At 32.2% G+C, this 70,514-nt stretch overlaps 5 protein-coding genes and 5 long non-coding RNA genes across 55 annotated transcripts in view; 7 read left to right on the plus strand and 3 right to left on the minus strand.

Annotated features, from left to right (window-relative positions):
• LOC107417465 (uncharacterized) overlaps positions 1–11,047 on the plus strand; it is an 11,298-nt gene extending 251 nt beyond the window's left edge. Inside the window, exons 2-9 of one of the 16 annotated variants that reach the window (XR_009635495.1) lie at positions 1–212; positions 992–1,063; positions 1,189–1,243; positions 1,556–4,934; positions 5,382–5,442; positions 5,883–8,075; positions 8,459–8,549; positions 8,705–9,738. The exon at positions 1–212 is cut by the window's left edge and continues 14 nt beyond it. Coding sequence is in view for 4 of the 16 variants with exons in the window: in XM_048474180.2 (XP_048330137.2) it covers positions 176–198; positions 992–1,063; positions 1,189–1,243; positions 1,556–1,660; positions 5,382–5,442; positions 5,883–6,016 (450 nt within the window). In the remaining 12 variants the exon portion in view is untranslated. Of the gene's footprint in view, positions 213–991; positions 1,064–1,177; positions 1,244–1,555; positions 4,935–5,381; positions 5,443–5,882; positions 9,739–10,565 lie in introns of those variants that run through there. The other 15 variants (XR_009635491.1, XR_009635492.1, XR_007241090.2 and 12 more) reach the window with 15 other exon arrangements.
• A 1,495-nt stretch (positions 11,048–12,542) lies between these two features.
• LOC107417477 (putative disease resistance RPP13-like protein 1) lies at positions 12,543–18,293 on the plus strand. Of its 5 annotated transcripts, none has more exons than XM_025073917.3 (7): positions 12,543–16,177; positions 16,589–16,862; positions 16,939–17,000; positions 17,096–17,205; positions 17,351–17,436; positions 17,552–17,615; positions 17,895–18,293. In XM_025073917.3, the coding sequence occupies exons 1-2, from the start codon at positions 12,713–12,715 to the stop codon at positions 16,664–16,666; spliced, it is 3,543 nt and encodes a 1,180-aa protein (XP_024929685.3). In that variant the 5' UTR covers positions 12,543–12,712; the 3' UTR covers positions 16,667–16,862; positions 16,939–17,000; positions 17,096–17,205; positions 17,351–17,436; positions 17,552–17,615; positions 17,895–18,293. The 5 variants fall into 5 exon arrangements, with proteins under 5 accessions (XP_024929685.3, XP_024929688.3, XP_024929684.3 ...); XM_025073920.3 differs by having other exon boundaries at positions 16,962–17,000; XM_025073916.3 differs by having other exon boundaries at positions 16,589–17,000.
• Positions 18,294–21,317: 3,024 nt separating this feature from the next.
• Positions 21,318–24,229, plus strand: LOC107417452 (uncharacterized). Of its 3 annotated transcripts, none has more exons than XR_001581387.4 (4): positions 21,318–21,885; positions 21,968–22,605; positions 22,882–23,567; positions 23,836–24,229. It is a non-coding gene; the product is annotated as an uncharacterized LOC107417452 (long non-coding RNA). The 3 variants fall into 3 exon arrangements; XR_009635918.1 differs by having other exon boundaries at positions 21,321–21,885; positions 22,882–23,372; positions 23,495–24,229; XR_003056161.3 differs by having other exon boundaries at positions 21,324–21,885; positions 22,882–24,229.
• Positions 24,230–29,008: 4,779 nt separating this feature from the next.
• LOC107417431 (aspartyl protease family protein At5g10770) lies at positions 29,009–31,046 on the minus strand. The gene is made up of 3 exons (XM_060814876.1): positions 30,686–31,046; positions 30,097–30,516; positions 29,009–29,859 (listed from the first exon to the last, which is right to left on the minus strand). Exons 1-3 carry the CDS (start codon positions 30,858–30,860, stop codon positions 29,009–29,011), a joined length of 1,446 nt encoding a protein of 481 aa, XP_060670859.1. The 5' UTR covers positions 30,861–31,046.
• A 4,087-nt stretch (positions 31,047–35,133) lies between these two features.
• On the plus strand, positions 35,134–36,745 carry LOC107417796 (uncharacterized). The gene is made up of 3 exons (XR_001581433.4): positions 35,134–35,328; positions 36,024–36,130; positions 36,490–36,745. It is a non-coding gene; the product is annotated as an uncharacterized LOC107417796 (long non-coding RNA).
• A 363-nt stretch (positions 36,746–37,108) lies between these two features.
• Positions 37,109–38,495, minus strand: LOC112491609 (uncharacterized). Of its 2 annotated transcripts, none has more exons than XR_009635585.1 (4): positions 38,322–38,495; positions 38,115–38,229; positions 37,913–38,023; positions 37,109–37,571 (listed from the first exon to the last, which is right to left on the minus strand). It is a non-coding gene; the product is annotated as an uncharacterized LOC112491609 (long non-coding RNA). The 2 variants fall into 2 exon arrangements; XR_009635584.1 differs by having other exon boundaries at positions 37,909–38,023; positions 38,322–38,492.
• Positions 38,496–41,929: 3,434 nt separating this feature from the next.
• LOC112491809 (uncharacterized) lies at positions 41,930–45,662 on the plus strand. 9 transcript variants are annotated; one of them, XR_009635596.1, is made up of 6 exons: positions 41,930–42,142; positions 42,242–42,612; positions 43,184–43,431; positions 43,936–44,110; positions 44,209–44,314; positions 44,460–45,662. It is a non-coding gene; the product is annotated as an uncharacterized LOC112491809 (long non-coding RNA). The 9 variants fall into 9 exon arrangements; XR_009635597.1 differs by having other exon boundaries at positions 43,936–44,040; XR_009635593.1 differs by having other exon boundaries at positions 43,936–44,314.
• A 4,985-nt stretch (positions 45,663–50,647) lies between these two features.
• On the plus strand, positions 50,648–57,413 carry LOC107417752 (putative disease resistance RPP13-like protein 1). 14 transcript variants are annotated; one of them, XM_060814528.1, is made up of 8 exons: positions 50,649–54,521; positions 54,658–54,801; positions 55,490–55,834; positions 55,949–56,203; positions 56,292–56,391; positions 56,490–56,521; positions 56,701–56,767; positions 57,086–57,413. In XM_060814528.1, exon 1 carries the CDS (start codon positions 50,874–50,876, stop codon positions 54,492–54,494), a length of 3,621 nt encoding a protein of 1,206 aa, XP_060670511.1. In that variant the 5' UTR covers positions 50,649–50,873; the 3' UTR covers positions 54,495–54,521; positions 54,658–54,801; positions 55,490–55,834; positions 55,949–56,203; positions 56,292–56,391; positions 56,490–56,521; positions 56,701–56,767; positions 57,086–57,413. The 14 variants fall into 14 exon arrangements, with proteins under 14 accessions (XP_060670512.1, XP_060670513.1, XP_060670511.1 ...); XM_060814531.1 differs by having other exon boundaries at positions 55,490–55,579; XM_060814540.1 differs by having other exon boundaries at positions 50,649–52,673; positions 52,779–54,521; positions 55,490–56,203.
• Positions 57,414–61,944: 4,531 nt separating this feature from the next.
• Positions 61,945–63,860, plus strand: LOC107417784 (basic leucine zipper 23). Of its 3 annotated transcripts, none has more exons than XM_016026428.4 (2): positions 61,945–62,101; positions 62,648–63,860. In XM_016026428.4, the coding sequence occupies exon 2, from the start codon at positions 62,699–62,701 to the stop codon at positions 63,491–63,493; it is 795 nt and encodes a 264-aa protein (XP_015881914.3). In that variant the 5' UTR covers positions 61,945–62,101; positions 62,648–62,698; the 3' UTR covers positions 63,494–63,860. The 3 variants fall into 3 exon arrangements, with proteins under 3 accessions (XP_015881914.3, XP_048330341.2, XP_048330340.2); XM_048474384.2 differs by lacking the exon at positions 61,945–62,101 and adding an exon at positions 62,114–62,504 and having other exon boundaries at positions 62,596–63,860; XM_048474383.2 differs by lacking the exon at positions 61,945–62,101 and adding an exon at positions 62,114–62,504.
• Positions 63,861–64,065: 205 nt separating this feature from the next.
• Positions 64,066–65,262, minus strand: LOC132800623 (uncharacterized). Its single transcript, XR_009635821.1, has 2 exons — positions 64,650–65,262; positions 64,066–64,428 (listed from the first exon to the last, which is right to left on the minus strand). It is a non-coding gene; the product is annotated as an uncharacterized LOC132800623 (long non-coding RNA).
• Between the last annotated feature and the right edge of the window lie 5,252 nt (positions 65,263–70,514).

Here is a 70,514-nt window from a genome sequence, read left to right on the forward strand (position 1 = left end):
GCTGAAGCAAATCAAAGAACAAAAAAGGAAAAACCGACCCACCCTAATCGCCACCGAGACCAAACCCTCGGGAAACCAAACCCTCGAAACCTTCCGTACGGTATGAAGCAGAGCAATCTTGCTGGGTCAATGGTCGTTATAGATCAAAGGGCGAGACCCGGATCTTTGAATATTCATGAATTCCACAGGAAATCAAACGTATGCCTCTTCTAGTAAGTTCGTCCCTCACTTCTCTGTTTTCTTTTGTTTGAAGAATTTCTTACCTAATTTGCCGAATCAGTTATGTGTTTGGATTTTGGAATCTATTAGGCGAAGATCAAATTAGTTTTATTTTTAACTCTGATTTTCTGGGACAAGTGAGAAAGTTGAGGGCTAATCAAATAACCAAAAAGGAGAAGCCGACCCCAATAGCTGAATTAGCGGTTTACGATTTTCTTTGTTTTCTTTGTTTGAAGAGTTTCTTGCCAAATTGGGTTTTGTTTGGAGTTTGGAATCTACTTGGCAAAGAGCAAATTAGGGTTTTGTTTTCATTTTCTTTACGATTGATTTAGTTTAACAAAACAGGAACTTTTATTTTTCCTCTTAAGGCCTTAGATATATTAGTTCTTACCTGTTGGTTATTTATTTTTTTCCTTGGTTATTCAATTTCTGTTAGTTTGATTTTATAATAACTGTGCCAAGTTTTGATCTTGGGAAACTTGCTTTTGGTTGTCGAACTCTGTCAGAATCTTGCCGTGGCCATCTGATTCCTCGAAAAACAATTTATAAACCGATTGCATCCATATTAGCCACAAAATGTTGGGAAAAAGGTTAAAAAGGAATCTAATATGAGTTATCATAGTATCATTTATGTAATCCTTGTGTTATGGAAGAAGAAAGTTGCTCGATGCATTCCATCTCTTGTGCTCATAAAGTCATAAGCCTTACTTATTTGAAGTTGTTTTCTGTTCTGTAATATATGATGGTTTTCAAATGTAAATTCGTATTGCAGGGAGTGCCTTCTTCCTGTTCCTAAGGCAAAATCCTGTAAATCAGATCTTGCAGAACCTAAACAATATCTCAGGTATTGTTCATTCCCAAAAATCATAATCAGCAAACGCGCCAGTTTCTTTCTCATTTTTTATGTTTTTCCTTGCTCATTGTTTATCTCTCTTTTTTCATTATTTCATTAATAAAGTTGTGGCTCAGGATTGCATCGGTGAAGACTAAGGATCATTGCATGCATGCAATCTCTGACCATTTGGTAAGCAAATCTCCTTTCCAATTGACCTTTACTTTTGATGTTTATCCCTTTTATACGATTCCAACTTCTGCATGGATGTAAGTCATGATAATAGAGATTTTCAGTTCATGTGTTCCCTCCATTGAGATTCAAAGAAACTGGTTGGTAATGAATGCTTCGATTGTTATTTGGCTTTTGTGTCCTTTTCTTTTTTTATTGATATGCTGAGATGTTTGGTAGATTCACATTATCTGACCTTTGATTAAGATTCTTTAATACCCAGATTTACCATTTCGGAACAGTTTCTTAAACGTACTATTAATTTCATTTCAGTGGGGGGTCAAAATCCCTTGTCAGTATGATCAAGTGCTGATATATCCTGTCCACGTTAGAAATTTGGCTTCGCATATCTCATTGTTCTCCAAACTTGTTACGAAGGTGAATTTACACTCTTAATCCTTGTTGAGGTGCGAAATTTTATTTGCTATACATTCCTTAAGCATCTCCCATAATTTAAATTATTTTCTCATATTACATTGGATTTTAATTTCTTACAAAAATACTCATTTGGATTTTATTGTTGTTTCAATATGAAGAAACGTTGTGTCAAAACAATAAGAAAAATAACAAAAGAGTTTGTCAACTTCATTTTAGATATTACATAAATTCATATACAGTGTGTAAATCTTTATGTTAGATGAATATTTCTTATCCTCAATGATATCCATTCTTGAGATGCCTCATATTTGTGATTTTATAAGTAATTTACTTGTCTGTCTGTTTTATAAGTAATAGCTGCACATTTTGACAACTGTTTCCTGATTGGATTGTCAACATCTGCTTAATGCTTCTATGTTGCATACAAATTAGAAAAACAAGTCAGGGCCATGTAAATAAGAAAGTTTGTAAAAATAACTCTGTTTAATAATAAAACAAATGAAATTTTGGGTGTTTGGGTGAAGAGAAATGCGCGGGGATTGGCCAAGGTTCTCTTCTTCTCTTGTGTGGGTTGGTGTGCTATGTGTCCCTCTCTTCATGTCTCTCATTTGCTTTCTTTCCCTTTCAATTTTTTTCTCTCTCCAATTTCACTCTCTTTCTATCTCTGCATTTTGTTTCTGCTTTTCCCTCTCCTCTTTCTCTGTATCCTTTCTCGCTTGAGTTTATTTCTCTATTTGGCTTTTTCTTTACTTTCTCTTTTTTGTAATCTCTTTACTTTTTCTCACTGCTTTTTCTTTATACTTTTACCCCCTTTTTCTTCTCTAGTTCTTTCTCAACAACACCCTCTACTTTCTTTCTAGTTTTCTACTCTGTTTCTTTTTTACTTTTTCTTGCTGCATTTTTTCTTTCACTTTTTGTACTATTTTTCTCTTGTTAATTTCTCTATGCACTTTATTTCTAGTTTGCTTTCGAAAATTATTTATTCCGTATGCTATCAATGCTTAGTTTTGATGTCCTTAAAAAAATTTAAACATAATAAACAACCTACTATTATAATATATACAAAATTAAAAATAAAAATAAAAATTGAACATTAAAAAACCACCCAGTAAACAATTTAGAAATTGTGAAGTAAACTATCAATGCTTAGTTTTGATGTCCTTAAAAAAATTTAAACATAATAAACAACCTACTATTATAATATATACAAAATTAAAAATAAAAATAAAAATTGAACATTAAGAAACCACCCAGTAAACAATTTAGAAATTGTGAAGTAAACGATGCATGTAGTGATAAAAATTTATAAGAAATTAAAGACAGTTTTTTTTTTTTTTTTTCCCCAAAAGTGGAATTTTTTTTTTTTATTTTTTTTTTGAAAAAGACAAGTTAAGAATTTTTATTTTTTATTTTTTTATTATAACAAAAACTAAAAAAACATTGAATGTAACAGAAAAAATTCAAAAGACTGAAATCCAAATGCACAAGCTAGGAAAGTAAAGGAGAATGAACTTGATGTAAAGAATATTAAGAAAAGTAATTGCTAAAGTAAGAAATCAACAAAATTTTGATATTGTTTTAAAAGGAATATTGCTAAATTTTAATATATATTTTTACTCTTTCATTAAAAAAGCTCTTTTAAGAAAGTGAAAAAACATGTAACCTATAAACTGGATGTTAAGAAAGAAAATGTTAAGAAGCTAGTAGCTAAAGTAAGAAATCAGCAAAATTTTTATATTTTTTAAATGGATATTGCTAAATTTTAATATATATTTTTATTCTTTTATTAAAAAACTTATGTATTTTATTTTATTTTTGAAGGAAAATTACTTGTATATTTAATACATACTCTAAAGTAATATATATTCTAAATTTTAATATCATTAAAATTTCTGGGAAATTCTTTCATTACATATAATATAGCTCATAATCTTAAAGATAAAAGACTTGCGATTTTCAAAAAAAGAAAAAAAGAAAAAAAAAAAGAAAGAAAAAAGGATAAAAGACGTGCTGGATGGTTATTTTTAATAATTATCAAAATGAATAGAAATGTACTAAAACGTTAAAAAATTTAATCTAGGAGAACACTTGGCTGTAATTAATTGATATAATCAAGGACATCAAGTAGGATTTTATAAGAAAGTATTGATAGCTTGTGGAATAAATTGTTTACTTTGTGGCAATAGCCAAATGGAGAAAGAAACTAGAATGAGGAGCTAGATTAATTAGAAAGCGAATGTAGTGGGAAAAGTGTACCAAGAGAAAGTGGTGATAGAAAGTTTAAAAGATAATAAGAGATTAGAGGTCTATGGAGGAAGTGTTAGAAGTGTAGAGAAAGTGTAGATGAAGAAAATGGTGGAAGGTGTAAGAAAAAGTGGAAAGAAATGTAAATAAGAGAGAAATTAAAAGAGAGAGTGAAGACAAAATGTAGATGGATAATATGATTTAAGTGAAAAAGTAAAGGGAAGGAAGGTAGAGTATATAAAAGTGGAGATAGAATGCTGAAAACTAAAGAAATGGAGGAAAATAGAGAAAAAAATGGAAGAGAAAGTAAGTAGAGAGATGAAGATAGAAGGGAGGAAAAGTAGAAAGTTAAAGAAAGGGAGGGGGAGTTTTTGATATTTTGATTTTTTTTCCTTTTAAGTATATGTGTAATGTACATTCATTGTAAATTCAATTGCAATAACTTTTGGCTTCTATTATTTAAAAAAAAATAAAAATTATTGTCTTTTTATTTACTTCACTAGAATACAAAGATTTTCTTTGTCAATTCCAACTCGAACCAACAATATCTTTGTTTAGCTAACCATAGGCAAAAAAATAAAAAATAAAACTAGCACTTACTTTTCTATATAAAATCTATATAGAAGACCCTGATGAGATGGTATCATATGCTTGAATAAATTAAGGCACTATTCCAAAGATGATGACGATTTGGCTGAACACCCACCAAATTTACCAATAAGAAGCGCATTGCAATAACTTTTGGCTTCTATTATTTTAAAAAATATATTATTGTCTTTTTATTTCCTTCACTAGAATATTTTGTCAATTCCAACTCGAACCGACAGTATTGGTTTGGCTTCCATAGTTTGTTTTGCTAACCATAGGCTGAAAAAAATCAAACCAGCACATAGTCCTCTATACAAAATTGAGGCCTTGATGAGATGGTATTATATACTTGAACAAATTGAGGCCATTATTCCAAGGATGATGATTATAACTCTAAGGATGATGATGATTTCGATGAACACCCACCAAATTCACCAATAAGGTAATATGACTTTGTGATTCTAGAAGGTAGTAATGATTTGAAGTTTTATTTTTTTCATTTATATATTCCACAGTTCAATGACTTTACACCTTATTCATTCAAATGACATCGCCTCAGTCATTTAATCAATGTATGGAATCAACGATAAAGTATTTTGGTTCATCATGTCTAGCTGGATTGCAATATGAAAGATTGTTTGGGATAGATCAGGTTACAAACGTACTCGGATTGAACTAAGCCACCTAAAATGAGTTTAGAGGAGTGGTTGGACTCTGTTTAAAACATTTTATTTGAGTTTTGGTTTAAGGATTTGGCTAAGTTTGTATCCGGAGAATCATGTCTAAGGTTGATCAATGGAAAATACTTGATGATACATGTTTATCAATTGCAATCAATGTAGTACTTACCTTATTATCTTCCATCATTTACAATTCTTGATATATACAGATCATCCATATTCAGATTTTCCTGGGAATAGACATGTCCATCTTCTACAAAAAATGTTCAGGTATTATTATTCTACATTCTTTGATATCATGCCTTTAGTCTTTTTTTTTTTTTTTTAATTTTTTTAAATTTTTTAATTTAATTTTAATTTTTTAATTATTTTCAAATGAATTGAAAAATACATCACTCATTATTAACCTGCTTTCTATTAGAGATAATTCAAATTTTTTTTTTTTTCTCTTGTTGCCTGCTGAAATGTCTCCTCTAATCTCTTCCAAAGCATAAATACAGTTAAACATCTAATCTGATTCAGATGTTTGTATCTATCCACCTAATAATTTTCCTTTACTAAGTTTGAAATTCATATGGTTATCACGCTTTTTATAAACTGTACTTTATTAGAAAGAAAGGTCCTCAATTTACAACTTCCTGTTTGAATTAATTTCAATTTGAGACTTACTTTTGGAAGTGTTAATATACATGCTTTCATTGTCATTGTAGGTGGTTCGCTTTTGATAATCAAAAAACAATCAAGTAAGATTCTCTTCTTCTTTAGCTTTATAAAAGTAGATATCAGTATCCATTTAACTGCAGTTCATGTTCTCACTCTGGCACAACCCTGCAGTTATAGATAAATCAGAACAAATACGAATGCATTTGTTATTCTGCCGTTAGTCATTTACAAACTTTTTTCCACACTATTTTAAGAATTTGTTTTTTCTATGATTTGAAAAGTTTAGAGGATAGTCAAAAGTCAATTATTTTTAATACAATATTACTGTGTCGAGAAAAAAAAAAAAAAAACTCACTAATAATTTAAAATCTTGACAGATTTTTATAGAGCTACTATTGTTGCAATATGCAATTTAATATTATTATTATTATTATTACTTTACAAAAAATGCATTTTTTTTTTTTAATAAAAGAACATGACAGTATACTGTTTTGATACACAAACCACTATAGTGGACTAGCAAAGGCATATGGGCCGATGAGCCTTGTGACCCAGCTTCCAAAGTGGGCCTAAGATTCGTCCACTCATTTGACTCGATATGGCAATGAGCTGTGTGACCCACCTTCCAAAGTGGGCTTAAGATTGGTCCACTCATTTGACTCGATATGGCAATGAGCCGTGTGACCCAACTTCCAAAGTAGGCCTGAGATTTGTCCACCCATTCGACTCGATATTTTTGCATATGTATGTACGATTATTATTATTATTATTATTTTTAATACCATGGTATTGAATTTTCTGCATTGAAATGGGAAAAGATTAAGTTGAAAATGGTGTGAAGAATGGCGAATTGTTTCATACAAAAAATATGTCAAATTAATTATTATGTAAGTTATCTTTCACTAAATATTGGTTTGAATTTGAACCCACACAAAGAGAGTAGCTGGGTATGGACCCAGTTCTTGTTTGTTTGTACGGATATGCAAAATTTTAACCTTGCTAATGGAAGTTAAATCATGCCAAAACGTACAATTTTTTTTGTCCTGTTAGATCATTCCTTTTGTACCCTCTTATTTCTCTCTCACCCCTTTTTTTTGGGAAAATATTTAAAGAAGAAGAAGAGCTAGCAAGAGCCTACAACAAACACAATACTTGGAGGTTCTGTGCCATTAGTTATTGATGATGGTTTTTGCTATATAGCTTTTCTTGGAAATTAGAAGAGCCTACAACAAACACAAACACAATGCTGCACTTGACCAATTAAATTTGAGTTCAGATTCAACCACATTTTTGGCTTGATATTGATCTTTTTCAAAGTCAGTTAATATGAAGGGGAAGCTCTAGTTTATATTAACAAACTGTCTTTCGTCTGTAATAAATCATGATTTTGTATTCTTTGCTTACAAAGCATATAAATATATGTCCGTTATTCCATTCCATATTTATGTCTAGAGGGTTTCACTAGAAGATTTTTTTTGTTTTTTTAAGTCACAAAATTCTGACAATAAAATCAAATTCTGTCACAAAAGCTATATATATATATATATATATAGATGTATATACTTTTATTTATTTGTAAATGGAGCAGCAATTTATATCATAAGCCTTAATGCTTGGACGAAAAGAAAAAGAAAACAATTCCCTAAGCTTAATGAAGGTTTCAAAACAATTGCATATAAATTGTTGTGGAAAGAAAAAAGGAAAGACAGGAAATATATTCTAAAGTGAAGGAGAGGCAGGACATGGCGCCTATTTTCAGTGGTTTTACCACTTGGTTAAGCTTAGGAAATTCTTTAGATAATATATATATATATTTTTTTTCAAATTTCTTGTTTCTAGAAATAAATAAAACTAAGTGATTGTACTATATTTCTTAACTCTAAGATCAGTTGCCTGCACCGGGACCGCTACCTTGGAATATCTCATCATTAATAGTTTTGATTTGTTGGAGAGAATAGGCGATGACTTTTACAGTGATGCTGGTGATGATGGTGATTTATTCTCCTTGTGTGATAAGTAAACCATTCAAGTTGTTAAATTGCTTGGAATTTTCAAGAATTGCGGGGTGGAGGGAGTGGTAAATGGTGAACATAGAAGAAGGTTGTGGAGTTTTCTAGGAGCTTGAGTTGTCACACTGTCCAAGGCTAAAAGGGGAATGCTTAATGGAATATCTTTTATTATTGGAAACTTTAGGATAATTGAAAGTCACAATGCTCCAAAACCTGAAGCTATTTCCTTAGGTGAGGGATAAGGGATTTCGATTGAGTTTCTACAATCTAAAACATCTTTCTTTCTGCCATCACCTGCATAGCTTACCAGAAGAAGTTCTTCTCATTTCTCTTTCCTTTTTGACTACCTAACTTACTATGTCCTTAACTACAACTCATATGATCAAAACATGCATGTTTCCCTGCTTGTCATATAATGTATCGCCTTAGTAAGAAAGATCTCTAACTAGGGTTTTCCAGTTCAAACTATTTTCTTTTTGAGGCTTTTTGTTTTTCAAACCGTTGTATAATATATATGCTCTCGTTGTAATCGGAACTGAGTAAGATTCACTTATATTTTCTTTACATAGATGTAGTTATACTTCATATAATGTTCGATACTCATTTTTATGCAGTCCATATCCTGTAATAATATCCTCTGTTATCTGCCTCTAAAGTCCCAAACAGAGAAAAAGAAAACGCGGTGAATTTCTTATTTTGATCTTGGTATGTTGCACATTCTTTCCTTTTCTATCATAACTAACTTGTGATAATGTCTCATTTCTAACTTCTCTTAATATAATTTATGATTCTGGAAGCAAACTTTTGTTATTCAAATTAGCTGATTCAATAACCGAACTCTTTTCGGTTTTGAAATACAGCTTTAGCTCATCTTCACCATTTCAGTCTTCCGGTAATTAATACCTGCTGCCACAGATTCTTTGATTGTTTCAAAGTGGTTGTGGGAACTGGGAATTGAGTCCATATCCAAGAAACTATGAAACTTCATTTTCTGTAATCCCAGCACATGGTTGTTGGTGTTTTTGTGTCCTCTACTTTTCATAGCTATTCAACATGTGGCTCTTGTCTATTGCAGTTAGCATCCCTGCAAAACTGATTGCATTTTAGATATTTGAGTTCCTAAAGATGAACTTCCTTAGTTCATAGAGGTGACAAAAACTCCATATCACACATTAAGGAAAGGACAATTATTTATTTTATACCAGCTTCAACCTAAGACTGCCGGTTTTTCTGCACGAAATTAGAGGATGTTTAAAGCATATGACAGCGGGGTACTGCCAGTAATAGGTTATCTGCTGCTATTTGTAAGATCTGCTTCTTTGGCTGTTGCACCAATGTACCTATCTTGTATTATACTTATGTTGCAACTAGGTATTATACTTGTGTTGCAACTAGCATCTCCTTATGAAATTAATAGGTTACTTGATGCTTTTTAGAGTTGTCTTCCATGTGATAGTCTTGTTTTGGTGCCTCTTTCCTTCTATCAAATCTCGCTGTTTGTCCTTCTCTTTATGTTTCTAACTCCAGAAATTTTTGTGCATAATCTTTGGAAGCATAGAGATAAATGTGTGTCATTACTTTTTATAACTTCAAGAATTCTTGACAGGGCTATAATTTGCTGACTAATCTTCGATTGGCCTGAACGAATCCGCCTGATTTCACTATGGCTCATACCAACAACTGGTGGAACCTTGATTATTAAATTTTGATTATTGGAGTATCTGCAGCATACCAAGAAAAAACGCTAATCTTATTGAATAACTATTAGAATTTAATTGTGTAATAAAACTTTCATGATGGCATTTGTCACTTTTTTGTTTAATTTTGTTCTTGCATGACTTGTAGCAGAAGATATTGTAATTCAGTTCTAGCTGTGAACATGCATTTTCCTTTACATGTTAGAAAGTATTTCAGTGCCATGATAGAAGGTTCACCTCTAGTCTTTATTAAAATTATCTTCCACTAAAAAGAGTTTAAAATGTGACCATTACTTTGAAAAGCAAAATAACAAGTATCTAAAATCATCAAACACTACCACTGTCTTCAAGGACAAGAGAGGACATGTTTAGAGTGTAAAACCACATATGGCATTACTAAACTTTGTATTCAATATGTACCATTTGTGACTTAATCAGAAGTTTCAGAACACATAACCAGTGTCTTTGCAGTCAACTAAGAAACTGACACTCATACAAGTTACTGTGTTCTCTTTGGTCAAACCTTTCTATATAATTTGGACCATTCTAATGGCCTATTTAATTGCCGCACTAAAAGAAGTTACTTCTTTTTTACTCAAGTTTTAGGTAGCATTTAAATAAGGTTAAAATCACTGAATTAACATAACAGCATAAGCAAAAAAGGAATCCACCAGCAGCAAAACATTTAGGATGCTTCTTGACTAATTGAGGTGAACAAACAATGGAGATGTACACTCATTTACTACTTTTTCATGTAAAATAACATTGAGAGATTATGAACAGAGTTTCAGAATTTGAGGATCCATTTTCAAATTTAGTCTGTTATATTTTAATTAACCATATGGTTTTACTCTTTGAGATAAAAACTAATCATAATATTGCATTTGTGCTCCATTGTATCTCTTTCAATCATTGTCCTTGTCATCTGTGCATTGTCTAGATTTCCCAAAAGACCTGGTTTTCATTCACAAACCTTTTGGAATCTAGCTTGGCCATTTTATCTTCCATTTTTGAAAAATCTCAGGATCACAGGTTGTCAACAGCTGGTGGCCTCTATTACAAGAAGTCGCTATGTAGACACTGCATTTCCATCTACTAGGAATTTGCAGATAACGGATTGCCCAAAAAAGAGTCCAACGGCGAAGTTGAGTTTGCCTGTATTTTGGATTATCTTGAAATTACCTACGGCAAAGTGCTCCTCGCAAACTGTTTTCACTGGGGTCTACAAACACTCAGTTTCGCTCACATACATATGCAAATGTAAATGTGAACTCTGCCAATACTGTCTTCCGAATCTTAGAAGCAGGAAGCGCTTTTGAACATCTTACCTACCTTAAAGAGTTGTCTATTTCTTACTGTGTTGAGTTGCTGTGTTTCTTACTTGAAAATCTATGGATGTCCTATGCTAGACCAATGGTGGCCGAGAGAAAAGTTGTATTGGCCTAAGGTTTTTCCCTTAATGTTACGTTGATGGTAAACTTAATGAAGTCATTGAGCAGATCTGTCCTTGCTTGCCATACAATCTAACTTTTAGTTTGTTACTCATGTTTTCAAAAGTGACAGGCTCACATTTTCTGATATAAAAAAGTCATTGACTTGGAATTAATTTTTTTTTTCAATTTTTTAACTGTAAATATTAATTATAAAAGTTGTTGTTTCACCAGCCTCTCAGGAAATGCATTTAATTTTTAATTTTTTTTTTAAATTCAGATTAATTCACAAGTAACTAGTCATTCTAAAAATGCATTGTTCTTGCTCCATTCTGCTAGTGTTTTGAATCATACACTACTAGGCAACATCTCAAGAAATCCATTTATTTGGAGTTTGTCTGAAACTCAGCTTCCAACCCATTGCCTTGCTCTTTACCTTCTTCAGAGTCAATTAAATATGCAGGGGAAGTTATTATTTAGTTTTAAAACAAGTGTTTCCCCTGTATAGCCATGTTTCAATTTTCCAAACTGTTGCATTAGCCTCCTCATTTTCGCTTATACATACATTGTTTTCTGGACATAGGTATGGATGGGAGGAGAAAGAAAAACTAGTGTTTCCTGTATAGTGTGCGTATAAAAAATATTTATTTATTTTTTTTTCAACAGTAAAAATGTATAATAGCTGTAGAATGATGTGGGAAAGAAATTAGTTGAAAAAGAAGATACAGACTTTGGTTAGAAAAACAGCAGAAGGATGTTTAAATTCATTGCACTTTCAAAAATTGCTTAAAAATTACGTAGAAGTTTTTTGCTTTGCAAATAAATCAACTAATTATACTGTATTTCTTAATTCTAAAACAAATTTTCTTAAAAAAAGAAAAAAAAAAAAAACTTTTGAGACTCACCAACTTTAATCAATCTCGTTCGTCTTTTTAGCAAACTTATATGTATATGTATATACATATATATCTTTATCGGTTTCTTTTATAAATAAATTTAAAAAAAAAAAGAAGTAAAATAAGTCTCTCTACAAACTCTTATATATCATGAGTTTGTTTTCATTAGGTGACAGTGATAAATACCATATCCTTCGAGAATTACTAGAATAAAGATCTAATAATATGTAACACAACTTGAACAATTTCCATTATGATATTTGTGGCATGTGTAACCTTTTAGAACTGTATTTTTGTAAAAGTATTTAGTAGAAACTAGAAAAGAAACAAAAAAAAAAAAAACAGAATATAAATTTATTGCTTTTCAAGTTCGAGACATATAAAATGAAAATTAGTTTTTCTTCTACTTTATCATAACTAAACTTTTCATCTTTATAAAAATAAAGTGAAATTAGTTCAAGTTATTTTTATAAAGTTGAAGTTAAAGTTAAAGTTAAACAATGATGGAAATGGAATAATGCATGTAAACCAAAGAGTGTGAGACTCACTTTTCAAGTCTTCCTCAATTCAACACACAACACGTAACATTCATGGGACCAGCCGAATTATTAACAAAGACAAACAAAAGAAACAAGCTAGGAAGCTTCCTACATATTCTTAAATGGTATTGCCCAAGAATTAAAATCCATTAAACACAATAAAGCTGAATGCTCCCAGCTTTATATATACACAACATAAATATCATCCAAACTCTTCTTTGATTGTTATTTGCAACAGAGAGAGGTTTTTCACTCATTTTTTTTTTTTTTTTCAATTCCTCAATTTCGTACACACCAAAAAACACTATGGCTGCTGAACTAGTAGGAGGAGCTTTTCTCTCTGCTTCCCTTCAGGTTTTGTTTGACAAGATGTCTTCTGGAGATGTCCTTGACTTCATCCGGAGAAAGAAGCTCGATGATAGCTTTCTCAAGAAGTTGAAGATTAAGTTGCTGTCAGCTAACTCAGTGCTGAATGATGCTGAAGAGAAGCAAATAAAAAACCGGGCTGTGAGGGAGTGGCTTGCTGAGCTCAAGGAAGCAATCTGTTATGCTGAGGATTTAATGGATGAGATCGATAGTGAAGCTTTGCGATGCCAGATTGATGGCGAATCTGGAAGCAGCTCACATCAGGTACTGAACTTGATCTCAACTTCATTTACTGCATTTAACAAACATGCCGTAGATTTGAAGATGGAGGAAATCCTTGATAGATTGGAATTCATTTTGCAACAAAAGGATTTCCTCGGCCTCAAAGTAGGTGTTCTAAACACACCTACTCGAAGAACACCTGCAACTTCTTTAGTAGAAGAATCTGGTGTATATGGCAGGGATGATGACAAAAAAGCCGTCCTTGATTTGTTGCTATCAGACGAAGTTGATAGCAATAAGGTTTCTGTTATTCCCATAGTTGGTATGGGTGGGATTGGCAAGACCACCCTTGCTCAGCTCATTTACAATGATGATGAGGTGCAGGAACGTTTTGACATCAAAGCATGGGCTTGTGTCTCAGATGATTTTGATGTTTTCAGAATCACAAAAATAATTTTGGAGTCCATCACTTGTCAAACATGTGATATTACAGACTTGAATCGGCTTCAAGAAAGATTAAAGCAAGTGTTGATGGGAAATAAATTTCTCTTTGTTTTAGATGACGTTTGGAATGAGAATTATATTGAGTGGGACACGTTGAAAAGTCCTTTTGAATTTGGAGAGCCAGGAAGCAAAATCATCGTGACAACGCGCAGTGAAAAAATTGCAAATATGATGCAAAGTGTTCTGAATTATAGGCTGCAAGTAATGTCAGAAGATGATTCTTGGCTTTTATTTGCAAAACATGCCTTTGGTAATGTGGAGACAGGTGCACATCCTGAATTGGAAGGGATTGGTAGAGATATTGTTAGAAAGTGTAAAGGTGTGCCATTAGCAGTAAAAGCGCTTGGTGGTTTGTTGCGTTCTGAACAAAATCCACAAGAGTGGGAAAGACTTCTAAAGAATGATATATGGGAGTCATCTGGAAAGGAACTTAACATTCTGCCAGAACTTTGGTTGAGCTACTACCATCTACCTACTCATCTTAAAAGATGTTTTGCCTACTGCTCTATATTTCCAAAGGATTATAATTTTCTAGAACATGAGATAATTTTATTATGGATGGGAGAAAATCTTTTGGAGCCCCACAAAAGTAAGACTGCAGAAGAAGTTGGAAAGGAGTACTTCAAAGATCTGCTATCAAGGTCGTTGTTTCATTACACTCAGCGTTCCTATGTTACAATGCATGACCTTGTCAATGATTTGGCTAAGTTTGTATCTGGAGAATCTTGTCTAAGGTTGAATGACAATTTCTTAGAAGTCCAAAGCAAAAGTGCTCGCCATTTGTCATGTCTTAGATATAACCTCTGTGATATTGGGAATTTAGAGAATATATGCAATACTAAGGTATTGCGTACTCTGCTGCTTGACAAGTGGAATAAAGTGAATGGAAGACACTTGATAACTCCTGAGCAATTGCGATCAATGCAATACTTAAGAGTGCTTTCTCCGCCTAAGGAACTTTTTGTTGAGGAAGGTCCTTTTGTCACGAAGTTTCTTAATTCAATTGGCAGTTTGAAGCTTTTAAGGTTTTTGGATTTCTCCTTCTCTGAAATTGAAAAAGTACCTAATGCAATTTGTACTCTGTACAACTTGCAGATACTTCGTTTAAGATTATGCGAAAAGCTTACTGGGTTGCCAAATTCAATTGGTAATTTGAGGTGTTTAAGGTACTTGGACTTGTCCTATACTAATGTTGAAGTGCTACCTGACACAATATGTAATTTGCACAATCTGCATTCATTGGAATTATTAGGTTGCTGTAAACTTATTCGTTTACCAACCAATATGGCAAGACTAAGCAATTTGCGCCGCCTCAATATTGGACTTACAAATTTAAGGGAGATGCCACCTCGAATGTCCAGCTTGAAATGTCTGCAGAAATTAACTGATTTTGTGGTAGGCAAAAATTGTGGATCTAATATCAAAGAGTTAGGTGAGCTTAAAGATCTACGAGGCTATATTGATATTACAGGCCTCGAGAATGTAACAAATGTTGATGATGCTTTTTTGGCCAATTTGAAGGGAAAAAAGGGTATTACTAAAATGCTGTTGGAGTGGACAGGGGATATTGATGATTCACAGAAAGCAAGAGAGGTGCTTGACAGACTTGAACCTCAGAGAAATCTCGAGAAGCTTTCAATTAAAAGGTATGGAGGTACAAGTTTCCCAGATTGGGTAGGATATCATTCATTTTCTCGAATGAAAGTTGTGGAACTATCTTATTGTAAAAATTGCTATCAGTTACCGCCGCTTGGGCAGCTACCCTCTCTTAAGGAGCTTGATATTGCTGGATTTCCTATGGTTGAGAGAATAGGTGAAGAATTTTATTTTAATGGTTCTTCTTCTGTGATTAAGCCATTCAAGTCGTTAGAAATTTTAAAATTTTCAGATATGCGTCAGTGGAAGGAGTGGTTATTGATTCGAGGTAGAGAAGCAAATCCAATTTTCTCACACCTTAAAGAGCTTAAGTTTAGTGGTTCCTCCAAGCTAAATGAAGCATGTTTACCTGATTATCTTCCATCACTGACAAGTCTTGAGATATCAGCGAATAGCCAGTTGGTGGCTTCACTCCCAAGGTGTCACTATCCATCACTGGGTATCTTGAAAATAGAAGATTGTCCAGAAGTAAAGACATTTCCAAGAGGTAGATTGCCCTCCAATATACACACATTGGTAATCAAGAGGTTTGAAAACCTGGTCACACTTTTGGAAGAAGGATGGCCTTCAAATTTACAGTCACTTCAAATTTCTAGCTGTCTGAAGCTATTTTCACAGCCCATGCATTGGAATCTGCAAATGCTTACCTCTCTTACATCTTTGCTAATCAGCGGCGTAGATGAAAAGCTCGCTTCATTTCCAGAAGAAGGACAGCTTCCTACCACTCTGACTTCTCTTGAGCTAGTTCTTTTTCCAAATCTGAAATCCTTAAATGGAAAAGCTTTCCAACACCTTTCTTGCCTTCAACATTTGAAAATTTCACTCTGCCCAGAACTTGATTGCTTGCCTGAAGGTCTCCCGGCTTCTCTGTCTCTTTTGGACATCAGTAACTGTCCTTTGCTAAGCCAAAGTTGCCGAGGGAAAGATTGGCCCAAGATTGCTCACATCCCTCGCGTATATATTGATCATCCATATTCAGATTTTTCAGGGATGGACATGTCCCTCTCATGTAAAAATTTTGAGGTATTATTATTCTACAATATTTGATCACAATGGCTTTATTCTTTATTCTTTTTTTTTTTTTTAATTCTTTTATTCTTTTATTACTTTTATTTTCAGATGAACTCAAATATAACCACTCATTCTAGCCTACTTGTTATAAGAGATGGTTCAATATTTTCTCTTGTTGTTGCCTGAATGAATAGATTCTCTAATATTTTCCAAAACATCTAATATCTTCTGATCTGATTCAGATGTTTTTATCTATCCGCTTAATAATTTCCCTTTAGTATGGCTCAACTTTGAATTCATATGATTATCACGCTTTTCATAAAATGTAAAGGTCCCCAATTTACATTTTCCTTGTTTAAATTAATTTCAATTTGAGAATTATTTTTGGAAGTGTTAATATAGATGCTCTGATTGTGATTGTAGGTGGTTCGGTCCGTATTCAAACCAGTTCAAGATATTAGGCAGCTCGGTCTATTAGTTAAATTGGAATCCAATACCTAATACCTGTTTCCCGAATAGCTAAGTTCGGAACATGCCCAAACTCATGGGTCAGAAGGGATTGGGTGTCCGGGAGGATGCATACTTCTTTCTTACATACAATCGACACTTTTCGGAAGTTTCCTTCTATAGATCTAGTTTCCTTTAGCTCTATTAGCTCTACCTGTCACTTGTCTAACTCCGGAATAAAAACAGCTGAGTAAGATTCTCTTCCCCCTTAGCTTTATAAAAGTAGTTATACTTAATGTAAATATTCAATACCAATTCAAATGCAGTTCATGTCCTCAATCTGGCACAGCCCTGCAGTTCTGGATAAATCAGAACAAATATCAAAGCGGTTAGTTATTTTGTTGTTGGTCTATAATGAACATTTTTCCACACTATTTTTACTACCAGGTGATAAGGTTTCCTTTCCATATGTCACAATTGCAGTTTCACTGTTGGTAACAAAGTATAGTTACATACAACAGCTGATTCAATAGTGGAAAGCGTTTTGGTTTCGAGATTCGATTCTAGCTCTTCTTGACCATTTCAGTGTTCAGGTATCTATTACCTACTACCGCAGGCTATTTGATTGTTACAAATTGTTTTGGGAACTGATTGCTGGGGTTGATCACCTCCCTTGTTTTGGGAACTGATTGTTGGGGTTGATCACCTCCCTACTTTTCACTGACATTTTACTTTTAGGCTATGGTATATTTCAGTCAACATCTCCTGCATAGCCAAATTTTCAATTGCTCAAGTTTCCAAAGACGGTTTGTCAATTCATTCAGGTAATAAAAACCAAAATTACACAATAACAATGAAAATATGTATATTTTATATCACGTTCATCTAAATTTTATATTTTATACCTTGTTCATCTAGTTTTTCTGCTGGAATCTACAGGAACATTTAAAGCACATTGTAACATCGTACTGCAAATCGCAATTAAACTCTTGCTGTTTGCAAGGTAGGGTTCTAACTTAGCTTCATAAAATCCTTGTAGAATTAGTAAGTTACATGAATCTTTGTTAAAGATTCAATTTGCCATGTGATAGCAGCTTGTGGCCTCTTTTTCTTTTAAAAATTTTGGTTGTTGCCCCTGTTCTTTATGTTTCTAACTCAAGAATTTCCAATCATAATCTTTGAAGTTATATAGAAAATCTTAGAACCTGCTTAAATTGATATATTGCATAAAAGTTAAATCCTTTCTTCATGGTTTCTCACTACGTTAATGAACTCTTGACAGGGTTTTCACTCCCAGTTCGAAGGTTCCCTCCTTGTTTGAACTGAATGCTTGTTTCATAACCATAGCTGATTTTGACAATGCCAAACTTCTGCTTTTGGTTGGGGGGCAGCGGCGAGATCTCAACTTTCTGTTGTAGCACACTTACATATAGAATCTCTAATAGTATTGCATAGCTAATGGAATTTCAATATGTATTCGGAAAAACTGAATAACCTCCTTTCTTTCATCACTTTTTGTTTCCAATATTGATGTTCTTATATTGCGTGTAGCAGAAGATGTTTTAGTTTGTTTTGGCTGTAAGCTTGTGGTTCCCTTTGCAATATGTAAATAAGTTCTTCATCACCTTGACAGTAAAAAATTCACTCTGAATTTTACATTAAAACATTTCCAATTTCAGAAGCTTGGAGTGTGTATTGATTGGAAAAGCAAATTAGCAAGTAATTAAATCAACAAAAACAACCACAATTTCTCACAATCATCCACAAACTTCAGGGCCAGGAAAGGACATGTTTGGAATATGTAAAACCACATATGACATTGCTAACCTTTATACACAATGAAACCCCGATCAGTTTTTTTTTTTTTTTTCTTTCTTATATATATATATATATATATATATATATATATATGTATATGTACAATTTGCAAACACAACTGTTTGTCACGTTGAAAAAAATCTTTTGGCTTGATCTTGATCTTCATCAAACTCAGTTAATATGCAGGAGAAGCTGTTGATTACATTCAAAAACTGTGTTTCCTCTGTAATAAAACATGATTTGTTTTCCCAAATCTAATAAGTAAGAGTATGCCAATACATCTATACATGTCAGACACAAGAACAAAAGTAGTAGAAACAACTTCAAATACAGGACAGATTAATCTAATGAATGAGAATGAAGTTAAGGAATAATAGTAATAATAAATGAATAGAACATCCTTGGGGTAAACAGTTAAAAATCACATACTTTACTTTTTCTAATATATAGAGTACTGATGAAATCGCATATTTTACTTTAATGTGTAAATTGAATGCAAAAGGCCTCTCAATTATGACAAAACCAAGATTGTCAGACTCAAAACCAACTTTTTCCATTTTCATGTTCACTTGATTGGAGCAGTATATGATGAAAATGAATGAATTTACACTTTATTTAAACTATGTTTTTGAGCTTACTTACAAGGAGACTCTTACTGTGCTATTTATACAGTTTTTTGTAAACATCATAGATACACGTTAATTACAAAGATACATGGAGATTACTAATGATCATAACAGTTTCTTCAAACTTTATCACTGGATAATATTTATCCCTTACTGTTTACTGTTTGTATCATTTGAGATTCCTCTTATCACTTAGAGTTGGAGATGTCTTAGATATCCTTTCTGAAACAAACTCTTGCTGGTTTGCTGCTGGTGTAACTGACGTGGCAAACGCACTCTTGCTGGTTTGCTGCTGGTGTGGCTTTGTTTTGCTGCTGGTTTGCTGCTGGTGTGGCTCTGTTTTGCTGCTGGTGAAAGATGCACCAGATGCACCTAGCTTATCAGTATATAGGACCAAGAATAAGTTACATTATATCAGTCCAAAACACGGCCAATAATTTGATGGAAATATGAAAATATCTCTGAATAATTATTCTAACTGCTATTCACTATTACTTCTGAAAGAAAGCATAAGCGAATTCACATTGTTTTCTATATTTTCTTATATTTCTTGTGTTTTATTGACAATACGTTTCAATGTGATTGATTTAAACAATGCCAAGCTTCTGTTTATCAAGGGGGAAAAGACCTCAATTCTCAAACTTCATGTTGTAACATTTTATCGATTGCTTTATTATTATTATTATGCATTTAATTTTGTCATTTATTATTATTATTATTATTTTAAAATGTTGTTGTTGTTGTTGTGGAAATTATTTGTAGCAGAAAATTCTGTAACTTTGTTATAACTGTAAATTTGCGTTTACCCCTGGATGTCTCAAATCACTTTAAGATTTCTAAAATTACTCAACCACAAACTTCATGGCAGGAACGAGATACAATGGATATTTCTATAGAACGTAAAATTACATATGACAATATTGCTAATTAAATGTGTACACGCATTCGGAGTTATATCTTATATGTACGTGAAGGACTTGCTAGTTTTCTGTGGCATGCACATGTATCAGCCAAGGTTCGTTCATAGCTTGATGAGATGAACTATAGGAAGACAAGTAGCAGAACAAAGGAATATTTTTGTGTTTTAAAGCTTGCCATATTTATCTTTGAGTACCACTAGTGTAATTCTGAGCTTGGTACTCGTATGAAGAACGTAATATTGATAGAAGAATAATATGCATGACTTGCATATATATATATATATATGAAATTAATTTAATCTCATTAACTTATTCCTTAAAATTAATTTGATAAATGTGAATTGGAGATAATTGCTAGAAATTTATCATCTGGAAGGTAAGAAAATAAATGTCCGTAGACTGTGGAAATCAAATACCTAAATTACCTTCACTGTATTTGATTTCAATGTGTAAATTGAATGGAAATTAGTGCTCCATACGTACCAAGAGGGGTTGGACACTTGACCAAGACTTAGAACCAGCTTTTTCTTTGTCAATGCTCATTTTATGGGGGGGCAGCGTAGGACCATTAATTAACAATGAGTTGTCTCAGCCTCAATTCTATAACTACTTTAATAGTGTTATGGAAATATAAAAAGAATCCAATGTGCATTATTGTACTCACCTCTGTTGGCTTGTGTTTTTTGCTTTTTTGACTATTATTATTAGGTCTTTCTTTTTTCTACTTAGTTTCTTTTTATAAAATGCAAGCCACTTGTCAAATTATTGTCCTAATTAAAATGAAAAGAGCTAGATTTTACTAATATTGTTTACTTGATATAACGTAAACTGAAAAAAGTATAATTATGATTGATAGAAAAAGAAATATATCCATTGTAATTTGTAAAAATTGTTTAAGAAAATCCATTATCTATTCCCTGTGTATAAATTAAAATATTTCCTTTTCTTTTTTTTTTTTTTTCTTTTGCCAAACATTTGAGTTTGTAAAAGCTTTTAGCCTGCTCCTTTTTCCTTTTATATTTTGCCCTGGATATTTAGGGAAAAATGAAGAAGTACTAACATGATGGAAGAGCAGAAAAGAAATGAGTGGAAAATGGGAAGAATGGAATAGATTTCAATTGTTGAAAATTTATTTTTATTTTTCTTATTTTCTAAAAATAAATAAACAAATTATGTAAAACAAAACTATTATTGAAACTCACCAACTTCACTAGATCTCATCTCAATATTTGTTAAAGTGTAATTTTTTAATTAATTTAAAATTGATTCAATTTTGCAAAAGCAATCATAACGATGCATCTTGAGATAATTGGTGCTTATTACTAAGAAAGAAAAAGTGCTTTTATCCCAAAAAAAAAAAAAAAAAAAAAAGAAAAGAAAAAGTGCTTCCATATGCAATTTATTACTTGCTTTATATGTCGGAGGCTGCAGCAAAACCCAAAACTTTCTCTGTTTTTATTCAACAAGAAAAACTTTCTCATTTCGGCATTCTGAGATCTCCAACCACCATATAAACAACAATTTGTTTCAAACCACAGTTGTTTCTCTGCTCTATTCCTTTCTGAAATGCCAAATTAACTATGGCTGCCGAATTGGTGGGTGGAGCTTTTCTCTCAGCTTCCCTTCAGGTTCTGTTTGATAGGATGGCTTCCCAAAAGGTCGTTGACTTCGTTCGAGGAAAAAAGTCAATGAAGGGCTGCTCAAGAAGTTGAAGATCGTGTTATTGTCTGCTAACAGAGTGTTGAATGATGCTGTGATGAAGCAACTCACGGACCCAGATTTGAGGAAGTGGCTTGAAGAGCTCAAAGATGCATTCTACAACGCAGAGGACTTGGTGTACGGGATCAACACCGAAGCTCTGCGATCTGAGATTGAAGATCGCTCTTCAGCGAGCAGCACATTTTTTAAGGTACGCAACTTCTCATCTAGAATCGCTGTTAAGGATGTGGAAGCTGATTATCTTCCATCATTGACAAGTCTTGATATATCAGCGAATAACCAGTTGGTGGCTTCACTCCCAAAATGTCACTATCCATCACTTGCTATCTTGAAAATAGAAGATTGTCCAGAAGTAAAGTCATTTCCATGAGGTAGATTGCCCTTTAATTATACACACATTGGTTATCAAGAGGTTTGAAAACCTGGTCACACTTTTGGAAGAAGGATGGCCTTCATATTTACAGTCACTTGAAATTTCTAGCTGTCTAAAGCTGTTTGCACAGCCCGTGCAATGGAATCTGCAAATGCTCACCTCTCTTACATCCTTATATATCGACTGCGTAGATGAAAAGCTAGATTCATTTCCTGAGGAAGGACAACTTCCTACCACTTTAATTTCTCTCGAGCTATTTCTTTTTCAAAACTAAAATCCTTTAATGGCAAGGCTTTTTGACATCTTTCCTGCCTTCAACATTTGAAAATTTCACTTTGCCCAGAACTTGATTGCTCGCCAGAAGAAGGTCTCGAGGCTTCGCTGTCTCTTTTGGACATCAGTTCCTGTCCTTTGCTAAGCCCAAGTTGCCTAGGGAAAGATTTGTCCGAGATTGCTCACATCCCTCACGTATACCCAGGTGATCCATATTCAAATTGGCCAGGGATAGACCTGTCTATCCTGTGTAAAAATGTTCAGGTAATATTTTCTACAATCTTTGATATAATACCTTCAGGGTCTTTTGATTTTCAGATGAATTCAAACATCATCACTCATTATGACCCAACTTGTTGTTTTTTAAAGCATAAATGCAGCTAACCTCTAATCTCATTTAAATGAATGTTTCTAACCACCTAAAAGTTTCCCTTTAGCATTATGCATATGGCTCAATTACATTTTTTGGGGTTTAAATTAGTTTCAATTTGAGATTTATTTTTGGAAGTGTTAATGTACATGCTTTCTTTTTCATTGTAGGTGGTTCGATTTTAGTAATGAAAAAACAACTCAGTAAGATTCTCTTCCTTTTTGCTTCGTAAAAGTAGCTATACTTAGATGTAAATATTCGATATCCATTTAAATGCAGCTCATGTCCTCACTCTGGCACAGCCCCGCAGTTGTGGATAAATCAGAAAAAAATATAAAAGCGATTTGTTATTATGCTGTTGTTCTATTATAAACTTTTTTCCTCACTATTTAACTACCTTGTGATAAAGATTCATATCCAAGTTCTCACAATTGCAGTACCACTGTTGGAAGCAAAGTACAGTTATTCTCAATAGATGATTCAATAGTGAAAATCTTTTTCGTTTTGAGATTCAGTTCTAGCTCTTCTTGGCCATTTTTGTGCTCAGGTATCTATTACCTACTACCACAGACTCTATGACTGTTACCAACTGTTTTTGGGAATTGATATCTGGGTTTTGATCACCTTCCTACTTTCCACTGCCATTTGACTTTTAGCTATGGTATATTGCAGTCAGCATCAAGTTTCCAAAAAGATGGTTTTTCTTAATTCATTCAGGTGATAAAAACCAGAAATTACACAGTAATAATGAAAAGATGTATATTTTATACTACCTTTCTGCAGGAATTTACAGGAACGTTTAAAGCACTTCACAACATTGTACCACAAATCGAAATTTAATTCTTGCTTTTTTAAGGTATGCCTCTCAGTTAGCTTCATAAATCCTCATAGAATTGGCAAGTTACATGATCTTTGTTAGAGATTCAATTTGCCATGTGATAGCAATTTTGTGGCCTCTTTTCCTTTTATAAATTCTGGTTGTTTTCCTGTTTCTAACTCAAGAATTTCAAATTATAATCTTTACAATTATATAGAAAATCTTAGAACTTGTTTAAACTGATATATTGCATGCAACTTAAATTCTTTCTTCATGGTTTATCACTGCTTTAATGAAATCTTGACAGGGTTTTCCCTTCCAGTTCGAAAGTTCCCTCATTGTTTGAACTGAATGCTTGTCTTTTAACCATAGTTGATTTCAACAGTGCCAAGATTCTGGTTTAGCTGGGGATAGATCTCAACTTTCTGTTGTAGCAGACATTCATATACAATCTCCGATAGTATAGCATAGCTAATGGAATTTAATCATGTATTCAGAAAAACTGAATTCACTTCTTTTCTTTATTACTTTTGTTTTCCAATGTTGATGTTCATGCATTGCTTGTGGCAGAAGATGATGTAGTTTAATTCTAGCTGTAAGCTTGTGGCTTCCTTTACAATATGTAAGATAGTTCTTCAGCACCTTGAGAGCAAAATTTTTCACCTTTGGAGTGTTATATTAAAACATTTCCAGTTCCAACAGTTTGAAGTGTCTATCGTTTGGAAAAGAAAATTAGCAACTAAAATCATGAAAAATAACCACAATTTCTCAAATTCATCCCGTTAACATCAGGGCCAGGAGAGGAGATATATAGAATGTAAAACCACATATGGCAGTGCTAACCTTTATCCACAATGAACCGCTAATAGAGTTTTTTGTATTGTCACATTGAAAATATCTTATTGGATTGCCTAATCCAATTGGAAATTTGAAGAACCTGATGGATTTGTCTTTTCGTGAACTTGAAGAATAATTGCCTAATACAGAGTGTTCTCTAAAATTGTACACAATTAAATGGAAAGATGTATTGGATTCATTACCAGAGGAGGTATGCTTCAAACTTCTTTGGTTAAACTCTGCCTATACTGTCTTGCAAACCTTAAATCGTCAAGCAGCAAGGGAATTCGACATCTTACATCCCTTAAAGAGTTGTCCATTTCTTACTACGATGAGTTGCAGTGCTTGCCAGAAGAAGGGCTGTCTACTTCTCTTTCTTATTTGAAAATCTATGGATGCCCTTTGCTAAACCAATGGTGGCAGGAAGAAAAAAGAGGACTCTTGGCCCAAGAATTTTTGCATCCTCTTTGTTGAGATTGATGGTGAATTGATATGCAGTGCATTGAGCAGATTTTCCCCTGATTTCCATACATTGCAATCCCTTTTTTTTTTTTTTTAATTTAATTTAATTTTTTTTTGGTTGTTGTTTTTCCTAAGAGATCTTTGTTAGACATAACTTGCAAGTCACTCAAAATTGGAAGCTAACCTCTATTTTGTATTTTTGTATTTTTGTATTTTTTTTTTCGCTAACATTAATTCATATCATTAAAGAAAAAAAGACAAATCTTAAATGTTATAAAAAACTCTCAACTATGTCTCTTTATTTCCTAAATCATTCAAATCATCAACTATGATTATGAGTTATTTAAAGCAAGACCTATAATATTGGAAAAGGAAAGCGGGCTGCTGTATCTTCCCTTTACAACAAAAATCACGCAATAATCCAATTTGCCATGTGATAGAGGATTTGTGGCCTCTTTTCCCTTTTATAAAGATTTGTACATGTTCTTTTTATTTCATTTTATTCTTTGTTTTTACCAGTGGTGGTTATGTGTAGCGAATCTACTGTATCATACAGCACTTGACCAATTAAATTTCAGTTCAGGTTCATCCACATTTTGGCTTGATATTGATCTTGTTCAAAGTCAGTTAATGTTCAGGGGAAGCTTTTGTCTTTCCTCTGTAATAAAACATGATCATGCATTCGATCTTTGCTACAAAGCATATATATATATATATGTACATTATGCTATTACACATCTAGAGGGTATCACTAGAACAAAGAGTTCTTTTTAGGTCACATAATTCTTACAATAATTTTTGTCACAAAATTGTGACAATAAAATCAAATTCTTTCACAGAGAGAGAGAGAGAGAGAGAGAGAGAGCAGCAGAAGCAGCAGCAGCAATTTGTAGCATAAGCCTTAATGCTTGGATGGAAAGAAAAACAAAATAATACTTTAAGCTTAATGAAGGCTCCCAAACAATATTTCATTTTCTATTATGAAATAAGTGATGTTAGTTTAGTTGGTAAATATGAGTTAGTTTAGTTGGTAAGTCATCCATACTTACGATTAAAAAGTTATAGGCTTGAGACACTATGGTTAGGAGGGGAAATTACTTTAAATGTTCAGAATATATCTATATATATATATATATATATATATATATATAAATTGTTGTGAATATATATATCCTTAATGCTTGGATTAAAAAAAAAAAAAAAAAAGGAAAATATAGAATGATAGAAAGGTAGGGAAGAAATAAGTTGGAAAAAAAAAATGTATAGAGACTATAGTGGGGTAGAAATTAAGGTGCGTGAAAATTCCTTACATTAGCAAAAATTTTCACATTCTTATCTCGAGATTGATGGTGAAATGGATATGAAATGCATTGAGCAGATTTTCCCTTGATTTCCATACATTGCAAATTTTATTTTATTTTTTTTTGGTTGTTTCTAAGAGATGTTAGCTTTACTTGCAAGTCACTCAAAATTGAAAGCTAAAACTCAATTTTGCATTTTGTATTTCTTTTTCCTCATATTAATCCATATCATTAAAGAAAAAAAAATAAAAAATATTATGTAAACTCTCAACTATATCTCTTATTTCCTAAAATCATCCAAATCATTAATTATGATTATGACTTATTTAAGACAGGCCCTAAAATGTTGGAAAAGGAAAACCGGCTGCTGCATTCTTCCATTTACAACAAGAATCACGCAGCGATTCAAGAGTTTCGCATAATTTTCACCGAACTGCTTGCTTGTCTTTGGTAAGAAAAATCCACAAACACCGTGTTTTTTTCAATTCCCAATTTTTTAAATCTTAAATGTCTTCGAAAACTATACAATTACAATACAACTGTGTCCCAATAGGGTGATGAGGTCACTTAGTCTCTCTGTCCCTATAATATATAGAGTATGCAAGTCCAAGAACGAGAGATTAATTAGTTAGAGAGATATTATAATAAACATTATCAGAAAGTAATTATCATGGCCTCTTGCTTGTTATCCCTCAGCTGCCTTAACAAAGTTTTGAAGGTAAAAATCTCACGTTGTTCCATCTCCTCTCTATTCCCCAGACCATCGGCCAACCCTCCACCAAAGGTTCATATTTAATTAACCACCTAATAAGTACTTTTAATTTTATATATATATATATATATATATATATAAGAATTTCTTCTCTTTGAGTTCGATATCTTTGTGGTATTGACCTTTCCTAATCAATATCTGATCAAGACTTTCTGAAAAAAAAAATTTATTAAGGAGGTATATAGTCGTCTGGTAAAAAAGAAATTAAAAGGATGTCAATGTCCATAGCCTTTTCTTTTTCGATGTTAATTGTTTTTGGGAGAAATTTTGTATTTATATAACTAATATATTTAAAATGTCTCTTTCTTCAAAATAAAATGAATAAACAAGAAAAGAGAGTTCCCTTGTAATACATATTGACGAACTCACCACATGAATGAGTTCTTACGCATCTGTTAGTGATTTTTTTTTTTTCTATCAATGTTTTTCATGTTTTCACTTAATTTCTCCAACAAAGTAACACCCAACATATATCTTTAATTTTAAATTAAATATATATACATTCCATTTGTTTCTCTCTAACCCAAATAAAAATAATAGTAGTATTAGTCTTACCTAAATATTCACTCAATTTGTTTACCTAATGATATAATAATATTTAAATATTACAATGTTTTTAGTCACTCATCTCTAGATATATCAACCAATAATATATTAACAATATTTTTGATAAATATTTTAGTGCCTATAATAGCTTTAGTATTGTTTTTTATTTAGATTTAATTATAATTTGAATGCCATGCAGCGAATATCAACAGAAAATCACTGAACGTGAACGTAGTAGGGAAGCATGAACCTCAACTCTACCAAGACGAGACCACCAAGCAACTAATAGTGGACCTTGTAGCAGTGATTGTCAACAGACTACCACTGAATATAGTCGAGAAGCATGGATCTCAACTACTCTACCAAGACGAAACCATTAAGCCAGTAACAGAGAAATCCTCGAGTTTGGAAACCACCACCGTTCTGATCAAGTCCGAAGCCGCTAAAAAGAAACTTATACATATATATAGATATATGATTTTGTGCTGAGGTTGAAATCTGGGTATTCTCTTTTATTTTAATGACATTGCATTTTTTTATTTATTTGAATTTATTTTAAAGAAGGTGAACTTATTATGCATATGATGTTTCTTTTTGGTTTAATCCTCCATCTGGCAAACTAATTATACCTTACTTTGAGAGATCTGGAATCAAAGAATCCATCTGTCAAAAAACAAAAAACTATACCAATGCCAGTTGATTCAGATGGTTCTGCACCTATTCTCCTTAAGTAAGGTTTCGGGTTCGAGCCTTGTGAATGGAGAAAATTGGGACTGGAAGAGCTTTACACCCTTGTGGTCTAACCCAGTTTGATTCCGATTAATCAGAATCCAATGACCACCGGAAAGATGGAGTCCGAGCGCTTAGTCGGAAATGATGGGATCCACCGGATACCGAAGGTCTAAGATCCCAAAAAAAAAAAAAAAAACAAAAACTATACTTCAAAGAAATCATTCTACATGACAAGTGTCCATTAGAAAGTTATTCTAAAGTTTTAGTATAAAAAAAATGATAGAATTATATGCTTCCAATTAAAACTTATCACATAAATTGATAACTATCACGAATGATTATAAATAACAAGATTCTAAAGAATTTCTCCCATTAATTTTTTTAGGATTAATGCTTTGTTTTTTTTTATTTTTTTTATTTTTGCTACATGATAATTCTTCTTTGTTAATTTTTTTTTTCCACAATTTAATCTTTTACCACCCCCCCCCCCCTTTTTTTTTTTTTTTTTACCATTTTTGCTATATAAAAATAATTTTTCCCAATTAATATTTTGAATTTTGTTTTATCATTTTCATTTATTCTATTTAGTTTGTTTTTTAATTTATTATTGAAGATGCTTCTCTAGAACCATTTATGCGATTTTGAATATACATATCTGTTGAATGCATTTTTGTAAATATGATTCTTTTTAAAGATTTGATATTTGATTTTGACATAATTTTGGTGAGTTGAACATGGTTTCATTAATTTTTAAAAACGTACATGCAACCAAATCTGTTTTACATATATATGTATATATATATATATATATATATATATATGTATCTAAATTATTCACAGGCATAAGAGCGAAAACCAATTCTGCCTCCATCAATATCATATACCACTTCCATTGTTCTCTGAATGGTATTCCCCAAGATAGTATGCCCAGTATAGTCAGGGAATCCAGCAAACGCCAAACAACCCTGGCGATAAAGTCTGAATACATAAAATATGCCATTTGGATCCAACTCCACCATAGTTCCATCAGCAAACAGAAAGCTTATTATTGGCAAGTGCACCTTTGTTATAAAGTTCAAGTCATAGCAAGTATCCCGTATACTGATTGGTGATATCAATGTATAACCTTGAAATTCCATGTATCTACGAAATTCAAATCGCAAATCGCGGTATGCAGTCTCCGGCAAACGAGTTATGACAGTTCCAGAATCAATAACGGTGCCAGGGGATGAAAAAAGATTAACTGGTGAAATCCCTAATGGAATGCCATCTAAAATAATATCGTCCAATTTTACGCCGTAAAAGTATTCGGAAACTGTGGTTAGTGGGATGTATTTCACATCGGCGGAAGCAGCTTTGTCGACATCTTTGCCAAAAGTTAAGAATCCAGATGAGCTGGAGCTGGTTGGTAGGCAGTAAGAGAACGTGCGGTTGTATTTCTGGGCGGACTGTTCGACGAAAGAGAGTTTGCCCCGACTCAAGCCCAGCAACCCGGCAGAAAGCCCAAAAACACCACCATTGTTTACCCCGCAGCCAAAGAGGAAATCTTCCAACACCTGGTTGTCGTATTGCCTTAATGTGATTGTTTCTCTGCTCAAGTATCCAGTTGTTTGCGATCCGTCACCATAACTTCTTGTGTACATGCATGGGGATGTCGGAGAATAACAACTTTGCCTTTTACCTGATAGTAAGATCAGAATCATTAATATTAATTAATTAAATAATATATCACATATTGTGATAGTAATTTTATCATGAAAACGTCTTATCTCCTAAAATAGTGCGAGCACCTAAGCTAACATCATGAAAAAATGTTATCTGACATTGGACGCCCATACTATTCTGGGAAAGTGGCAGAACTCTATAATTATATATCTAATGTTAATATCAATTTGGTGTACATATTAGTTTGGTGTACCAGTTAATTTCTGCGAGCATAACCGAGAGCTACAGGAAATGTTGGAATATGAGGTTGACTCGGAAGGGTCAAATAGCGGTTCTCGTTGTTTATAGCAATTGCTGCATGGCATACACTGGGTCCAAGTAATATCGATGGCGGTGTCAATTTCGAGAGTTAAATCTCTTTTTGGTGTGCCTAGTCCCACCGTTACGATGTAGTTACTAGTGTTCCAATGGTGGCGGCCCAAATCCACTGGAACATTAATGGCTTCGGTTTCTATGGATTTATTGGAAAGAAGAGATTGGATTGACTTAACACGGGCTTGATCAAGCTGGAGGATTTCAACCTTTGTTGGTCGCTTAATGGTTTTGTCTTGGTAGAGTGGAGAGCACGGACCATACTTGTCTACTAATTTCAATGATTTTCTCTTGTTATTCACTGCATGGAATTCAAATTGGCAGTTGAAGACAAATGAAAAACAACACTATGAGAAAGAAAAAGAAAAAACCACTAAAATATCAAACTAAAACAGAAGAAATTTATATATATATATATATATATAATAAGTATATAGCTAATAAAAGTAAATAGGTGGTTAAATATGAACCTTTAGTAGAGGGGCTGCAGATGGTCGACGGAAATAGAGAGGAGATGGGAACAGCGTGATAGTTTTGAAGGCGGCTGGCTGCATTGGTGCCTACTTTTCGTTCAAACCCAAAGCTCAGAGATAACAAGCTAGCAAATAGGGGATAGCTGATGAAGAAGGAGGAGGCCATGATCATAAATTTGGATAATTTTATTATAATGTCTCTCTAACTATGTTGTGATCTTGTTCTTGGGAGATTTTTCTTAAAAAGGATCCAAAGCAAGCGTGAAAATTATACGAAACAGAGACTTGGTTAAATAGCACTTGAATCTTTGAGTGATTATTGGTGTAATAAGGGGAGGATAGAGCAGCCCGTTTTACTGATTTCCTATACGTGTCTTTTCAATCACACTTGATTGATGCCTTCCATATTATATTTATATAATGACCACCAGCTACAAGTTAACTACCAAAGATCGTGTAACTTGATTTGATGCCTCCCATGGGCAAATTGAATCTCTAACAAAGATCATGTAACAAAAATGAATAAATAAAGTAGAGTACTTGGAAAAGATCATGTAACTTGAATTGATGCCTCCCATGGGCAAATAATGAGTACATGTAACGACTGATAACCTTTACAATCCTTATAGGTGAGGTTAATCAGCTAGGTACTTTACAAGCATAACAATTATGACAACTAATATAATAAGAAAGAAACATAGATAAATGAACATTGTCACAATACAAGTGACTCACGGCACAGCATATATTGAATTCGATTGATGGTTATGGCTTAAAGATTTAGTGCTCTTTTAAATTTTTCTTCTTGAAAAAAAAAATTAATTCAGAAACTAAAGAAGCCTTATTTTCTGTTGTTATTCACTGCAAAGCAATCAAAAGGCAATTAAATTCAAATGAAAAGCAACAAATAACATTATTGTTAGCTAATATATTCATTAATAAGTAAACAGAAAATCAAACTAATAAAATAATACCGTATCATTTAGTAAACAAATTTGATCAATATTCAACTAAGTTTAGTGTTATTTTGAAACAAATAGAATATATATATATATATATATATATAATGCTTCTATAGTGCAGACGGTCTATATGAAAACGCATTAAAAATCAATGTTTTTTGAATGAAAGTTTCCTTTTATATATATATATATATATATATTTATTTATTTATTTATTTATTTATTGAAGTCTCTTTTTGGTGTATATATATATATATATATATATTTATTTATTGAAGTCTCTTTTTGGTGTGTCTAGTCCCACTGTCACTATGTGGTTGGTGGAGCAGTGGTGGCTCTGTGCTTAACTGAAGAATGGTGGTGTCGGGTTCTTGGACGACGTTCCTTAAGTCTGTGGTTAAGCTTTTGATTAAGACTAACTCTTCGATTAAGTCTTGGTAGAGTTGAGAGCATGGACCATGCTTGTCTACTTCCTTCAGTGATTTTCTATTGTTGTTCACTGCATGGCATTCAAATTTATTGTTTGTTAAGATATTTATATTTAATAGTCAGAATACAGGTGACTCATGACACGGCATATATTGAATTCGATTGGCTTAAAGATTTAGTGCTCTTTTAAATTTTTCTTCTTGAAAAAAATAAATTTAATTCAGAAACTAAAGAAGCCTTCAGTGATTTTCTGTTGCTATTCACTGTAAGGCATTCGAATTGGCAATTAAATCCAAATGAAAGGCAACAAATAACATTATTATTAGCTAATATATTCATAAATAAGTAAACAAAAAATCAAACTAATTAAATAATACCATATCATTTAGTAAACAAATTTAAAAGTAAATTTAACATTATTTTGAAACAAACAGAATATATATATATATATATATATATTGAAATCTCTTTTTGGTGTGTCTAGTCCCACTGTCACTAGGTGGTTGGTGGAGCCAATGGCGGCTCTGCGATTAACTGAATAGTGGTGGTGTCGAGTTCTTGGACGACGTTCGTCAAGTCTGTGGTTAAGCCTCTGATTGAGACTAAGTCTTCCATTAATTCTTGGTAGAGTTGAGAGCATGGACCATGCTTGTCTACTTCCTCAAGTGATTTTCTGTTGTTGTTCACTGCATGGCATTCAAATTAGCAATTAAATTCAAATCTAAAACAACACTAATGCTGTTATATATAAGGACCATAGGCATCCAACTGTTTATCAAAGTAACATATGTCAATATACTATATAATCATAAATAAGTGAATAAAAAAATCAATATTAAAAAATTATTATATTATTTGATAAATAAATTTAGTAAATAGTATCATAGTATTTGGTAAGACTAGTTCAATTATTATTATTTTGTTTTGGAACAAGTAAGATTATTATTATTATTATTACAGGGAAATAATAGACTATTTATATTTATTTAATGTTTAATTAAAAATGTTTGTTGGATAAATTAAGAATAACCAAAAACATTTGACAGAAAAAAAAAATTGAGTAATTAGCACTGGCGGGTCTAGGAAATTTTTTTTAATGTAGAAAATTTTTCTAGAGATGCCATTATATAATACGTTATGGTGTGCATAAATACAATATATACGAAAAATGTAATATTTCTTTACCGTGTGGTAGTCTAACTAATAAAAGCATTGATAGAAAAATGACAATATGTTACAAATTGATTGCAAATTTATGAAGAATAAAATAAACACACTACTCAATCCTTAAAGCAAAATAAAAAAATGAAATTTTTGTTTTTTTAGAATTTAAACAACGAAAGTAATTGAAAATTAGAAAAATAATTTACCAAAAAATTGTAATAAAATAAAAATTGCATTAAAATATTTATACTTGTATAAGAATATTTAATTGTTAAAATATTATGAATAAATATTTACATTATTAAATAAATATGATGATGAATAAAAATATATAAATGGGTAAATTAAAACGAAAAACAAATGCAAAAGAAATAGAGAAAAAAACAAATTAAAATGCAAGTGTGAGCAGTGTGGGAGAGGTAAAAGAAGGGGACAAGGGGAAATAACAATATATATATATATATATATATATATGGGGAGAAAAGAGTAAATACATAAAAGATATTTTTAAAAAATAAAAAAGGGAAATAATCTGAAGTGGTAATTAGAATCGGTCTTGGACGTTGACTACATCCTTTTAATTTTTATTTTTTATTTTTCCAGCCACGGTCTGACTATTAATTTGTGTGTTTTTTTTTTTTGGGCAGAAAGTTTTGACCAGATCAATTGATTAGAAAAGGAAAAAAACCACAAAAATATCGAACTCAAAGAGAAAGAAATTTTTATACATATATATATATATATATATATAGCTAAAAGATAAATAGGTAATTAAATATGAACCTTTAGTGGAGGGGCTGCAGATAGTCTCCAGAGAGGAGATAGGAACAATGTCTATGACTTCTCCTTCAAACCCTAGGTTCAGCTCCCTCCCAAAGCTCTTATTGAGGCAGCTGAGATATAACAAACAACCAAATAGGAGATAGCTGATGAAAGAGGGGTAGGAGGCCATTATAGTTGAATTTGATAATTTTATTATAATGTCTCTCTAAAAAATTTATTATATATGTTGCTTGTTCTTGGACTGCATACCCCTATATATAATGAGAGATATTTGATTCGATAACTTAGTGACCTTATCACCTTATGCAGTGGTTGATTTTTAAACAAATACAAAATACATAAGGATTTCTAAATATATGGATAAATTTCAAAAATTCTTAAGCCAAATAGACAATAAAAATACGAATCAAAATATTTTGCTGGTGGCTTTTTGAAAAAAAAAATTGAAATTGAAAAAAATTATGAAGTTCTTTGTATTAGACTTGGTTTAGGATTGATTTTGAAACTCCAATACTAATTAATTATTAAAAGAATTTAAAAAACTAAATTAAATATTTGGTAAAATTTAAAAGTTCTGATTTTATAAATATTTCTATTCTTTAGTAGTTATTTTTGAAAAGCAATAAAAATTAATATTTGAAATTTTAATTTTAATTTTCTAGTTGTTTATAATTAAAATATTAATTAATATCATTTTTATCCTAGATTTATTGGTATTCTACTAAATATTTTTATAAATTTCTCTTCAAGAATTTAAGCATTATCTTACCTTGATTTCTATATAAACCACTTTAATGATTCTTTCTGGGTAATGTGGGATTTTTATCAAACAACTTCAACATATACATATTTGTACTCTATGCCATACATATTGTTGAAACGCTAATTAAAGGGAAGCGATTTCACCAACTTCTAGTAGAATCCAAGATATAAATAATAAATTTCTTTGCAAACTCTATGAAACATTTTTAAATCCACTTATTATAAGAAAGTGTGTAAATGTCAGTGCGGAAACGATGACGTTTTCAAAATTTTCCAAATTGTGAAAAATTGGACCGTTGAGATGCGTGTCCGAGACGTTATAAATATATGCATACATTCCTCCTCTCATTTCGTTTCTCCCGAACGAAACACTGTTTTTGTAAACCCAAACCTCACCTTTTTGAAAAGAACTGTTTCCGAAAACTGTTTTTGTAAACTGTTTTTCGTTTCTCAGGAATCGAAATGATAATGATGATTTACCGATGTGAGCCGGAGCTGGTTTGGTTCGGCACTGATCACACCTATATATGCCCACCTCTAGTGAGTTCGTCCCCCACTCCTCTGTTATGTAAATTTTGACTCTGATTTTCTGGGAAAAACAGAGAAAGACGACCCTAGTGGCCGAATTAGCTATTTCTGATTTCCTCTGTTTTTGTGGATTGAACAGTTTTTTTTTTTTTTTTTTTGCTGAATTAGTTTTTGTTTGGAATCTATTGGGCAAATAGAAAATTAGGGTTTTGTTTTCTTTTGCTCCACGATTTAATTTTAACCGAACAATAAAAAAAATTTTAATTTTTGTATTTTATTATTATTATTTTTATTTTTTCCTCTTAAGGCCTTAGATTTATTAGTTCTTACCCCTTGATTTTTATAATAAATGTGCGGTTCTGAACTTCGGATCCCCAAATTATAATTATATTCGGTTGTCTTTGAACTCAGAACCTTGTCATCGCAATCTGATTCCTAAAAAAAAAAAAAAAAAAAAAAAAAAAAAAAGCAAAAATAAAAAAAACAATTTCCAAACCCAGATGCCATTTAAATGTTCTTTGGTTTTTGTTTTTTATTTTTTATTTATTGATACGCTTGGTTTTTGATTCCTTTTCCTTTACATTTTTTATTGATAGTTGGTTTATGTTTGGTGGATTCACATTATCTGACTTTGATTCAGATACTTCAATACCCAAATGTGCAATTTTGGAATAGATTTCTTAAATTTACCATAAATTTCATTTCAGGGGGGTCTAAATCCTTTGTTGCTGTATGATATTGAGTGCTGAGATATCCTGTTCCTGTTAGAAATTCGGCTTCACATATCTGTATGTTATCCGAGCTTGTTACAAAGGTGAATTTTGAAACTCTTAATCCTTGTTTAAGTGCCAAATTTTATTTACTGTACATTACTTAAACATCCCCCATAGTTTAAATTATTTTTACATATTACATTGAATTTTAATTTCTGACAAAAAGTTTTATTTTTGTTTCAATGTGAATTAATGTTGTGTCAAGCAACGAGAAAAATTACAATAGAGTTTGTTAGCTTCATTTTAAATGTTACATAAATTCATATATAGTCTTTAAATTGTCATGTTGGATGAGTTTTTCTTATGCTCAATGATATGCATTCTTGTGATGCATTGAATTTGTTATGTTATAAATAAATTGACTTGTCTGTTTGATTGACATCTTTTTTTTTATTGACAGCACATTTTGACAACTGTGTCCTGATGAGATTGCCAACATCTGCTGAATACTTCTATGCCACGTACAATGTAGAAAATAAAGTTCAGGGTTGTGTAAATAAAGAAAGTTTGTAATGATAACTCTGTATAATAAAAAAATTAAAGTTTTGGGTGTTTGGGTGAAGACAAAAGCTCGAGGATTTTCCGAGGTTCTCTTCCCTCTTGTGTGGGTTGCGATGTGTTGTGTGTGTCTCTCTTCTCATCTCTCATTTGCTTTCTTTCCCTTACAACTTTTTTTTTTTTTTTTTCCTCTCCAATTTCACTCTGTTTCTATATATCTGCATTTTGTTTCTGCTTTTTCCTCTCATCTTTCTCTATATCCTTTCTCTCTTGACATTATTTCTCTATTAGACTTTTTCTTTACTTCCTATTTTTTGTTATCTCTTTACTATTCCTCATTACTTTTTCTTTATACCTTTTTTTTCACCATTCCTTTCACTCGATTTTCTTCTCAACACCCTCTACTTTTTTTCTAGTTTTCTACTCTGTTTCTTTTTCACTTTCTCTTGCTGCGTGCTTTCTCTCACTTTTTGTTCTATTTTTCTCTTATTAATTTCTCTATTAATTTAACACAAACAAACTATATTAAGATTACATTTGAAAAAACTGCTATCTTGTTTTTGTACAACCTAAGAAAATGGATGAAAAGACTACAAATACCAGGTGGCTTGATTAGATACTCCTTGCTTCCATGATTTCTATCAATCTCCTAGTCCACCCTAAATCCTAATAAATGTTGTATAACTTGGATTAATCAGTAAGACATACTCTTTAAACAGAAATGCTGAACATAAAACCATACATATGAATTAAAAGGTCGCTTGGTAAAATGGTAACAACAAAGTTTTTCTCGTAGGGGGTGGGGGAGGACTTGCATTCCCAAAAATGTAAAAGAAGATTGCATGGTTGAAGTATCCAACAATGCCGATTCTAACACAAGTAGGCATTAAGTCATATGCATAAATTAATAAGTATACATACCATTTTACAAGCTAAACATTTGACTATTGGAGAGTCTGCCTTAAGACCAACTTGTATGAAAGTCTGGTAAAATAAAAAATGAAAATCAAATGAAAGGCTGAAGTAACAAAAAGATGTGTGTTCAATTAAAAACAAAGAGACATTGAACAATCTAAATTTAATTTAACATCCATGTTTACATAAATCTGTTCTACAGAGATATGTTACAATCTAACCAACAAAATTGCCCGCATGCGTAAACCATTTCACTTTATGCAGATGTTAAATCCACCTCTTAAGTACAAATATCAATATATAATCGTGTAAGTATGACAAATGGTTTATGTAATTTTGTCTAGATTGTGATTAACAACACATCAACCATAGACAAGAAGCTAAAGGAAGAGAATCGATGGGTTACCTACAGGTGGTGGCGATTGGCGAGGGAGTAACGAGTGGACTCGATGCGATGCGGTTGTTCAGGTGGTGGCGTGGCTTGGGAGTTCAACTGTGGGGTGGTGATTGGCTGGTGGCTGCTGCTACATCCAGGGAAAGAACAGTCAAATGCATCCGGGAGAAAAAAAATAAAAACCAATTCAAATTGAACAGATGCAGAGCTTAAGTTACCTGCAGGTGGTGGCGATCGATGAAAGAGCAATGAGTGGACTAGGTCCGATGCGATTGGTCAAGTGGTGGCATTGCTTGGGAGTTCAATTGTGGAGTGGTGGCTGGCTGGTGGCTGCTGCTACATCCAGGAAAAGAACAGTCAAACGCATCCAGGGAGAAAAAAAATAAAAATCAATTCAAATTGAACAGATGCATATCTTGAGTTACCTACAAGTGGTGGCGATCGGCGAGGGAGCGACGAGTGGACTGGGTCCGGTGCGGTTGTTCAAGTGGTGGCGTTGCTTGGGAGTTCAATCGTGTGGAGTGGTGGCTGGCCGGTGGCTTCTGCCTGCTAGGGTTTCAATTTCAATTTTGTTTTATGAGATTGTGTTGTGTATTGTGTTTTATGAGATGAGGAATCCAAAGGTGGTAATTAGATTGTGAAAGATCAAGGGCTTACAAAATTTCATAGAAATAATTTAATAAAAATAATTTTTGCAAAATGCTTTAAGTGGGTATGAATCGATTCGGTTCGGATTGGATGGGTTAAAATTCCTTCCAACCCGTAACCCGAACAGAAAATTTAAAATTTTTTATATGTATAACCGATCCAAACCGATTAAACAATAAAAACCAATCAAAACCGAACCAAATATTTCAGTTTAGTCGGTTTGGTCGGTTCAGATTGAATTTTGCCCACTCCTAATTGTACTGCCAACTATGACTATTCTGTTGCTATTGTAAGACCTGCATCTCTGTAGGTTGCACCATTCTTCCTCTCCCATATTATATATGCTTGGGTTGTAACTAGAATCTCCTTATTGATCTTCATTAGAGTTTTTTGTTGCATGCCCCTTTTATCAAATCTCATTGTTGCTCCTGCTCATTAGGTTTCTAGCTTCATAGTTCTTACATTAACAAACAATGGTTATAAAAGTATTTGGATTACGGGGGAAGTTCTTGTTTACATTAACAAACAATTGTTTTCTGTTCGTAAAACATATTTTCCAATCACTTCAATTTGTCAAAGCTTGTTGTTCTGGTTTCTGAATGTCTATTATATACATAATTTTAGATAAAGGCTTAACAGTTTGAGTGGACTGAAATTCATATACATTACTTCTTTCACACGGGAGACAACTGCTGCATACCATTTCGAAATGATCTTTCTTCCTGCTATCAGCTGCAAGACTGCCAGGAAAATGTCTTTCCACTTCTGTCTTATTTGACCATCTTGCTAAAGATGTCCTTAACTATAGCTACTATTAGCATGGAACTGCCAATCGTAATTTTCTGCAGCCACTTGTCAAGCATCCTCAAGAAATTAATAATTGAATTCATCTTTGTTGGAGTTTCAATATACCATATGATAATATTGCTGCTATGCCTCTTTTCTTTTAACAATTTTGGTTGCTGTTCTTGCTCTTTATGTTATGAACTGCTGAATTTTTCACTGCTTGGAAGTAAGTAGATAATTTTAAATCTGTTTGATATGTTGAACTGATATACATGATATATATTGGACATAAGCAAGGTTGGCTATTCACCGTTTCTCATTACTTCCCATTTCCTTCCTTGTTTGAACTGAAGTCTTGTTTCATCTTGTTTTTCACCATGACTGATTTGAACAAAAGTCAAGCTTTTGTTTACTTGGGGGTTGATTTTAATTACGGTTGTAGCACTTTCTTAATTTATAATATTTCAGTGTTGGAGTATCTTATGTGTGCTGTGACATTCTCACTCTCTAATCGTATTGTATTAGCTAATGGAATTTAACTATGATATTCAGAAACACTCTGCAACAAAACTTCCTTTCTTTCCGTTATCTTTTTAAAGTTGATGTTCAACCATTAAATATAAGTAGAAGATGGTGTAATTCAGTTTTATCTGTAAACATTTTTCATTTTACATGTAGGAAAGTACATAATCTTGATCATTGTAAAGGCTTTCCTTCACGTGAGAAAGTGCATAATCTTTTTATTTTTCAGGTTGAATTTGAATAAGGTTTCCATCCCTGAGGTAACAACCTAGGCAGTAGCTGACCTTAGTTTAAGGACATGTATTTTGTCATATATATATATATATATATATATATATATATGTATATGAGAGGGAGGGATTATCGACCATAGTTTCAGATTATGAATGTGGATTTTCAATTGTAAGTCTTTTCATTCTATTTTTTTTTTTTTTTTTTTTTTGGGGGGGGGGAGTAAAGAACTTCTCAACTTTTTTGTCTCAATAATCTGAAAAATGGCATTACATCTACGCTTGTATAGTCTTTTCAACACAAAATCAAATGGAAAATGAACACTTTGTGCTCCTATGTTGTTGTGCTAGTGTAAATTGAATCTGCAATAACTATGGTTCTATGCCATTTAAGAAAGAGAGCATTGGGTTACTAAATCATAAAACAGCAACAAACTAGGCTCACTTTGCTCGTTGCAATTATTCATGACCAAGTTTCCTTAATTTTGTAAGCAAAAACAGACAAAAAGAACAAGTATTATTTGCTTCCTTAGTGGCTATAGGCGGCATATAGACGATTATTATGGTCACGGAAAATTAAAAAAGATGTGGTAGATAAAAATCCGACTGAACCAATTCATTTTCTTTTTATTTGTTATTTTTTTTTCTTTTTTCCTCTGTTTCTGCATAAAATGTTCTGCTTTTATGTTTTTGCTTCCACTTGAAGCAGTTGAATGGTAGTTTCAACATCATAATCTTGCCTTTTATTCTTCATTTTGTCTTTTTTTTAAAGATTGTCCTTGTTCTTTTGGTCATCTGTGCATTGATTCTTTAGATTGCCAAAAAGACATGGTTTTTTTCATTCATAAACCTTTTAGAATTAAGCTTAGAGCTTGTCTATGTGCTTTTATTGGTCCCCAAAATCAAGTGGCTTTTTGGTTGAAATAAGATACTTTCCGCCTGCTTTAACTGATTGTGGAGATGATACAAACGAGATTCCTTGTGCTAAAGATCAAACCATGGACATGGTAGAAACCTTAGGAACTAGAGAGATGAATATCCTTTGTAAGTTTCTGATTTCTTTAGAACTTCTTGGGTTTCTAACAAACTTTCTAAAATTGCAAAAATAATGTTAAAGTTGTAGACAAAAGAAATAACAGACACGAAAAGGATAAATTGTTTTTATAAGATAAATGATTTGATGGAACAAATTCAAGTCTCATGATCTCGAAAAATTTTTAAAAGATATACATATTTTATAAATATCTTATGAATCATGGTATACAAATTTTAGTACTAAAGTCTCCAAATCTATTTTCATAAATTTAATTTATAGCCTTTATGCTTGGATGGAAAGAAAAAGAAAACAGTTCCTTAAACTTAATGACGGCTTCCAAACGATTGCATTTTCTATTATATATACATTATTGTGGAGACAGTCTTAATGCTTGGATGGAAAGAAAAGAGTATTCCATGTATATAAAACTTGTTTTTGTTTTTCGTTTTTTTTTTTCTTCTGTTTTTTTTTTTTTTTTGTTTGGGTCGGGAAGTACAATAATATTGTATTATTGTTCAAATAATATTGTAGTTTTTTTTCTTTTTTACAAGTTTCTTGTATCTAAAAATAAATAAAACTAAGTGTATTATATTTCTTAATTCTAATATCATTTTTCTAAAAACAAAAAAATATATTGAGATTCAAATTTTTATAAATTCATTTGTCTTTTTAACAAATTTTTTATAAAAAAAAAAATGTAAATGTCTTTACGAACTCTGTAAAACATTTTTAAATGCATGTTATTAACATTCTTAGAGAACTAAAAAATACATAAATGCAAGTCCCAAAACGATGACGTTTTCAGAATTTCCAAATTTTTAAAAAATGGGACCGTTGAGAGCCTGTGTTCGACGTTATGAATACACATTCCTCTTTTCATTCGTTCCTCAGGAACCCTAACCTTCGCATGGCGATGATGGCTGAGGAATCGGACTCCACCACCAAGACGACGATGATGACGACTGACTGAAGTCAACCGGAGCTGGTTTTGGTTCGACACCGATCACACCTTTGCCCTCTTCTCGTAAGTTCGTCCCCACTTCTCCGTTTCGTAATACTCCCCTTTTTCTTTTGTCCTCATCTTAACCAGAGAAATTTTGACTGTGATTTTCTGGGAAAACAGAGAAAGATGAGGCTAATCAAAGAACCAAAGGGAGAAGCTGCTCCTAATCGCCGAATTAACGATTTGTGATTTTCCCTGTATGAAGATTTTTTTTTTCTTTTTTTTGGGCGAAATTCGGTTTTTGTTTGGAGTTTGGAATCTATTGGGAAAAGAAAAAATCGGGTTTTATTTTCTTTTTCTTCACGATTTAGTTTAACCCAAAAAAAAAAAAAAAATTTAATGTATATATATATATATATTTTGGGGGAGTTCTGCTTTCGATCCCATTCTCGCACTCCCTTGGCTCTCTCTTCTCTTCTCTTTCTACGTCTCTGTCTCTGAGGGGCCTTTTTTACTTCTCGCCACCTAAAATATGGAAACTTTGAAAAATGGTAAAACATCCGGTCTCTACTTGCCTCCATTACAATGTTCTTATGCAATTATACTAAAATGGAAAATATTGTTTTACTTCAGAGAAAAAAAAAAATATATATATATATATATATATATATATATATATATAAAGGAAAGATGAGAGTCTAATACAGTTAGGATGACCTTATTGGCTCATTAATTTCTTGATTAATATGATAATATTTTTAATTTCTGTTGCTTTTTTGGTAAATTTTAATTTATGTTGCTTGATTATTTATGAGTTGTGCAAGTTTTGACCTTGGGGTCCCCAAATTAATGCCGTCATGCCTAGAAACTTGCTTGTCAGTTGTCTTTGAACTCAGAATCTTACCATGGCAATCTGATTCCTTGAGAAAAAAACAATTTCCAATCCATATACTAGCCACAATTGAATGTTAATCATTTGAAAAAGGTCAAATATATTATATAAGTCGGCAAAGTATCATTTATGTAAAATCTTTTAGTTACGGAATAGAAAAGTCAATCATTTGAACTCGCTTTCTGTTCTGAAATATATGATGGATTTTGAGTGTAAACTCATTTTGCAAGGAATGCCACCTTTTCGTTCCGAAGGGAAAATTCTGTAAATCTGATCTTACAGAACCTAAACAATAGTTCAGGTATCGTTCTTACCGAAAAATCATAATCAGCTAAACCATTCTCTTCCTATTTTTTATGCTTTTCTTTGCTTATTGTTATCTCTTTTTTCATCATTTCATTATTGAAGTTGTGGCTTAGGATTCTATTGGTGAAGACTCAGGATGACTGCAGAAATGCAGGCAAGCTCTGATCATTTGGTAAGCAAATCACCTTTCCAAATGACCTTTACTATTGATATTATCCGTTTTATAGCTTTCAAATTCTGCATGGATGTGAATCATGATAGCAGAGATTTGTAGTTCTTGGCCATTGAGAATTTGAACAAATTGGCTGATAAGGAATGCTTCAAATGTTAATATTAACTTTCTTTATACAGATATTTGCATCAACTGCAAATATGGATTGTATCATATCCCATAGGCTCTAATTATCTCAAATATGGATTGTATCATATCCCATAGGCTCAATTATCTCACTGTAATCTTGTGAGATCCGCTGTATTGTATGTATACACGTTCACTCTTCTTAATGAAATCACCTTGGTATTTTACCAATCTCTCTGTTTTACAATTTGGTTTTTGGCTCCTTTTCTTTTTATATTTGGTAGGTTAACATTATCTGACCTTTGATTGAGATGCTTCAATATTGAGATGTACAATTTTGGAACAGATTTCTTAAACATACTATAAATTTCATTTTAGTGGGGTCAAAATTCCTTCTTGCTCTATGATCAAGTCCTGAAATATGCTGATCGTGTTATTTGCGGTTCTTTTGTTCCCTCCATTGAGATTTGAAGAAATTGGTTGGTAAGGAATGCTCCAAATGTATTTGGATTTTGGCACCTTTTACTTTTTTATTGATATGCTGAGATATTTGGTAAGTTCACATTGTCTGACCTTTGATTGAGATGCTTCAATACTCAAATGTACAATTTTGGAGCAGGTTTCTTAAACTTGCTATTAATTTCATTGCAGTGGGGGTCAAAATCCCTTGTTGCTGTATGATCAAGTGCTGAGATATTCCGATCGTTTCAGAAATTGGGCTTCACATATCTCTTTGTTCTCTAAGCTTGTTACAAAGGTAAATTTGTTCTCCTGATCGTCCTTAAATCTTCATGTTAGATGAATTTTTCTTATCCTCAATGGTATGCATTCTTGAGATGCATCTAATTTGTTATTTTATAAGAAATTAACTTGTCCGTTTGATTGACATCTTTTATTGACAGCACATTTTGACAACTGTATGTTGTTGAGACTATTAACATCTGCTGAATGCTTTCTAGGCTACATAAAATGTAGAATAAGGTGCAAGGCTGTGGGAATAAGAAAGTTTGTAATGAGAACTCTATTTAATACAATATATATATATACATATTTATATAAATATGAAATTTTGGGTGTTTGGGTGAAGAGAAACGTTCAGGGATTGCCCGAGGTTCCCTTCCTTCTGGTGTGCTATCTGTGTCTCTTCTTGTCTCCCATTTGCCTTCTTTTCCATTCTTTTTTTTTTTTTCTTTTTTTTTCTTTTTTTTTTTTGCCTCTTGCCAATTTCACTTTGTTTCTATCTATGCATTTTGTTCTGCTTTCCTCTTTCTTCATGCTTTCTCTCTTGACTTTATTTCTATGTTTCGTTTTTTCTTTACTTTCTCTCTTTTTTGTTATCGCTCTACTTTTTCTCACTGCTTTTTCTTTATACTATTTTTTTTTTCCAGTTTTTTCTCTCTATTTTCTTTCTCAACAATACCCTCTATTTTCTTTCTAGTTTTCTACTCTGTTTTCTTTTGACTTTCTCTTGCTGCATTTTTTCTCTCACTTTTTCTTCTACTTTTCTCTTATTAATTTCTCTATGCACTTTATGTCAAGTTTGCTTTCAAAAATTTTTTATTCCATGTGCTATCATTGTTTAGCTTAGATGTCCTTAAAAAAATTGAAAATAGAAAAAGAACTATTATTATAATATATGCAAAATAAAAAAGAATGAACTTAAAAAAAAAAAAAAAAAAAAGCAAACAAATAACGAATTGTGAAGACAAGTTAATAAAACGATGCATGTGATAAAAAATTATAAGAAATTGAAAAGATAGTTTTTTCCCCAAAAGTGGAAATTTTTTTGGAAGAAGACAAGTCAAGAAATCTTTTTTTTTTTTTTCAAAAACTAAAAAAATGAATGCAAAAAAAATAAAAATAAAAAATAAAAAAACTGAAATCGAAGGGACAAGTGAAGAAACTAGTAAATGTTAAACAAGGTAAGAAACTAGTAGCTAAAGTAAGAAATCGACAAAATTTTGATATTGTATTAAAATGAATAATGCTAAATTTTAATATATTTTTTTATGCTTTCATTAAATTTTTTTTTTCCAAGAAAGTGAAAAAACTAGTGAGCAATTAAACTAGATTTTAAGGAAGTTGGAAAAGTTAAGAAACTAGTAGCTAAAACAAGAAATCAACAAAATTTTGATATTTGTTTAACTGAATATTGCTAAATTTTAATATATATTGTTATTCTTTTATTAAAAAAAATTATATTTTGTTTAATTTTTGAAGGAAAAAACATTGTATATTTAAAAACATATTCTAATTTATTATATATTTTAAATTTTAATATAACTAAAACTTCGGGTAAATTCTTTCATTACATGTAATAATAATTGAGAAAATAATATTCAAAAAAATTATTAAAACTAGTAGATATATTATGCTCATGTTAGCTCATAAGCTTAAAAATAAATAGGAAACTAAAATTTAAGTTTTAAAAACAAAAATTGGATAAAAGACTTGCTAGATAGTTATTTTTAATAATTATAAAAATAAATAGAAATTTACTAGAACGTGAAAAAAATTTAGTCCAGGAGATTACTGAGCGGTAATTATTGATGTAATTAAGGACATGAAGTAGGATTTTATAAGAAAGCATTGATAGCATGTGGAGTAAATTGTTTGCTTTATGGCAATAGCCAAATGGAGAAAGCAACTAGAATAAGAAGTTAAGAGTAATTAGAAAGAGAACATAGTGGACAAAGTGTAGAGAGAGAAAGTAGAGATAGAGAGTTTAAAAGATAACAAGCGATTGAGGTCTATGGATAAAGCAGTAGAATAGAGAAAATGTAGAGGAAGAAAGCGATGGAAGGCATAAGATAAAGTGAAGAAAAATGTAAATAAGAGAGAAATTAAATAAGTGGAGTTAAAATTTAGATGTAGAAGATGGTGCTAGGGAGAAAAGATGCAGGCAGGAGACAGAAAAGATGGAGTTAAAGAAACGGAGGGGGAGTTTTTTATTTATTATTTTTCTTTTTTAGGATATATATAATTTACATTAATTGTAAATTCAGTTGCGATGATATTATCTTTTATTATTCAAAAACAAAATTATTATCTTTTATTTTCTTCACCAGAATACATTATTTCATTTTTCAATTCCAAAAAATTAAACTAGCAGTTAATTTTCTATATAAAATATATGTAGAAGACCTTGATCTGGTGGCTATCATATGCCTAAATAAATTGGGGCCACTACTTCAAGGACGATGATTCTTTTTTTTCTTTTTTTTCTTATCAATAATTCCAAGGATAATATGATGATTTTGATGAACACCCACCATATTTATCAATAAAAAGTGCATTGTCAAAAAGGGGAAAAGGCCTCTTTTAATTTTGAATAGAATTTTTTAAAAAGCCAAATTTAAAAGAGGACTAGTGCCATGTTTGACAAAGTTTATTGTTATGCTTTTGTTTCTTCTTTCACTTCTTTCGAAGTGCTTTTTAAAGAAGTTATTTTTTATTGGTTTTGATTAGAAATGCTTTTAAAATTAAAAATATTTCCAAATAATTATCTAAACACCTTTAAAAATAGATTTTGAGTTTTAAAAATTACTAAAAGCTATACCAAATAGGATTTAAATCTTTAAGAGATAACCATCAATGGAATTTCAATTTAGGCTGCATTCCTGGTGAAGTAAAAGGTTTTACTTCCATCCAACAAAAAGATAAAAATTAAAAAAAAAAAAAAGTTGAATTCAATGAAAAAGCCAAGCATTGTCCCATTTAATGACTTTGAGGAAGAAAGTCAAGATAATGTAAATATTTGTTTACACTTTGGAGTATTGCGTGTAATTTGAACCATGTGTATGTTGATATTCAAGGAAAACCTTCAAATTTTAATTTAAAAATCCCACTATTAAATTATAATAACATTATGAACTGTACTAATGAAAACAGGTTGTATGCTGTATGTGAAACCTATCACTCATAAAATTGGTAAAAAATAAAAATAAAATAAAATAATCTAGAACTTCAGACAAAATAATATAGCTTTGTCATTCTAGGAGTTGATTGTTTGAAGTTCTACATTCTTCAAAATCATTATGAAAAGGTTATCGTTCTTTCAAGGTGTATATGTCTCACCTCAAACACTACGGTTTCCATTTAAAATGCTCCACATAATATTTTTGGAACCATTTCGTAATGGACAAATGAAAGGCAATGTTTTGCAGTTTCTAATGCTTCGGTGCAGGAGATTCTTAAGCATTAGAAACTTCTTTTTCCCCTATTGTTTGAGCTTTTTTTTTTTTTTTTTTTTTCCTTTTTTCATTTATATTTCCATGGTTTGATAAGGTAAAAATGAAGTATGATACAAAAACATAATGACTTTATACCTTCTTCGTTCACATCACCTCGTTGATTTAATTAGTTGTATGGATTCTCAATCTTGTCTTGTTGGATTGCAATATAGAAGATTGTTTGGGATAGATCAGGTTACAAATAGATTCAGAATAATCTAAGCCCCTCAAATGAGTAATTAAATGGTTATGCATTTTTTTTTTTTTTCCTTTTCTACTTCTGACTGTAAGTTTGTTGCATTTATATTTTGGGTTTGGGGTGGCATTATAAATTCCACTTTGGAAGTTTCCTAGGGAAATTCTTATGCCTTTGCTAAACGGAAGTGGGGCCAAGGGAAATAAACAAACTGCAAAACTTCATTTCTTTCATGACTTCATAAAGTAAATAAATAAATAAATTTTTAAAAAAAAGAAAAAAGGAAGTAGAAGAAGTAGAACAGAAGAATATTGTTATTTTTCACTTTCCATGTTCATAGTTGAGTACTTGGCCAATATGAAAAACCAAATACTGATGAGGAATGATATACAAGGCACGCATATAATTCTTTTATTATTATTATTTTTTTTTTACTGACTTCCACTTACTTTGATCCTTTCTTCATTGAATATATGTAATTGCTATTTATTTTTTTCAAATTCTATAAATACAAAACACATTTTTAATTTTGTAAATATCATCCTAAACAATCTTATTTATAAGACAAGTTGTTTGTAAATTTAATATCTCTTTATGGGGGGCACAACATATCCATGTGATCACATGACTTCTTCGTCAAACTCTGGCTGCTAGCGCAGACAAGTTCAATTTTCAAATACTTGAAATCCAGCAAAAAATTAATTAAATAAAGATTAGAACCTAGATATTATCAGAAAAAAAAAATTACTTAATTAGATATATCTAAGACAAAGACGGAGTATGCAGCCAATAAAATAAGCCATAACAAACAGACATGTGAATTTAACTACTAGAAATAATTAAAGGAATAAAATAAAGATCTACTTGGTAGATGTTTCCAAGTTATTAGAGTTTAAGGCACCGAGTATCCATTATCAATTTTCCAAGTCTATTTCATCATGCTTATCAAATTGGTTTCATTTTATCCGGGTAGAAACTTTTCTTTTCACTATCAAAAATCAAAAGACGTAATTAAGAACATAAAGGGTTATCTGGTTTATTTGAGCATCTAATCGATTGGAAAATGACTCCACTTTGTTCACAACATATATTGTATAATAAAAATTAAAAAAAAAAATGCAGCTACTTCAATAACCCTGCATGAATCCTTTGTTAAATTAAGGAAAATTATATTGGATTTGAATTAAGAAAAGGGTATTTTGTTTTTTCAGTTATTGACTAAACAAAATTTCAACACCATTCAAGCTAAAAATAAAAAGACAAAAGGATATTCCTTTACATTTCTCAATATATCATGGGTGGTCGAGAGTAGTAAAACTTGAAACTAGAACAAAAGAGCAACATATACTAGGATTAGTACAGTAATGTAGTTGACAAAGGATTATTATACATTAGACTTGCAAAAAAAATGTCAAAATTTGCTCAAAAAATTATTATTCATTTTCTTGTTTTAAAAAATAAATCAATGAAAAAATAATGATATATTTTCTTAGTTTTAGAATCATTAAAAAAAAAATGGTTGTTCTATTTACACTATGAAATTTAATGCCCACACTACATTTTACACACTCTCACTTTTATTTCAATTTTAACAACATACACCATCTCAATAATAGTTAATTTATCCTTAAATATAATTAAATACATATACTGCATATCATTGCCCCTAATTCCTTTAAATTTAATACACATACTGCATACATAACACCCATCCCTAACTCCTAAATCCTCGTTATTTCATTTTCAACAATCCTTTTTGATCTAGATTAGTTCATCCGGATGAAATAGGATACATTCCATATACAAAATCTAAACGAGTTTAAAACGTCCATATTATGTTTATTTAATAATTATTTTACATATTGTTCATTTTCATCTAGATTATACTAAATTAAACAAGATATATCAAGTATTTATACAAAACTTGAATAGGTTTAAATTATTCAGGTTATGTATATCCCATGAAAACTTCATCTATCGTTTATTTACATCCTGATTATATAATTCGAATGAAACAAGATACATAAGGTATGTAGAATTTAGACAATTTCAAATCATCTAAATTATGTATATTGAACAAGTACTTCACGTACGGTTTATTTTCGTCTGGATGATATAATTTGGATAACAATATTGAAACTCATCATTTCAACCTCATCCATCTTTTTACCAACTTTTAATTACTTAATCCTCTCTTTATTAATTTATTAACGATTTTTTTTTTTTTTTTACAAACTCCATAATACCTGAACACGTATTTTTTAATTTTGTAAACCATCATAAATCAATATTAGTCATAAGACAAGTGGTTTTAGGAAATTAATTTTATCTTTCTTTAAATTTCTTGGGGCCACTGCATAAAGCATGTCTTCATCAACTCTTTTTTGTTCTTTTTCTTTTTTTTTTTTTCTTTTTTCTTTTTTTTTTTTTGGTAACTTGTTCTTCATCAACTGTTGCTACTATCTAGAGTAGACAAGTTCAACTTTCAATTGCAGGAATCTAGTAAAAAATTAGTAAAATAAAATAAAGCTTCAAGGGCTATAAGAAAGAAAGTCAAAAATAGCATGCCGCTTTGTTTGTCTTTTAATTTTACTTTTCTAAGAATTTATTTGTCTTTTTATACGTTGGAGCACTAATTTGATAAGCCCGCATGCTATTGCTCTGACTAAGGAAGGCATCTAAACTTTATCAAAAAAAAAAAAAAGGAAGGCATCTGAACCCAGCTTGAAATTTCCACCCGGAATAAAATATATGTTAAGATCTAACACCAAAGCTATTGCTCTAACACATTGCATTCAACAAACCACAAACTCTCTGTTTTGCCCTTGAAGCTTTCCCTTTTCCATCTTGCAACAATCTTTGCTGTGCGATTACTACCATACCCAACTATGGCTCTCGAACTGGTTGGTGAAGCTTTGCTTTCTGCTTCCCTTGAGCTGTTGCTTGATAGGATGGCTTCTCAGGATGTCATGGACTTCATTCGTGGAAAGAAGCTCGATCAAGGGCTGTTCAACAAGTTAAAGATCATGTTATTGTCCGCTAACAGAGTGCTTAATGATGCTGAGATGAAGCAACTCACTGACAGAGATGTGAGGAAACGGCTGAACGAGCTCAAAGATGCAATCTACAATGCAGAGGACTTGGTGTACGAGATCAACACTGAAGCTCTGCGATACGAGATCCAAAGTCAATCTGGAAGCCACACATTGTTTCAGGTACGCAACTTCTTCTCGTCTAGAATCACTGTTAAGAATGTAGAAGCCAGGATTGTGGAGATTCTAAACACCCTAGAATTTCTTATGGAACAAAAGAAACATCTTGGTTTGGTAGAAGGTAGTGTTCAAACCAGACCTTTCCCAAGATTATCTGCAGCTACTTTGGTTGAAGAATCTGATATTTATGGGAGGGATGCTGATAAGGAAGCTATCATTAAGTTGTTGCTATCTGAATCTGATGAAGCAAGTGGAGGTAGTGACAGAATATCTGTGATTTCCATTGTCGGTATGGGTGGGATCGGCAAGACCACGCTTGCTCAGTCTGTTTACAGGACTATTGATGACAGGATCATGACCAAACCTTTTGACATCAAAGCTTGGATTACGGTGTCAGAAGAATCTGATGTTTTCACATTAACAAAAGCAATTTATGAGGCATTCACTAATTCTGAAAATTGCACCGTCAAGGAAACATTTCAACTTCAACTTAAACTGAAGGTTTTTTTGGAAGGGAAAAAATTTCTCTTAGTTCTCGACGATGTTTGGAATTTGAATTATAAATGTTGGTATGATCTAAAGAGTTCATTTGAATCAGCCGGATCTGGAAGTAAAATTATTGCAACAACACGCATTATAGAAATTGCTTCAATAATGGCTGGTGCTCCAAATCAATATCAACTAAAAGGAATCCCAAATGAAGATTGTTGGAGACTATTTGAAAAACATGCCCTCGGTAACGTGCAGCCAAGTGTTTATCAAAAATTGGAAAAAATTGGTAGAGAAATTGTTCAAAAATGCAAAGGGCTTCCTTTAGCAATAAAATCACTCGGTGGGCTTTTGCGCACAGAACAAGATCCCAAATATTGGGAAAATATACTAAAGAATGATACATGGAATTTGGGCAAGTGTGATATTCTTCCAGCTCTGTGGTTGAGCTATTATTATTTGCCATCACATCTAAAAAGATGTTTTGCTTACTGCTCGATTTTTCCTAAAGATTATGAACTTGAAATGGAAACGCTAATTTTATTGTGGATGGCACAAGATCTTCTACAGCCACAGGAAACTAAAACACCAGAAGAAGTTGGAGAGGAATATTTTAAGGATCTAATTTCAAGATCATTCATTCTTACCAATCAAGATGGCGAATTTACTATGCATGATCTTGTACATGATTTAGCAAAATTTGTCTCAGGACAGTCTTGTTTAAGTTTAGATGCAGATTGCTCAAGTGTCCTTGTAAGTAAGACTCGTCATTTCTCCTATCAAGGACATAAATCCCATAATATCAAGAAAATTTTGGGTTTGGGTAAAAATAAGGTATTGCGCACTCTTCTATTATTGGATCAATGTTACGAATTTGGTAGAGAAAAATACTTGATGCATCCTCAAGAGTTGCAATCATTGCAATACCTAAGAGTGCTTTCTGCAGATGCATATGGATATTCGACTGGAGGTCATCTCATCATGAAGGTAGTCAATTTAATTGGAAATTTGAAGCTCTTAAGATATTTGAATATATCTGGGGCCCAAATTAAAGAATTACCTGATACAATTTGTGCTCTGTACAATCTGCAGACTCTACTATTGAATCGTTGCACTGCTCTGACTGGGTTGCCAAATTCAATTGGAAATTTGAAGCTCTTAAGATATTTGAATATATCTGGGGCCCAAATTAAAGAATTACCTGATACAATTTGTGCTCTGTACAATCTGCAGACTCTACTATTGAATCGTTGCACTGCTCTGACTGGGTTGCCAAATTCAATTGGCAATTTGAAACATCTAAGGTACTTGGATTTGACTTCTTCTTCGATTGAAAAGGTACCTGAATCATTATGTAATTTGCACGAGTTGCACACACTAATATTGTCCGGTTGTCGTAAGCTTACCCATTTACCAAGCAATATCACAAAGCTCATCAACTTGCGTCATCTCGACATTTTAGGGACATCTTTAAGAGAGATGCCACCGGAAATGTCCAACTTAAAAGGTCTTCAAAGATTAGATGAGTTTGTTATAGGCAAAGACAGTGGATCTAATATTAAAGAATTGGGTAAGCTTCAAAATCTGCACGGTCATCTCTGTATTAGAGGACTTGAGAATGTAATAAATGTTGAAGATGTTTCACAGGCCAACGTGAAGGATAAGAAATGTCTCACTAGTCTGAGATTAAAATGGAGCGGTTATACTGATGATCCACTGAAAGCACGCGAGGTTCTTGGCAGACTCCAACCTCATTCAAATCTCGAGCGCCTGTCTATTGAAAATTATGGAGGTTTAAGTTTCCCACCATGGGTTGGACACCGATCATTTTCTTGTATAAAAAGCGTTGAGTTGTCTGATTGCAAAAATTGTTATTTGTTACCTCCGCTGGGACGGTTAACTTCCTTGGAAGTGCTCGGAATTAGTGGATTTGAGATGGTGGAGAGGATTGGCGATGAATTTTACAGTGATAGTGATGTTGATGGTTCTTCTTCTTCTGTGATCACTAAGCCTTTCCAATCCTTAAAAAGATTAGGCTTTTTCAATATGGCGGAGTGGAGGGAGTGGTCATTGGTGAAAGTGGAAGGCGGTGTTTTCTCAAATGTTAAGAAGCTTTTTTTGGAAGATTGTCCGAAGCTAAAGGAAGCATGCTTACCGAATAATCTTCCATCGTTGGAAGATCTTCGCATATGGGAAAATGACCACCTGATTGCCTCACTCTCAAAGTGTCGATATCCGTCGCTGGGTTTGCTTGGAATATATAGATGTCCAAAAACGAAGACATTTCCGAAAGGAAGATTGCCCTCCAATATTCATACAATTCAAATTAACCAATGTAATGAACTGGTGTCGCTTTCGGAAGAGGGATGGCCGTCAAATTTAAAATCACTTGAAATTAGATATTGTGAAAAGCTATTCGCGCACACCAACAGCATGAAGTGGAATCTGGGAATGCTTACCTCTCTGACGACCTTAATAATCTGTTCACCCGGTGACGTGCTGGATACATTTCCGGAGGAGGAAGGGCAGCTTCCCACCTCTCTCACTTCTCTTTACCTATTACGTGTTCCAAACTTGAAATCCTTAAATGGAAAGGCCCTTCGACACATCACCTCCCTTCAAAGATTGCAAATTTGTGATTGCCAACAACTCCAGTGCTTGCCAGAGGAAGGGCTGCCCGCATCTCTTTCTGACTTGAATATCGATTTGTGTCCTTTGCTAAAGCCGCGGTGTCAAAGAGGAACAGGGGAAGATTGGCCCAAGATCCAACACATCCAGAGCATACAAATAGATTACGAAGACATATGATCCATGCCTTCTCTGTAAATTTTTCAGGTATTTCTTTTCCACAATCTTAGTCATATAAATATGCTTTTATTTATTTTTCTTTTAATTTTGTTGATGCTAGTTAATTAGAATTGTTCTTTTTCAACTTCTAATCAAATTTAGTGTTCGAATATATGTGCACTAGTCATGGTGTACTTGTTTCCTCACAATGGACCAAACCTGAAGCTATTTCCACAAGGGAGGAGGGAGGGAATGGATTGCCTTTAAACTTACCACATTCTAAATGCTCCTTGTTCCTGCTATCCACTGCAATGCTTACCAGCAGAAGGTCGTCTCTTTTTCCTCTATTCTTAGTCCAATACCCACCTAAAAAGGTCCTTAACTACAATTTATATGAGATCACAACACCTTTCTTTGTTTCAGTTCAAAAAGTATTTTCAATTAAAAGCTTTGTTTTTTATATGCATGCTTTTCCTGGTCATTATAGGTTGATAACATTTTCTTATCTAACGACTACTAATTAAAAGATACTGTTCTTTTTTTCTTTAAGTGGTTATAACTTATACTTGGTGTAATGTTTCATATCCATTTAAATGCAATCCATTTCTTGCAATATATCCCCTGTTATCGGCCGAAAGAAAATGCTGTGCATGTCTTATTCTACTGTTGTTGGTATGTTAGAAAACTCTTTTCTTCCCTGTTTAAACTAACTTGTGATAAGATTTCACTTCTGGAAACAATGTCTTTTCATTCAAAGTAGCTGATTCATTAATGGTGGGATTTTTGTTTGCAAATTACATTTGTTGCTCTTCTTTATTTTTCCAGTCTTCAGATGGATTAATACCTGCTACCACATATTGGTTGACTGTTTCAAAGTGCTTCAGATGTATAATTTTGCAACCAAAGATGGACTTTTCTAAATTTATTCAGGGATTAAAAACAACATATTAAACACTATTGAAATGATATTTGTATTGTATACCAGTTTCAATCTAAGACAGCTGATTTTTCTGCAGGAATTTACAGAATGAATAAAGCATATGACAACATGGGGTACTGCCAATTGTATCTACTCAGCTGCTACTGCGAGTACTGCTTCTCTGTAGGTTGCAACAATCTTCCTCTCTCATATTACACTTGGATTGTAACTAGAATTTCCTCATCAAATTAATAATTTACTTGATCTTCATTACAAGTTGTTGTCGCCGTGCCTGCTCTTCCCTTTTATCAAATCTCATTTTTGCTCCTGCTTACTGGCCCTACAATCCCAGATAGAGAAAGAAAATGCAGTGAATATCATTTTCTGCGGTCGATATGTCAGAAAATTCTTTTCTTCCCAATATAAACTAACTTGTGATAAGGTTTCATTTCAAACTTTTATCAGTTGCAACGAAGTTTAGTAGCTGATTAAATAACAGTGTGCTCGTTTGTTTTGAAATACATTTCTAGCTCTTCTTCGTCATTTTAATCTTCAGGTGATTAATGCCTGCTACCACATATTCATTGATTGTTTCAAAGTGCTTTTGGGAATTGGGATTTGAATCCTTAATCAAGAAGCTATGAAACTTCACTTCTTGTCATCCCAGCATGCGTGATTGCTGGGGTTTGAGCTCCCCACTTTTCATTGCTATTTAACATGTGACACTGGTCTATCACTGCTAGAATCCCCTGAAACCGCTTGTATGTCAGATGTTTGAGTTCCCAAATAGGGAGTTTATCAGTTCATACAGGTAACAAAAACCAGACATTAAACACTAACGAAAAGATATTTATGTATTATATAGCAGCTTCAATCTAAGACAGTGGATTTTTATGCAGGAATTTACAGGATACTACGGCTGAATTCAGAATTCATATGAGATCACAACCATGTAGATGTCCCTATTGTCATTAAACGTACCCTTTAAATGAAAAAAAGGTTCACAGTTTACATTTTTCTAGTTTAAAGTATTTGATGTTGGAGATTTTTATTTTTGGTTGTGTTATATTTCATACAAGCTCTCATTGTCATTGTAGGTGGCTCATATTTTCCCCATAAAAACCATGGTGTAAGATTCTCTTCCCTTTTTTCTCAAGTAAAAGTATTGATAATTTATTTTTCTTTGCTAAGAATTTAAAAGTAGCTAATGGCTTACCCTGTTTCCAAAGACTGCACTTTCTTCATTCATTCAAGAAATGATATTTTGTATTTTATATCTGCTTGCTAAGATTGCAGATTTTTCTGCAGGCATTTGAAGGACATGAAAGGCATACTTTTAGATGGAACTGCCAATTGTAACTTGCTTCAGCTATTTGTAAGATACACTTCTCTGTTGGTTACAACAAGCATCCTCTGGAATTTATTATTTACTTGATCTTCGTTGGAGTTTCAATATGCCATCTGATAATCTCGTAGTAGTGCCTCTGTTCTTTGAACAATTCTGGTTGCTGTTCCTGCTCTTTTATTTTATAAACTCCTGAGTTTCCACTTGTAATATTTGAATGTAAATAGATAATTTTTAATTTGGAAAATTTTTAATTTGTTTAATTCTTTGAACTGATATATCATATATTGAATATTAGAAAGGTTCATTTTTTCACCTTTTCTAATTACTTTAATTAACTCTTGGCAGGGTTTCATTTCCCGATTTCCTCCTTGTTTAAACTGAACTCTTGTCTCGTCTAGTTGATTTCAACAATGCCTTCTGCTTAGCTGGGGATGATCTCAACTGCAGTTGTAGCACTTTACTGGTTCCTGACATTTCAGTACTGGAGAACCTTCTGTGCTACCATAGTCTCACTCTCTAATTGCATTGAATAGCTAATGGAATTTAAAAATATATATTCAGCAAATTGCAAAGCTTCCTCTGTTTCTTTTTTTAATGTTGATGCTCTACTATTAAGTGTAAGTAGAAGACAATGTAATTCAGTTCTAATCTGTAAACTGTTTTTTTTTCTTCATATGTGAGAAAGCACATAATCTTGGCCATTGCTAAGGCCTGTGTAGTTGTTGCAGCAGAGAAGTTTCTTCCACTTTTCTAAAGCTATTGTTCAGGTTGAATATGTATAAGGTTTCAATGCCTTAGGTAACAGTTAATGCAGAAGCTAACCCCCATGAAGCTGCAGCAAAGTTTAGGATTGTCTGTATTTTGCCCCATATATATATATATATATATGATATTAACAACCACAGTTTCAGCATTACCAAATAATTAAATAAATAAATAACCATAGTTTCAGATTTAGTATGCCTTTTCAATTAAGTGCTGTTTTTTATTTTATTTATCAATTTTTATTTTATTTTTATGTAAAAAACTTGTCATTTTCTTTTTCATAATTCAAGAGAAAAGATATTACATTTACATCTAAGGTGTTATATATATATATATATATATATGTATGGTCTTTTCACCACAAAATCAATAGGAAAATGACACACATTTGAGTTCATGTCTTGTGAAAAAGCATAAGTCATTTGCCATTTGAGAAAACGAGTATTGAATTTGCTTATTAATAAACGGCGACCAACTCTACTCCCTTTGATCATTGCAATTATTCCTGACTATGTTTGATTTCTTTTTCAGCCAAAAAATAACAAACAAAAGAATGGTTCCCTCACTTTTTTCAGTGTTCTTAATTTTATATCTTTCTTAGCATAAATAATATTTTCCAACCATGAAGTGGGCAGAAGAGGAAAATAAACGGTTAGTACTGTACAGTGGTTGATGCTTCCCAATGTCCGAGAGTACCACTAAGACCCAGACAAAAGACACATGATTCATGCATTCTCTAAATACTATTTAGGTATTTACTTTCTACAATCTTTGTCATATAATGCTTGCACTTATTTTTCCTTTTTTATGACTGTTAGCATTATTCTTTTGAATATAAAAACCAAATGTTTGTTTGAGCAGTAGTCATGGTGCTCGTTTCCGCAATGGACCAAAGCCTGGAGCTATTTCCACAAAGTAGGGATTGCCTTCAATTTCCAAATTTCAAAAGCTCTTTATTCCTGCTATCAGCTGCAATGCATGCCAGAAGAAGGTTTTTCTCACTTCTCTTTTCTTTGTTCAGCATCCAGCTAAAAATGGCTTTTACTACATTCATATGATAACAATATGTTTCCCTGCTTCAGTTCTAAATATATATTTTCAACTTGAGGCTTTTGTTTTAGTGGGTAACTAATTACCAAAAAATGGATTTAGCCTGTGAGTTTTGCGGCCACTTTTCCTTTTATACATATTTGTACATATTCTTTTTATTCGATTTTTATTCTTTGTTTTTACCATTGGTGGTTATGTGTAGGTGGATCTACTGTATCATGTGCACTTGACCAATTAAAATTCAGTTCAGGTTCAACCACATGTTTGGCCTGACATTGATCTTCTTAAAAGTCAGTTAATATGCAGGGGAAGCTCTTGTTTACATTCAAAAACTGGCAAAACAATAAAAATATGGTATTGCAAGCAACTGGTCTCCTTTTCAAAAGAGGGATGGCCTTCCAATATAAAACCACTCCATATTGTGGATGCGAAAAGCTATTCAGGGAGCACAGCATGACTCAGTGGAATCTGAGAATGCCTCACCTCCCTTACAGACTTACAGATAGAAGGGATATATAAAGAGATAGACACTTCTCTCAGGCTAGATAAGCTTCCAAACCTGAAATCCTTAAATGGCAGTGTCTTTCGAACCTCACCTCCTTTCAGAACTTGTCTATTGAATCATGCGACCAATTACAGAACTTGCCCGAAGTAGAAGAGTGCCTGCCAACCACTCTCACTTCTCTTCATCTATCAATGCTTCCAAACCTTGAATCCTTAAACGGCAAGGCCATTTAACACCGATCCTCATTAATGTGATAATATGTTTTCTCTCTTGTATTAAATACTGTGAAATTTTTTTCTTCTTAGTATTTTTTTTTTTTTAACTATTTGTTAAAATTTTATTCATATTGTTCATCCATGGTTGATGTCTCACCTATTTCTGAAAAGTATTAATTTGTTGCTATGCTCAATTTGTACAATTAAATTTCAGGAACAATGTCAGATATAAGTTCCTAGTTCTCACTATAAACTATCCAAAAAATTTCTTGTTGCAGGAGTTGAAGTCAAAATTTTGTACGTGCAGTACTCAAGATGTTTCTTTGTCACAGAGGGCCAAATGCTGCATACCATTTCCATGTTAGAAATGATACTTCTTCCTGCTATCAGCTGCAATGCTTGTCACAGTACCATGCAGATGTGTCCCTCCTTGCCAATGAATCTAATTACGTGGTAAGAAAGGTCCAAATTTTATATTTTTCTAGTTTAAAATACTTGAAGTTGGAGATTTTTATTTTTGATTGTGTTAAATTATATAAAGCTATCGTTGTCAATGTAGGTGGCTCACGTTTTCTCACAATAAACCATGGAGTGAGATTTTCTTTCCCTTTTTCTTAAGTAAAAGTATTTAAACTTTTTAATTTTTTGACTAAGAATTTAAAAATAGCTATACTTGATGCAATGTTCAATACCCATTTAAATGCAGTCCATTTTATCCCTTTGGCACCGCCCAGTGGTAATATATCGACAGTTATTACCCTTACAGTTCAAATTACCAACTCAAATCCTCAGTGTTTTAATTAATTTTTGGAATAAGATTTCATGTCCAAGTTTTCTTGGTCCGGTTACATTTTTGGAAGCAAGGTTGTGTCTCTCACAGTAGCTGATCAAACAACAAGTTTTTTGACTTTGAAACACAGTTGTAGCTCATCTTGACCATTTCAGCTTCGGGTAACTACTATATGCTACCACGGACTCTCTGATTGTTTCAAAGTGATTTCGGGATTTGAATCCTCATTGAAGAAGCTATATGTAATTTCATTTATTGCAATCCCAGCTCATGATTGCTGGGGTTTGAGCTCCCTTTTTCACTGCTATTCGACTGTGGCTCTGGTGTATTGCAGTCAACATCCCCTACATAACCGATTGTATTTAAGATGTTTAATACAAGACTCAACTTTTTTTTAATTCATTCACGTAATAAAACCATGTATTACACATTAATGAGATAATATTGTGGATTTTATATTCTCTTGCTAATACTGCAGATTTTTCTGCAGGTATTTGAAGGATGTGGGAGACATACTTTTAGCATGGAACTGCTAACTGTGATTTTCTGCAGCTACTTGTAAGATATACTTCTCTGTTGGTTACCACAAGCATCCTCATGGAATTTTTTATTTACTTGATCTTTATTGGAGTTTCAATATGCCGTTATTTAATCTCTCATAGCATGGCCTCTGTCTTTTAACAATTCTGGTTTTGCTCTTGCTCTTTTATGTTATAAACTCTTAAATTTTCACTTGTAATATTTGGAGGTAAATAGATAATTTTAAATTTGTTTGATACTTTGAACTCATATATCTTATATTAATATCATAAAGGTTTTTTTTTTTTTTTTTTTTTTCCCCAACTTTTGGCGGGGTTTCAATTCCCAATTCACTCCTTGTTTGAAATGAAATCTTGTCCCTCATCTACTTGATTTCAACAATGCCAAGCTTCTGTTTACCCGAGGGTGATCTTAATTGAGGTTGTAGCATTTTATTGATTGCTGATACTTCAGTATTGGAGAATTTTTTGCATTCTACCAGTCTCTAATTGCGTTGAATAGTTAACAGAATCTAAGCATATATTTAACAAACTGCAAAACTTCCTCTGTTTCCTTTCTTCATTTTTTATTTTTTTAATTAAGTGTTAATGTTCTACGATTAAGTGTAAGTAGAAGACAGTGTAATTCAGTTCTATCTGTAAATTTGTTTTTTATTTACATGTAAGAATGTACATAACCTTGGCCATTGCAAAGGCCTGTGTAGTTTGTTGCAGCAGAGAAGTTTCTTCCTCTTTACTAAAGATATTTTTCAGGTTGAATTTATATGAGAAATCAACGCCTAGGTAACAGCTAATGCAGAAGCTAACCCCCTGAAGCTGCAACAAAATTTAGGATTGTTGTATTTTGTCATAGTTTCAGACTCAGTCTGCAACAAAATTTAGGATTTTAACAACCATGGTTTCGGACCAAGTATGCATTTTTATTTTGAAGTCTTTTTTTTATTTTATTTTATTCATTAATTTGACTTTTTTTTTTTTGGGGGGGGGGGGGGGGGTAGTAAAACCCTTCTCATTTTCTGTCTCAAAATTCTAAAGAAGAGTTATTACATCAAGAGTTTCAACACAAAATCAATAGGACAATGACACCCATTTGTGCTCATGTCTTGTGCAAGAGCATAAGTCATTTGCCATCTAAGAAAACGAGCATTGGATTTGCTTATTTATAAACTGTAACCAACTCTACTCCCTTTGATCATTGCAATTATTCCTGACTGTGTTTAATTTCTTTAACTTTTTCAACTCAAAAATAACAAACAAACGAAAAAAAAAAAAAAAATTGGGTTGCCTCACTTTTTTTCAATGTTTTTCATTTGGGCAAAAGAGGAAAATAAACGGTTAGTACTGTGCGGTGGTTGACATTTTTGCAATGTCTTAGAGTCCAACTAAGACCAGAAAAAAGAGATAGAAAGGTACTTTTGGGATGCTTATTGCTTCCTTTGGAAAATAGGTGGCAGATAGACGAAACCATCATGGTCAAAGAATCTCAACAAAGATCAGGTAAGTAAAAATAAAAATCCCACTGCTTCAAATAAAGAATTTCAGAATTCTGCTTCCCTATCTCAACCTATTCGTTTCTTGCTTTTTTCCCTCTTCTGATTCTTCACTAAAGTTGGTGCTTTTTTATGTTCTGTCATCTTGCTCCACTTGAACTCTGGATTCTCTCCAGCAGTTTAATGGTTTCAGCATCATAATCTTGCATTTATGCTTCATTTTATCTTCTTTTAAAGATTGCCCTTGTTTTTTGTCATCTGGGTATTCTTTAGATTGCCCAAAAGCCCTGGTTTTTCATTCATAAACCTTTCAGAGTTAAGCTTTAGGGCTTTTCTATCCTTATTGGTCCCCCAAAGTCTAGTGGGTTTTGGTTGAAATACTCACTGATTGTGAAATTTGGTTGTGTTAGGTAAGTTTATTAATTTTGTACCGTTCTAAACTGCTTTGCATATATTCGTGAATTATGATTAGCTGTGGTATGAATTTCTCATTTTGTGCAGAAAGATTTAGTTTTTCAATTGTGGTAGAGCTTACGGGATTTGGGTATTGCAGATATGTTATTTCTCGTGGTGTTGGAATGAAAATATTTCTTATCTGAATAAAATGAATGGAAACATGGATGATGGGGAGGTAGAGACTTCAGAAAATGCTATATTACAAATTCCTACTTCTTCCAGAAATTTACAGGATTCAGCCTCGGTAGATTCATTTATTGATGATATTTTGAAGAACACCCGAACATGCACTCACACACACACCTGCAACCCACCGGGCCCTGATTCAACCCATACACATACTTGCTATCACACACATACTCAAGTTCTTGCATCCGAAGATGATGATCACACACTCAATAAAGAGAATTCTGGTTCAAAACCGAGAAAGCCTTCAGGCAACAGAGAAGCAGTTCGAAAATATAGGGAGAAAAAGAAGGCACACACGGCTTATTTGGAAGAGGAAGTTAAGAAATTGCGGCTGCTGAACCAGCAACTTGTTAGGAAATTGCAAGGGCAGGCAGTTCTTGAAGCAGAGGTCTTAAGGTTGAGAAGTCTTTTGGTAGACCTTAGAGGAAAGATTGATAATGAGTTGGGTTTCTTTCCTTACCAAAAGCAATGTAACGGTACTACTCTTTTCAAGGATGGTGACTGTGGACTGCAGTCTACTAGTGAGGTAATTGGCCAACGTTGTCAGACCAATTTGCCATGTTTGCATCCACATCTTGGTTCAACATTGCAGGCAAATATCAACGAAAGTGAGAAAACAACAGCATCCTGGAAAGGGAACTGTCAGCCTGCCTTAATTGATTGCGGAGTTGATAGAAATGAGATGCCTTGTGCTGAAGGACAAGCCATGGACATGGTGGAAACCTTAGTTTCATCTGCGACACAAACAGAATAATATGTGACTCAGATATACTCTGTAAGGTTCTGGTATATTTATAAATTACTGTATTGTTAATCTACCTAAGTCAATGTTGTATAGGAGGTCGGATATAACACCCTTTAGCAAAGAGTGTTACTTTGAGTATCTGTAAAAATCGAGAGTAATTGAAGTATCTGCATGTAGAACCCTTTTCTGGTAACAAGTATTTAGCTCATAGAGTTAAAAAGTTGAGGATACAAGTTCTAGTGTTTGTATCTATAAATAATATGAATCAGACTGTAAATAAGTTTTCACTCACTTTGGTTTTCTGAGGTAATTTGGTCAAATTAAGTGTTACTTTGAGTAAGTTGAATCAGTATTTGTATAAGATTTCCTTTCTTTATTTCGTATTAGTTATGAATTGCAAGTTACATTTGGATGAGACTTAAAAGAAAATCCATATGGCAAGTGGGAAAAATACAGAATTTACATGTATTTCTAGTTATCCATCTAATTAGTTTTAGGTCTGTCATTCTTTTCCTAATCTCCGAGGAAACAAACTGTATATACTGCATGAAGTATTCAATTTATACTAAAACACAAACAGAGGAACAATAAGAAAATAATCTCAGGATTATTTTTAATGTGTTTGTAAGGATAAAAGCATAAATAATGAAGGAAATCAATGTCATAGTATAATGAAACTTGCATTTTTCTGCTCAAAGAAGTTCTATTTCTGTGCTTTATCATCTGTGTCATGAAGACCTTACTTTAAAGGGCTGAGCATGATCCATTTCTGTCATTCCAGTACATATGAAGCCACACAAACATATGTAATTCTAGAGACTCATGATTTTCAGTCAACCTTTTTACAACTGGGTTTTGTGATATCTGACTTCTTATGTCAGTCTGGAATAAAGCAGAAAGGAAAAACCAGTATCCTTGTGGTAGTCCTACTCACCATTTTGACCCTAGAAGGAAATTTTATGATAATTTAAGACCAAGAAAAAAATTCTTAACTACTATTTGATAATTTAATTCTTATGATTAAGCAAATGGCATTTCAAGAAAATATTAAAAAAATATATATAACATAAACAAGAAAACAAAGAGGCAGTAAGATTTCCTGTTTTCTTCGAATTTTAAGCAAAGCACCTAAAAGGTTATTGAAACCAGAATCTCATTTGTGTACCTGAAAGTCTTTTAGAGAGCGAAGAAGAGAAATCCTTGGGTATAAATGTAGCTAGACAGCAGAAGTTCAGACTATAAATTAATCGACCATGGGAATAAACATATAACCTTGTCAAAGTGTCAAAGAGTTTCTAATCTGGTTTCAAACTAGTAGTCAGTTCTTAATATGTTGTCCAATTATGTTAAATTTAATAAAACGATGGTCCCAAATGTGATGCATCTTGTTGGATGATACAAAAATAAAGAATGTATTAGGTACAGTTTTTGTTTTGTTAGGCATGACACCTAAGAAATATGTGTATATGGTATATACAATTATAATGCATATGGATGAAGTTTGTCGGAGCCACAAAAGTATGGACACTAGAAAACCGATCCATGATCCAACATATACTTGGGCCATTCCAATCTTGCAACCCAATGCTCACTACTCACAAATTTTCAACCTCTCACACTTTTTTAAAAAATAATTTACCTAAAAAACTAAAAAAAAAAAAAAAATTAATCAACCTAATATAATCCAACTTTAATTAACTAATTAATTGTAATCTATTAATTTGATCATGCCCAAATTACAACATTCTTGGTTTTTCAACGTCTAAGAGCAAAGGCTATTTTACCTTTTAAACCCACAAACATGGTGTTGTAGATTCACCAATATCTTCTTCTTCTCCTCCTTCTTCTTCTTCTTGTTCTTCTTCTTCTTCTTCTTCTTCTTCTTCTTTTTTCTTCTTTTTTCTTTTTTTTTTTTTTTTTTTTTTTTTTGGGGGGGGAAAGGATTCACCAATATCATAAAAAGTTTAAGTTAGAGTTCCCTCAAATTGAGCAAAAGATGCCCATATAGTTTTTACCCACAATATGATCCTTTCACAAAAGTTATGTAGCTCTTTCTCTCTCTCTCTCTCTCTCTCTCTCTCTCTCTCCCTCTCTCACATCCATGTCCATATTACAAAAGACTAGGCTCTTTCTCTATCATGATTCCCACCAAAGATAGGACGAAAATGATGTTTCATCTTTGCTCCAAAATGACAGTCAAACAGTGTGGTTCTGTACAGCCCCCTCCTCTCTACCATATTTAATTTTTCTGTGTAATATACAATGCAATAATTGCAGCTTCTCTTTCAGAGACAGAGCAATTGGCCAAGTTTTCTCAAGACAATATTTTTGTGAGATCGATCCCATTTGTTTATAAATAAAATTTCAAATAAAAATGTTTGGAAATTTTGGTCAAAAATATTTAGATACCCAATTAAGATCTAAAAATGCAAAAACAAATAATGAAACCAGCAGACAAATTGCTGAATTGCTTAGTCACATCCACGAATGCAAATACAATTACCTCTTTTCTCTTTCTTGCTCTTTAGTTTCTCTCTCTAAATTGCATTCACATCTATATAGGACCCCATATGACACATTTTTATGCTACTCTTTGTCCCCATTGAACCTCAGTATCAGACATATCATGAAAGAGAGAGGCACATGGGGCTTCTCTCTGCTCCTTTTTTCCACTATACTCCTCACCTTTCTTTTCTTCTCTTTATGTTTTCCACTTTTATTCATTCCCAACTTCATGGGTTTAATTTTCATCTTCATGATTCAGTAAAATTCATAACTTTTTCTTTACAATTCAATCTCTCTTTACTTATTTAGTTTTTTTTTTCTGGTGATCTAGCTACAGTGACATTGTTTTTCTTTCCCTTTTCATCATGTGGAATTGTGTTTATATCTTCAACTGCCCTGGATTGCCAAAGGGCAAGAGGAGGGTGGACCTATTTGTACATATATAAGACGTGTACATATATAGGAGATCACTTTATTGTTTTTTATTGGGAAAAAAGTATCTTTCTTTGAGAGACATGAAAACATTGTTGAAAATTATTGGCACATAGAAATGCTACTCCATTATCACTATATAAAACAATATTCAATTAGTAAAGCAGCCATGTTAAAAGGGTCAAACTCAGCAAATAAGCTTTTTAAGAACATTGCTCAGAGGTGAATCTAACTTGAAAGTGACATTTTATGGTCTATTGCATAGAACCTGGTCAATTAATATTAGTAAATTTAATTTGGTGGCTAGTCTATAAAAAGTGCTTGATTCAAAAAAATATTTTTTTTATTTTTATTTTTACTTTTACAAATGTTTTGATTTGAGTTTCAGCTTTGTCTGTATTCTTTATATATATATATATATATATATTTTTTTTTTTTTTTGGCTAAAACATTTATATATATATATATAAATATATTGATGGTTTATCATAAAATTTTCAATATTTTGGGGAATGCAAAAAAATGAATAAATAAATAAACACAGAATTAGCCCTTTTTTGGCATGTTACCTGCGAATCCTTTAATTACTACCCTCATTGAAAATTTTGAGTAAAATATTGTCAAAAAGTAAATTTCGCTTTTTAGGCAAGTGAGCATCATCATAAATATACAAGTAATTAACAAAAAGGGACAGCTTTTATTTTAGTAATTCTACAACTATTTGTACATTTTGTGGGCTGACTTTTTAAAAAGCCTACTATAATTTACAAGCTGGAGCTTAGGCTAGCTACTATATTCTCCCCCATTCGATTGAAAGCATCATTGGAAAATTGATTAGAAAACATAAACTTATGGAAATTATTCAAAGGATTGAGTTATATTACAAAAAGTTACTATTATGATCTAAAAATGTTTCTATTATTAGCAATATTAGAGATGAGAATTGTATGGACTAGCTTTGCAAACTGTATGATAGTATGAAAAATAAAAAAAAAGTACCATAACGTACGTATGCACTATGAAATTTCCTTGTGAAATATCACTTTTTTTTTTTTGGGGGGGGGGGGGGGGGGGGGGGGGGGGGGGGTGGTCGCGGGGCAACTAGAAAGAAAATTAATCTTTATTAAAGTGTAGAAATGAAGTCATAAGCTTGCTAGAGCTCTAGTACTGTTATATTCTGTATTGCAACTTGCCAAATCTACCTGCAATATGTTAGTACTAGTTATATATATATCAAGCATACACTGAAAAAGACTCCTCATGATATTATTATATATAGTAAAAAAGTTGAAAATTTTTATAGCCTATATTTTTTTATTAATTTTTCCTTTTTCTTAATTTGAAGTGCACAATTGGGTTTCTGACTCTTGAACAGGGTTAGGAATATCACCTCCAGAGAATTACGTTCACCCCAACAACAGTAACAAATATGTACATAAACTATTCACCCCAAAATATATATGTATATATATAAAAACCAAAAAAAAAAAAAAACTTATACCTACTCGTGTATATATATATATATATATATAATTATACTATGATCGGTATGGGTATGCCAATCATCTATCTTATATTAAATATTTGATGTTGATTATATATAATTTATGAACTATATTATCTAAATTACATATAATCGGTTTTAGAGGTCCATCATAAAATGGACGAAAAGATGAAATACATATGAGAAGCAAAAGTGGGGTTGAAAGAGAGAAAGGCAAAGAGGGAGTCAATCATGCAGGCAAGGCATTTGGACCCCTCTTCCCCATTTTTTTTTTTTTCTCTCTTTTTTCATAATATATACATAGAGAGAGAGGGTTATAATTATACATAGAGAAATACAGGTGCAAATTGTGTAAAGTAGTTTTCCTAGAAGCCTGAAATAGACGTTGTATTCGCAAACGACAAACTACATTTTCAATTTGATCATCACCTCCACTCAGCCGCACCACACCACCATATATGTCTCTCATTTCTCTCTCATATTCCAATCAAACACTTCTCATCAAACTCTCTTTTTCTTCTCTGAATCTCAAAATTAATCATTCCAGATCGATCTTTTGGAGGAGTACTTCTATATTTTATGTAGTTTCAAAATGGGTCAAATTGTACCCCCCCATCACTGGTAGTCTTCAATAAATCATAACCCTCTTCTTAGCTCTATGCTAATCAATATTCCTCATCATCATTATATATATATATTTATATACATAGTGATGAATTTCAAAGTAGATTAATTACTATTTAGTAATATTACTACTACTTCCTCAAACTGGGTTAGAAATCTTAACACTATTTGAGATTAATAGTTCTTTTGAAGACCTGCTTTTTATATGTGATTATATTATTATAGTTATGCATGTCTTTGTTTCTTTTTGCTTTGGGAAACTTTTGTTTTTATTTATATTTTCTTGTCTTGATGGTAGTGGACTATACTCTTATGATTTTTTTTTTCCCTAGTATTTTTTTTAGTGCATGTGGACCATCAGTGCGCACGACAAGTTTAATTAATTATAAGAAAAAAAATCAGATGGTTATCGATTTTGCTTACATTGAGACAGTGAACCATGCTATATTTTAAATTCTCTGTTTCACAAGAATTATTTTTTCTGACTTCATTGTTCATATAATAATAATATATGCATATAATAAATATCAATATACATGATCAATTATATTATAAGGTCTCCTACGAACTTATATAATTTAAAAAGCACTGAAAAAGTCTAAGTAATATTCTGAGTTTCTTTTCACCAAAAAAAAGTAATATTCTGAGTTTCATTACACATTTATATACAAATCCTTTTTACGCAACACATTGTGCTTGATGAGCTTGAGCCCAATTCAAAGTTGAAAAACCGGAGCTTGAAAGTACAAAATCTTATATAATTACTGTGCACTGGGTCAACCACAATTAGCGAATGATTTTAAGTTTTATATGCACTTATAGCATAAAAGCTTAATAATCAACTTATTCCAACTTTTCAAAGAATTTTCAATATTTAAATATGCAAGTAAAATCTTTTTTTTTTCAATTAAAAGTACAAAAATTTAAACTTAGGATTATTAATCAAGTAAAATAATAATTCTATTGGTAAACTATTCCAAAACAATGTATAAGTACAACTTCTTGTGGATTTTTTGGATTATCATACCTTCCAAATAGTAAGAAACAAATAATTTTTATAATAAATAGTTTCCTTCACAAAAGGAGCTTTTAGGAAATATAAAATTCTTTATAGTTTTATTTAGGTCACTTGTCACTTTGATAGTCTCTGTCACACTCAGGTGGGCTACTGAAAAATTAATTTAATTGCAGAATTAAGTGCCTTTTGGCTTGATTATAAAGATCCAAACAGTCGCTTGGGGAAAAAAAAAACTTTTTTTTTTCCTTTTGTGGTGAAAAAGTGCTTCTGGCATATTATTCAGTTCTTTGTAAAAACCATAAGAAGCCCTTTTTAGCGCTTAGCAAAGGTAGAAAAATATTTATTAAGAAACTCAAATTTGAAGTGGTGATTTTATTTATTTATTTATTTTATCGTGTTGATGTTATGTAGCTTGGATAAACTATTTATTTAAAGCTAAACGTGATCATTTTGGAAGGAGGAAGTAAAAAAAATAAATAATAAACAATAATAAATCCCCTGTTGAAGATGTTCAAGAGCAATGTGAACAAATTTGAAACGGAGCAGCTTATTTATTAAGTGGGTAATTGAGAATGCATGTATATGACCTGCTCAAAGAGAAAAAGACAAAAATGTATTACTAAAAAGTCATTGAAAGCAAAAGCTTCATTAAAGGACCATTTTCTTTTTGTCAAGTCTCAAAATAGACTCTTAACCAATCAATAGATTTCCCATAAAACAAAATTAAATATTAAGTGTCACTTTATTATTGCTAAAAATTCTAGTGATTTAATTTCATTCTTTGTATTGTGATCAACACAAAACTTGACGGATACATGCTTATGGGGTTCACTAAACATGATTAATTTTTCTTTTAATTAATTATTAACTATATAATTAAGCCTTTGGCCTTGATCAAATGAATAGATACAAGGTGTAAAGTGTAAAGGAACAAAGAGAAAGAGGAA

Source organism: Ziziphus jujuba, chromosome 2 (genome assembly GCF_031755915.1).
Source record: "Ziziphus jujuba cultivar Dongzao chromosome 2, ASM3175591v1".
NCBI classification, from domain to species: domain Eukaryota; kingdom Viridiplantae; phylum Streptophyta; class Magnoliopsida; order Rosales; family Rhamnaceae; genus Ziziphus; species Ziziphus jujuba.

Bases quoted from the DNA above. Each gene is read 5' to 3' on its own strand.
- LOC107417431 (XM_060814876.1), bottom strand. From the start codon at position 30,860: ATGATCATGGCCTCCTCCTTCTTCATCAGCTATCCCCTATTTGCTAGC. The intron at 30,517-30,685 runs GTTCATATTTAA...AATTCCATGCAG, and splicing joins CTGCAGCCCCTCTACTAAAG to TGAATAACAAGAGAAAATCA. The intron at 29,860-30,096 runs GTACACCAAACT...TCTTACTATCAG, and splicing joins ATGCTCGCAGAAATTAACTG to GTAAAAGGCAAAGTTGTTAT.
- LOC107417784 (XM_016026428.4), top strand. From the start codon at position 62,699: ATGAATGGAAACATGGATGATGGGGAGGTAGAGACTTCAGAAAATGCT.
- LOC107417477 (XM_025073916.3), top strand. From the start codon at position 12,713: ATGGCTGCTGAACTAGTAGGAGGAGCTTTTCTCTCTGCTTCCCTTCAG. The intron at 16,178-16,588 runs GTATTATTATTC...TTGTGATTGTAG, and splicing joins TCTCATGTAAAAATTTTGAG to GTGGTTCGGTCCGTATTCAA.
- LOC107417752 (XM_060814529.1), top strand. From the start codon at position 50,874: ATGGCTCTCGAACTGGTTGGTGAAGCTTTGCTTTCTGCTTCCCTTGAG.